The sequence below is a fragment of the Panthera onca genome, chromosome X (genome assembly GCF_046562875.1).
Source record: "Panthera onca isolate mPanOnc1 chromosome X, mPanOnc1 haplotype 2, whole genome shotgun sequence".
NCBI classification, from domain to species: domain Eukaryota; kingdom Metazoa; phylum Chordata; class Mammalia; order Carnivora; family Felidae; genus Panthera; species Panthera onca.
Window position 1 is genome coordinate 87,775,650 of NC_138357.1, and position 72,089 is coordinate 87,847,738.

General features: G+C 40.8%; 2 protein-coding genes, 1 non-coding gene and 1 pseudogene across 4 annotated transcripts; 3 read left to right on the plus strand and 1 right to left on the minus strand.

Annotated features, from left to right (window-relative positions):
* Positions 1–11,870: 11,870 nt before the first annotated feature.
* Positions 11,871–14,161, plus strand: LOC145713801 (uncharacterized; annotated as a pseudogene).
* A 2,819-nt stretch (positions 14,162–16,980) lies between these two features.
* On the minus strand, positions 16,981–19,501 carry LOC145714103 (sperm acrosome-associated protein 5-like). Its single transcript, XM_081793221.1, has 4 exons — positions 19,316–19,501; positions 18,736–18,894; positions 17,188–17,266; positions 16,981–17,084 (listed from the first exon to the last, which is right to left on the minus strand). The coding sequence occupies exons 1-4, from the start codon at positions 19,458–19,460 to the stop codon at positions 16,985–16,987; spliced, it is 483 nt and encodes a 160-aa protein (XP_081649347.1). The 5' UTR covers positions 19,461–19,501; the 3' UTR covers positions 16,981–16,984.
* A 5,582-nt stretch (positions 19,502–25,083) lies between these two features.
* Positions 25,084–55,169, plus strand: ZNF182 (zinc finger protein 182). 2 transcript variants are annotated; one of them, XM_081793197.1, is made up of 6 exons: positions 25,084–25,306; positions 25,636–25,723; positions 26,602–26,660; positions 47,462–47,588; positions 47,903–47,995; positions 52,240–55,169. In XM_081793197.1, exons 3-6 carry the CDS (start codon positions 26,646–26,648, stop codon positions 53,868–53,870), a joined length of 1,866 nt encoding a protein of 621 aa, XP_081649323.1. In that variant the 5' UTR covers positions 25,084–25,306; positions 25,636–25,723; positions 26,602–26,645; the 3' UTR covers positions 53,871–55,169. The 2 variants fall into 2 exon arrangements, with proteins under 2 accessions (XP_081649323.1, XP_081649322.1); XM_081793196.1 differs by having other exon boundaries at positions 25,085–25,306; positions 47,900–47,995.
* Positions 55,170–69,115: 13,946 nt separating this feature from the next.
* Positions 69,116–69,180, plus strand: LOC145714772 (small nucleolar RNA SNORD43). The gene has a single exon (XR_014136979.1). It is a non-coding gene; the product is annotated as a small nucleolar RNA SNORD43 (small nucleolar RNA).
* Positions 69,181–72,089: the final 2,909 nt, after the last annotated feature.

Genomic DNA, 72,089 nt, shown 5'->3' on the forward strand with positions numbered 1-72,089 from the left:
TGTCTTGCTGCTTTTAAGATTTTTTTTTCTTTGCAACTATATTTTGCCAATTTGATCAATTTGATTATAAAATGTCTTGTTTTGGGCCTTTATTTTTTTGGATTTTGATGGGAGTTCTCTGTGCTTCCTGGATCTGGAGGTCTGTTTCCTTCTCCAGATTAAGGAAGTTTTCAGGTATTATTTCTTCAAATTTTCTGCACCCCTTTCTCTCTCTTCTTCTGGGACTCCATAATACAAATGTTATTACATTTGGTGGAGTCACTGACTTCCTTAAGTCTATTCTCATTTTGCATACTTCTTCTTTCTCTCTTTAGTTCAGCTTCATTGCTTTCCATTATTATGTCTTCTAGGTCATTAATTCATTCCTCTGTCATTCATTGCATCAAGCGTGTTTCTAATCTTGTTTAATTGCACTCTTCATCTCTCATTGATTCTTTTTTTTTTTAACTCTTTTATCTCTGTGGTAAGGGTCTCACTGATGTTTTTCACTCTTTTCTCAAGTCCAGTGAGTATCTTTATGACTGTTACTTTAAATTGTCCACCAGGCATGCTACTTATATCTATTTCATTTAGATCTCTGGCCATTGCCTTATCTTATTTTTTCATTTGTGATAAATTCCTCTGTCTTCCCATTTTGTCTAAGTCTCTGCCTTTTTCTGTGTGTTAGAGAAGCCAGTTACATCTCCTGCTCCTGAAAGTAATGGCCATATGAAGAAGAGGTCATGTAGTGCCCAGGGCCTGGTGCTTCAGGGAGTGTCTCCTGTGTGTGCTGCATTTGCTCTGCTATTGTATTCTGGCTGCTGTATCCTTCAGCCAGTCACTTGCAGAGGTTCTCATTGCCTGCTGTAGGCAGTGTTTGGTCCCTGGCCTGAATGTAGTGAGTTTGAACTAGGTGTGCTCTGGTCTGCTTGTGAAATGAGACCTGTCATCATCTCCAGCAGAATTGAGGCCTTGCAAAACTCTGTTTTGGAGACATGATGTGAGCAGGGGTTTATTCTGGTATTCTCTTGGAGGGACCCACTCATTGGGACTGAGGCAAGTGTGACTCAGAAAGGCAGTTCCACAGGGTGGCGAGACTTGGTGAAAGCAAATTAGGCAGCCAGTGTCAGCACTGTGCTGCTTCCCACAGGTGGCTCTGTGTTTATGTTGAGGGGTGAGGAAGGGAAGTAGCACTAGCCAACTTCTTTGTTCCCAGATAAGTGTTTGTGAATGCTGCCTCTCAAGGATGCCCTCTGAGCAAAGTGAATAATCTCCCCACCGTGTCCCCCAGAAGCTCTTCTGATCACTGTTTCCACACCGTCTGCCCTCGGGATGTTTGCTTGCCTTCTCTCCAGGAGCAGTACAGTGCCCCCTGGGCTCTATCCCAACAAAGCCCACTGATCTTTAATATTCCAGACTTTAAACCCCACTGGTTGCAAGAACTCATGACATTCAGCCCCTCTCATTTTCTGAGCCAATGGCTTTGGGGAAACCTTTAGTGTTCCCCTGTATGTTAGTCTCTCTGCAACCATGGCTTCCTCCCCTCTGCTGCACCCTTGATCTGTTTCTCTGCTCAACCAGGTCTCTGCAATTCCCACCTTCTTCCATGTGGCCTCTTCTCTTGCTTTAGTTGTGGAGTTTGTTGTGTCAGTCTTCTGGGGTAGTTAGGATGACTTGATTGTTATCTAGTCGTGTTTGTGGGATGAGGCAAGCCTATGGTCCTTCTATTCTGTGGCCATCTTCCTGCCTCCACTCCCCAACATTATCTTTAAAGGGCTCATGTAATTACACTAGGTTTATATGGGTAATCCAGGATAATCCCTGGATTAAGATAAATTAAGATAAACTGATCAATAATTTTAACTAAATCTGCAAAATCCCTTTTGTCATGTGACAAAACATATTCATGTATATGGCAACTTATCATATTCAGTTTCTGGGAATTAGGACAGGATATTTTTGGGTGTCCATTATTCTGCCTAGTATATCACCTAATAACATAAGTTAAAAATATAAAAAGTGAAATTTGATAGAATTAAAAGGAGAAATAGACAAATCCAAAACATAGGGACGGTAACATACCTCTCTTGGTGATAGAACAACCATAAAAAAAATCAGAAATGATATAAAAGATTTGAACAACAGAATTAACAAATTTCATATAATTGGTACATAGACAACACCACACCCAGAAACCGAAGAATTCACATTCTTTTCAGGTACACAAAGAGCATGTGCCCAAATAGATCTAATGCTGATATATAAAGAAAGTCTCAACAAATTTCAAAGGATGAAGTTTTACAGTGTATAGTCTCTGACCACAATGGAATTAAATTATATATCTATAGCAAATACCTAGAAAATCCTCAAGTGTTTGAAAATAAGTCATACACTTGTAAATAACTCATGGATCAGGAAGAAATCACAGTAGAAATTAGAAAATGTCTTGGACCACATGTTAATGAAAATATGTCACCTCACTGATGCAGAAAAAAATTTGACAAAAATCCAAAATCCTTTCTTGATAAAAACACTCAACAAACTAGGAATAGAAGGGAACTTCCTCAACCTGATAAAGGGCATTTATGGGAAACCCACCATTAACGTCATACTCAATAGTGAATGAACAAAAGCATTTCCCTAACATCAGGAACAAGACAAGGAGGCCCATTTTTGCCACTTCTATTAAACATTGTACTAAAGTTCTAGCCAGAGAAATTTTCAGTCAAGAAAAAGAATTTAAAAGTACTCAAGTTGGAACAGAAATATAACTATTTCTATTCCCAGATAATAGAATCATATATATATATATATATATATATATTCTTAGGGAATCCACAAAAAACTATTAGAGTTCATCACCAAATTCATCCAAGTGGCAGAATACAAGATCAGCACACAAAATCACTTGTATTTCTATACACTGGCAATTAGCAAACCAAAAAGGAAATTAAGAAATCAGTTCTATTTATAACAGGATCAAAAATAACAAAATACTTGGGAATATATTTAACCAAGGAGGTGCAAGACTTGTGCGCTGAAAAGTACAAAACATCAGTAAAATAAATGAAAGGAGACTTACATACTGGAAAGACATCCAGTGTTCATGGATTGGAAGACTTAACATCGTTAAGATGGCAATACTCCCCAAAGCAATGTACATACTTAATGCAATCCCTATCAAAATTCCAATGGCCTTTTTTCCTCAAATGGAAAAGCAGATCCTAAAATTTATATGGAGCTTCAAGGGGTACCAAATGGCCAAAACATTCTTGAAAAAGAACAAAATTGGAGAACTCCCACTTCCTGATTTCAAATCTTATTACAAAGCTACAATAATTGAAATGGTGTGGTACTGGAACAAGGATAGACATATGTATTAGTGGAATAAAACTCAAAGTCCTGAAACAAAGCCATACATGTATGGTCAATTGATTTTGACAAGAGTGTCAAGATAAGTAAATGTGGGAAAGAACAGTCTCTTCAACAATGTGCTAGGACAACTGGATATCCACATACAAAAGAAGGAAGTTAGATCTTGACCTCACACCACATATAAAAACTAACTCAAAATGTATCAAAGACCTAAATATAAGAACTAAAAGTATAAAATTCTTCTAAGAAAATATATGGGTAAATTTTCATGACCTTGGATTTAGCAGTGGTTTCTGAGATATGACATCAAAAGCATAAGTAACAAAGGAAAATAGACAAACGGGACTTCATCAAAACTGAAAACTTTTATGCATCAAAGGACATTATCAGGAGAGTAAAAAGACAACTTAGAGAATGGGAGAAAGTGTTACTAATATATATCTGAAAAGGGTTTGGTATCCAGAATATATAAACAACTCTTACAACTTAACAAAAAGAGAAAAATTCATTTAAAAAATGAGCAAAGGATTTGAAAGGACATTTCTCCAAAGAAGATATACACATGGCCAATAAACACATGAAAAGATTCTGGCCATCATTAGTCATAAAGGAAATGCAAATCAAAACCACAATGAGATACCACTTCATACATACAAAGATGGTTGTAATAAAAAGACATAGAAAACGACAAGTGTTGGGCAGGATGTGGAGCAATTGGAACCCTCCTCTACTGCTGGTGGGAATGTAAAATAGTGCAGCCATAGTGAAAAACAGTTTGGTAGTTCCTTAAATAAACATAGATATACCATCTGATCCAGCAATCCCACTCCTAGGTATATACCCAATGAAGTTGAAAACAGGTATTCAAGTAAAAATTTGTACACAAATGTTCATAGCAGCAGTATTCACAATAGTCAGAAGGTGGAAGCAGCCTAAATGTCTACCAACAGATGAATGGATAAACCAAATGTGGTATATCCCTATAATAAAGTACTTAGCCATAAAAAGAAATGAATACCAATGCGTGATACCACATGGATGTATCTTTTTATTTATTTACTTATTGTGTGTGTGTGAGAGAGAGCCATCTGGAGAGGGACAGAGAGGCAGGGAGAGAGAGAAACCCAAGCAGGCTCTGTGCTGTCAGCATTGAGCCTAATGCAGGACTTGATCTCACGAACTATGAGATCATGACCTGAGTGGAGATCAAGAGTGGAATGCTTATCCAACTGAGCAACCTGGGCACCCCACCACATGGACGTATCTTGAAGATATTATGTTCAGTGAAGGAAGCCAGACACAAAAAACCACATAGTGTTTGATTCTATTTATATGGAATATCCCGAATAGGCAAATCCATAGAGACAAAAAACAGATTAGTGTTAAGCAGGGGCTGAGGGCAGGGGGGAATGGAGAATGACTGCTTTATGAGTAGAGTTTTGTTTTGGGGTGATGAAGATAGTCTGCAACTAGACAGTGTTAATGGTTGCACACCATTGTGAATGTACTAGATGACACTGAATTGTACACTTTAAAATGGTTAAAACAATAAATTTCATGTTATATGTATTTTACCACGAATTGTACACTTTAAAATGGTTAAAGTAATAAATTTCATGTTATATGTATTTTACCACAATAAAAAAGTTGCTAATTATCTCTCCCTTTCTCTGGCATTGTGGTGTGTGTGATTGGGTTTGTTCTTCACCATGGTTTCTCACAAGACTTTCAGGATCAAGCAATTCCTGCCCAAGAAACATAAGCTTCTGCTTATTATCTTATTATCTTATTCCTCACTGGGTTTGAATGAAAGCTGGTAATAAAATCAGGTACAGCTTCAAGAGGAGACATTGGGGAAGAACCAAGCTAGGTGTGCAATCTCAGGTGCAATTCCTTACATATTGGGAATGTAAATTCATGAACCGTTTAATAAAACCAATCAGATTTTCAAATTCACTTGGTTAAATTTTGTTATTTAACACTCTATAAAACCCCAGGTCCCTTTCCTTGCCTTTGAGATGTTCCTCATTAATGAGTTTTCCCTATTGCAATAGCCTGAAAAAAAAATCGTCTCCTTAATTATCTAGTGCATTTTGCCTTTGACAGGACTAGGTGGTAGGGTGTGATTAATAGGGTAGAGTTCTTAAGGTCCAGAACCTGACCACTGTATCCCATTTGTTCCTCCAGATTACTGAGGCCTATTGGCCTGGAACCTTGTGGTGTAGGACTCTGACCCTGGCAACTGGAAGGACCAACCGTCCCACAACTTTCTGGGGCAGATTCCTAAGAAGGTGGATGGAATGTGGGCCTGGCGGATCACCATCAGTTTCGGTTTCTTATCTAGTTTCTGTTTAGGGCCTCCATGTCGCCCCAGTCTCCCCAAGCTTTTGTCTCTGGCTCTCCTTGTACTTATGTTTACCTTTGCCATTTTCTTCACACATCTGTTTCTCTGAGGGCCGAATTGTACCACCCCGACTTTCCCCTATCTGCGCTAGTGGTGTCTCCCACAGAGGACAGATAGCCCAATAGTATCTATCACAAGGACTGTACTCCCCAGGATCGCCCCACCCGTCTCCCCAGTGTTACCTTCTTGGAGGACTAAGATCCCTACACTTTATCCCCATCTAACCAGTATTACTGATCTGTAGAGGAAGGTATCATTCCTAGTTTGCCTCCTTTCTTCCCACTAATAGTTCTCAGGGATATTTGTTCTATTCCCGGTCTCCCCATCCACAACTCCATAGAGGGGGTGGTCTTGTCCTCAGCTCTACGTTTGTTTATATCAGTTCGTATCATACCCCCAATCATGCGCATAACTCGCCCATTACTAGCCTTTGGCAAAGGGCCCTACTCATCGCAGGTTTTCAAAGTCCTCCCGAAGTCCCATCTCTTCTAAACTTTAAGAGGCACATTTCTCCGCTGTACGGAATGGGAACCTTTGAAAGATGTCTCCTCCCGTACAAACCGGTTTATTGGCGCGGCCATTTCTCTGGCCCCCCAATATGGTCGTGGCAGTTACAGAACCACACGCACAGCGATGCTACTGGTTACTGGGATGGCTTCAGGGAGGGCAACTGCGCGTGAGGAGGAATGGTGACGAACTGTACCGACGGTAGGGGTAAAGGATCAAGAAAGTGGTTGTCGGAGGAAGTTGTGACTGATTTGGGAACTCCAGGTGGACCTCGCCAGAATAAGCGTCCTGGTGGAAACATGAGAGTAGGGGATGAAGGAAGGCAGAGGGTTCACTTGGAGCAGAAGTGAGACAGAGCTGGTGGTCTGTGGGCAGAGCGACATGTTCGAGTGTGGATTTTGTAAAGAAGCAAATTTGCTGGGTGAGTACTTGGAGGGGGGCTCTGAGATGGTTAATGACAGTACCTGGGGGTATGTGATGGGGGGACTCTAAGCTGAGTGATGGGGTCTGTGGAAGTCAAGGACTGGGTCTGTGGAGTGAGAGATAAGGTCTGTAGGGTGTGATGGGAGGTCTCTGGAGTCAGTGATGGTGGGATCTGAGAGGTGAGTGATGCGGTCCGTGGGGAGAATAATGGTCGTATTTGGGGTGATAGGGTGGTGTCTAGAGTGAGGGATGGGTGAGGGTGAGTGTTGGGAAGTCCGTGAAGTCAGTGATAAAGCATTGTTGTTGAATGATGGGGCTCTGTTGGGGGTAAACAAATGTTCTTTCCCATTTTTCTTGGCTACAACATGGTCATTTAACCAGTTGGCATTTATGGATTGCTAGCCTGATGATTTGGTGAACTGTCCATTTGGGTTTTCCATGTCATTGCAAACTCTTCTCTTTTCTTCGCCCCTCTCTCAACAGCTTTGCTTTTTTAGGTCACTGCCCTGTCTCCACAAGTCAGACATGGCTAATTTCCAGGTAGATTGTTATTTGCTCCTCTCTTCCAGATCTATGTTAAAACACTTAGAAGCAAAGAAGCAGTAATGTGTAGCAGTTAACAGCTCTGGGGCCAAAATGCTCATAATAGCTTTGTGAGCTTAGGCATTCTCTAACTTCTCCAGGCCCCAGTTTCCCCATCTGTAAAAATGATGATGATGATGATGATGATGATGATGGTGATGGTGATGATGGTGATGATGATACCTATGCCTTTATGGTTGTTGTGAAGATCAATTGAGTTAATATTAAGTGTTTAGAACAATGCCTGGTACACACAGAATAAGCTTTATATATTGGTTTGACACTATTATTTATACCATAAAATGTACACGTATAAACACATAGAAAGTTAGGATTAGAGAAGAAGAGCAATACCAAAGCAAGGTTGAAATGTGTATATGTAGGTCATAGGATCCTACATAATTATGTGGAGCTACAGTTATTTTTCTGAGCTTCCTGGAAGCCATGACATAAAGGGGAGAAACACTCACTTGTTTTATTTATGTTACCCATAGAACAAAAGTAAGCCACTTCCTCAGCAGCAGAGATTTCTGATGTTGAAGTTTCAAGATATTTATCTAATGGGTCAGCCATGTCCTCATCAGTAATCTTGTGATAACTGCAGGGATACGACTTAAAATATAAATGTGACTTAAAATATGTCTTCATATCAGCCAAAGGTGTCCTGACGGGGCAGAACTAAGGGGATATGACTCTTCAGGAAACCAAAGCCATGTCAGCACAAGCAGCTGTCTTATGTTCTGGCTCAATACAGGGATAAAACCTTGATGGTCAGGAAAGAACCAATAAACCCCATGCCCTTCAAATTATTTTCCAATTTTTTTTAATTGAAGTATAATTTAACATACAATGTTATATTAGTTTCAGATGTACAACCTAGTGATTTGACAATTCTATACATTACGCAACGCTCACCAAAGTGAGTGTGGTCACCATCTGTCCCCAAACAACGTTATTACAATATTATTGACTATATTAGCTATGGTGTACTTTTCATCTCCTTGACTTCTTTATTTTATAACTGGGTGTTTGTATCTCTTAATCCCCTTTCTCTATTTCACCCATCCGCCACCCCCCCTCCCCCAGCCCACCTCCCCTCCAATATATATATTTTCCTCATCTGGGATTTCAGTACAGCCTGAGCAATCCAAAGGTCTGCCCTTTTCCTTTTCAGGCTGAGAATTCATGATGTCCCTGACTATATTCAGTTCTTTACCTTTTGCCCTTTTAAACAAATGTCTATATTGTTTTGTCTTTTTTCCTCTCGCTACCAAAGAAGTGGCACCAAAAATTCAAACTCTTTTAGGAATGTACAAGCAAAATATCTCAAGATTTCCTATCATCACTCATTCCAGATAACCAATTCTATGGTGAATTTAATTTCCATCTATACACCTCTCTCTGTCCCTTGTTCTTTATATTACATACACATGAAAATATATAGTTGATATAAACCTTGCTTTGCTAAGATTTGCTCATGATATACAAACTGTTTGCAACTCCCTGTCTTTCCTTTACATAATAATATTGGTGAAGGTAGTAGGAGTAATGGTCATGATACTACAGATGAGGAGGAGGATGATAATATTAGTGGTAGTAACAGGAGCTAACACGTAAAGAACTTGCATTGCACTGGCACTCTACCAAGTACTTTATACACATGACCACCTTAATCCTCACAGCCACCCTAAGAAGTGGGTACCTTTATTATCCACATCTGATGAGGAAACTGAGTCCCAGAGTGGATAAGCAAGTGGCATGGGGTTGCAGAGCTGGTTACCTGCTTAGCTGGGATAGTCCTTGCTCCATGAATACTTGTTGATAGAAGATATTTCACTATCAAGACAGATGTTTTTGACAGCTGCATGTTTTTCCCTTGTATGTATGTGCCACGATGCATGGCATGGCAGTAACCTTTCTTGTCCTGTCTTTTTATACTGTGATGAGCATTTCTAGAATTTTTGGTTCAAAAGGTGGGCATATATTTGAACTTTCAAAGACATTGCCAAATTGCCTTTGGAAAAGTTAGTGCAAGTTTATACTCCCACTAATAATGAATAAAAATACCCTTTCTAATCCTATTGTCATGTTTTTATTTTATTCTATGTTATTTATTTTTGGAGGAAAGAGACATTTTATTTTTTATTTATTTTTTGTTTTCTTCATTATATTTTGCTTTCAATACTTTTATTTATTTTTAATTTTTTTCATTTTATTTTATTTTTTCCATTTTATTTTATTTTATTTTATTCTGTTTTCTTTTTTTCACCACGAGAAGTGTACTCTTTAATTCCCATCCCCTATTTCTCCCATTGCCCTGTCCACCTCCCTGTGGTGATCATCAGTTTGTTCTCTATAGTTAAGAGTCTGTTTTTTGGTTTGGCTCTCTTTTTTCCTTTTTCTTTTGTTTTGTTTCTTAAATTCTCCATATGAGTGAGATCATATGGTATTTGTCTTTGACTCACTGACTTATTTCATTTACCATAATACTCTAGCTCTATCTCTGAATGAAAATACTCTTTCTAATCCTTTTGTCATGTTTTTAATCCTTGCCATTTGCTAGTTGAAGATATCTCTTTTGTTTGTGCTTATTTAGTTAGCAGTGAGGTGGAGCAGCTTTTCATATTCTTCCCTTTTTTTGTGAATTGTTCTTTTACATACATTGGTCTTTTTCCTGTGGTTTATTTTTTTAATTAAAAAAATTTTAAGCCCCAAGATGAGGCTTGAACCCACAACCCCGAGATCAAGAGTTGCATGTTTCTTAAATCTTTGTCTTACTATTTTTAAAACTTTTGTGGAAATATTAGATAAAAATTTTGGAAGTAGACATTGGTAGACATTTTATTGATGCATAGCATACAGAGAAAAGTGTATAATGTGTATAGTTTCATGAACTGCAAATTGGAAATACTTGTGTAACCAGTACCTGAATCAAGAAAACAGAGGGGCGCCTGGGTGGCTCAGTCGGTTAAGCGGCTGACTTGGGCTCAGGTCATGATCTCGTGGTCCGTGAGTTCGAGCCCCGCGTCGGGCTTGTGCTGACAGCTCAGAGCCTGGAGCCTATTTCAGATTCTGTGTCTCCCTCTCTCTCTGGCCCTCCCCCGTTCATGCTCTATCTTTCTCTGTCTCAAAAATAAATAAACGTTAAGAAAACAGAAAGTGAGAAGCCGCTCAGAAGCCTCCTTCATGCCACTTCCAATCACTAACCCCTGACTCATGGGTAACCTCTTTCTGATAGCTATAATCATAGATTATTTTTGCCTGTTCTTGAATGTCATATAGATGGAACCATACATTTATTCTTTTGTGTCTGGCTTTTTTCACTTATCATAATGTTTTTGAGATTCATCCTTGTTATTTTATGTACCATTAGTTTGTTCTTTCCATTACTGTGTACTGTTCTATGGTATACATATATCACAGTTTACCCATTCTACAGCTGATTATCCATTTTGGCTATTTCAAATAATACTTGTATGGATATTCTGGTACATGTCTTGATATGTGTTCATTTCCATTGGATATATACCTAGGAGTGGGATTGCTGGGTCCCAGGTTAGATGTATGTTCAGCATTAGTAGTTTCAGCTAAAATGTTTTCCAAGGTGGCTATACTACTTTACATTTTACTGTCACCAGCAATATATGAGAGTCTGGCTGCTCCACACCCTTGCCAACATTTGGGTTTTTGGTCTTAATTTTAGCCATTCTCTTGGCATACAGTTGTATCTCATTGTGTTTTTTTAAAATATGAAACTTATTGTCAAATTGGTTTCCATACAACACCCAGTGCTCATCCCAACAGGTGCCCTCCTCAATGCCCATCACCCTCCCTTCCCTCCCTCCCACCCCCCATCAACCCTCAGTTTATTCTCAGTTTTTAAGAGTCTCTTATGGTTTGGCTCTCTCCCTCTCTAACTTTTTCATTGTGGTTTAAATTTGCATTTCCCTGATGACTAAAGCTGTTGAGCACCTTTTCATATATTTATTGGCCAATTGGACATCATCTTTTGTGAAGTATTTGTTCACATATTTTTCTGGTTTTTCTATTGGATTGCTTGTATTTATCATCTTGATTTGTAGGAGTTCTTTATGGTTTCTAGAATATAAAAGCCCTTCACTAGCGATAGGTATTGCAAACATCTCAGAGAATACTTTTTTGAAATTATTAAACAGTAGCCTCTCTCTGAAGAATATTCCTTTTATCTTAAAATATATTATCATTTAAATTTCTATCAAACTTATTGAACAGAAGTATGCAACTCCAGGGATTGGTGTCATTTGAGGATGTGGCTGTGGACTTCACGCAGGAGGAGTGGAATCATCTGGACTCCTCTCAGTGGACACTTTACAGAGATGTGATGCCATAGAACTATAGTCATGTGGTCACTGTGTGTGAGAATGGCTTCCCTGAGTAATTTACAGTGTACCAAATAGGATAACATTACATCTCTGAAGTGTTTCAATACTTTGACCTCAAGTTCCAGGGATTAAAGATTCCTAATCCCTCTTATACTGAACAGAGTGTATTTTCATCTCTCATGTGAAATTTATGCTTATCAACAGGTACTTCTTAATTACTCTGAGGCCCTCAAGCCCACATGGGTGTGCCCAAATCATATATCATTTCCATAGCAGGGTATCCTGTTACCAAACCAGATGTGATTACCTGTTTGGAGAAGGTAGGACTCTGGATCATAAAGAGAGAAATTCCAAGCTTGAGTTATACAGATAAATAAGAAAGGGACAGATGGAGATGATGAGTAAGACCCCAGTGGGTCAGTGAGGGATAGACATCTTTAAAAGCTGGGAAATATCTTCCTTAAGCATATGAACTTTTTCTGTTAACTCCAAATTGTTAGTCTTGTGGGTTGCTGTTTCATGGTAATCTTGGAATGAAGTGGTGAGGAACCAGACTACAATCTGCCTTGTACTTCTGCTCATTCTCTTGGTCACATTCATTGCTTTCAGCCTTCCTGAAAGATTCTTCCCATTCTATTTGAGTCCCCTCCCTCAAACTCCTGGATCTGCTCCTTTTCAAAATCCCTTTTCTTATTTATGGCTCTCTAAACCTATTTTCACAGTCTTTCCTCAATTTGAAGGCATTTTTCTTAAACAGAGTCACTTATATTTATTGTTCCTTTCTTGTTCCAATTTCTGTTAGAGCAATGTGTGCCTTCTTTCCCTCAAGCTCAGAGTATAGGAGACATGTATTTGGAATTTCTTTCTGCCTGGTATCTGTACCTAAAAGAAAACAAGTCAACCTTATCAGAGTTATCCTTCTAAAAAAAAGGTATATTTACAGGGTATGGTTTATTCTTCTTTCTAGAAGTCGGGCATGTTGACCAGCTGAAGAGGCACCAGAAAAACTGGAGCAGACACCTGAGGCAAGCTATAGCCATTAAAGAGAAAAAGGTGACTAAGGAGCAAGGTCATGAAATTATATATATATATGTACATATATATATATATATATGCACATGTATCTCCTATGGGAAAAGTTTTAAAGATAATTTAGGCTTAATCAGTCACAATAGAGGCTTTGCAACACAGAGATATTATGAATGTAATGGATGTGGGAAATTATTAATTCATGGCAGGCATGAGAAAAAATAATGGAATGAAACCCCCTGACTATAATGTGGGTGGGAAAGGTCTAATCATAACCCAGCCTTTGTTCAGCATAATGTAACACAAGTTGGTGAGAAAACCTATGAATTTCCTGAATGTAGAAAAACTCTCAGCAAGAATTCACTCTTTATTGCTTCATCAGATCGCACATGCAGGAGAGATACCCTATGAATGTAAAGAAGGCATAAAAACCTTCACCAAGAATGCACATCTCTGTGGGGCACCTAGGTGGCTCAGTCTGTTGAGCGTCCGACTTCAGCTCAGGTCATGATCTCACAGTTCGTGGGTTTGAGTCCTGTGTTTGGCTTTGTGCTGACAGTGTGAAGCCTGCTCGGGATTCTCTGTCTCCTCTCTCTCTCCTTCCCTGTGCGTGCGCACACACACACACACTCACACACACACTATCTCTCAAAAATAAATAAACATTAAAAAAAATTTAAAAAAGGAAGGCACTTCTCCATGTACATCAGAGAACGCATTCAGGAGACAAACCTTTTGAAGGTAATGTGGCAAGTCCTTCAGAGAGAAATCAACACTGCATAGACATCAAAGAATTCATGCTGGAGAGAAATCTTATGAATGTAAGGAGTGTGGCAAAACCTTCCTAGAAAAGGCAAAACTCATCATACATCAGAAAACTCACACAGGACAGAAACCCTATGAATGTTCTGAATGTGGGAAAACCTTCAATCAAAAGGCACACCTCAGTGGACATAAGAGAACACACACTGGAGAGAAACCATATGAATGTAGTGAATGTGGCAAAGCCTTCAGAGACAAATCAACACTGTGTAGACATCAAATAATTCATACAGGAGAGAAACTTTATGTGTGTTCAGACTGTGGAAGAGCCTTCACCCTTAAGATGAGTCTTAGTGTACGTCAAAGAATCCATGCAGGAGAAAAAAAAACTGATGGATGTACTATATGTGGAAAAGTCCTCTCCTGGAAGTCCTATCTCACATTGCATCAGAGAGCTCATATAGGAGAGAAATTTGAGAAATCTTATGAATTCAATGAATGTGATAAAGTATTCTTACAGAAATCACATCTCATTATTCACATAGGAGAGAAGCCCTATGAGTGTAATGTATGTGAGAAAGCTTTCTCCCAGAAATCATATTTTATTATACATCAAAGAATTCATACAGGAGAGAAACCCTATACGTGTGATAAGTTTCAGAGAGCCCTCAGAGAGAAGTCAAAACTCACTGTACACCAGAGAACCCACAGAGGAGAGAAACCCTCTGACTCCTCTTGAATAGGAGAAAAACTTTCTTCTAGAGGTTAAAGGTCATCATGGATTAAAGATCTCAGAAAGAAGAGAAACTTTGGGACAGAACTGAACATGGGAAATCCTTCATAAAGTCAAATGAAAAGAAAAAGGCAGGTTGGGAGGGGATCCTGATTTAGCTAAGATGGTCAGGGAAGGTCTTTCTGAGGAGGTGACATTTGAGTTTAGATCTGAAAATGAGGTGCCAGCCATACTAGGGGTAAGAATATTCTAGGGGGAAGGAATAGCATGAGCCAAGATCTTGATGCAAAAAATTTGCCCTCTGTACTTGCTATCATGGGTGTATGTTGAATGACTACTTTACATCAGAGAGGTCTTTTAAGTTTACAGGGCCTTGAATATATGAGAGGCTTCAGCTGGAAGCCAAACCTCACTGTAAATTTGGGCACAGATATCAAGAGGAACCCAATTTAGTTAATTTCAATAAACATAGTGCCCTGAGACTGATATGAGGGAAATATTCCAAATTTAATACCAAACTCTCATAGAAAAAAAATAATAAAATCTATTTAAAAATTTTTTTGAATGTTTATTTTTGAGAGAGAGCATGAAAATGGGGAAGGGACAGAGAGAGAAGGAGATACATAATCTGAAGCAGGATCCAGGCTCTGAGCTCTCAGCACAGAGCCCAATGCGTGGCTTGAACCCATGAACCATGATATCATGACCTGAGATGAAGTCAGACTGAGCCCCAGGCACCCCTATAAAATCTATTAAGAATAGCTATTTTGACGACTCCTATGATAGGGAATAAGTGCCATCCACAAGAAAAAAAGGGTTTACCAAGTGATATCTGTAACCAAAGTTACAGATTTAAAGATAACCACTAAAGAAACAGTGATTATAAATATACTATAAATGTTATAAGTTATTAGAAAGGATGCATAATCAGAATAATGTAAAGAAAACAACACTAGGGCATCAAATCCAGGTTCCAGAAGTAGTAACAGTTGATAATGCCAGTATTTCTGTTCCAGCCTGTTCTACAGTCAAGATTCTGGCTTTATTTCTATGTGTGGACCTCCTCCCCCCCTGCCCCATTCTGGGCTTGGTCATGCATTCAGTCTTTCCAGAAATACTATGGAACTACCTGATACGCTTTTAGGAGATCTGCTTTTTACTTAAGTCTACCAGAGTTTATTTCTGCTGCTTTTAATGAATACAAAAATTGGTACCCAGCGTGACGGCACCTTTTATGGATGGATCCCCAGGGAAATGCGAAATTTGGTCATCTGATTGGGGCCAAAGGCAGGGGAAATCAAGTTGGCATTAAGGAAGGGGGCTTGGTCATTCTTACATTGGTGGATATCTGCTTTAATGATCATCTGCTTACCTTGGATAAAGTAAACACTGAAAACAAGGCTTTGGGTAGCTGAGTATCCACCCCCAACCAAAGAGTACAAAAGACATAAGGGACTGCTTCCCCCCACCCCCCGCTCCCTGACCAGGAGTGGCTGCTTCTTATGGGGCTGGTACAAAGAGAAAGAATGGCAAGTTTAAATCCTAAAATTCTCCGCCCAAGACACAGACCAAAATCCAGGCATTCTGTCAAAAGAAATTATTACTTTGGGCATCCATTGAATTCCTGGCCTAAATTCCCAGTCTATCATTTGAAATTTAGGGTACTTATGGTCAAAGAGGGAGTAGGGGGCTGAGTGTAGAATGGGAAGATGCAGGACAGTATGAATACTTTCAACTGATTCCCACTGATCTTCCCATGTAAAATGGAACCAATCTTATTTTCCCTGGAGAAGTTGTATCTACCTTAATTGAAGACCCTGTAGTGACTTCGAGTGAGAGTGATGCTTTTTTGAGAGAGAGAGAGAGTGAGCGAGAGCAAGTGGGGGAGGAGTAGAGGGAGAGAGAGAGAGAGAGAGAGAGAGAGAGAGAGAGAGAGAGAGAGAATCTTAAGCAGGCTCCACACCCAGCACGGAGCCTGATGTGGGAGTTCAATCCCACTACTGTGAGATCATGATCTGGGCTGAAATCAAGAGTTGGACACTTAACTGACTGAGCCATCCAAGTGCCCCGGGTGATGTGTTTTTTTTTTGTTTTTGGTTTTTTTTTTTTTTAACGTTTATTTATTTTTGAGACGGAGAGAGACAGAGCATGAACAGGGGAGGGGCAGAGAGAGAGGGAGACACAGAATCGGAAACAGGCTCCAGGCTCTGAGCCGTCAGCACAGAGCCTGACGAGGGGCTCGAACTCACGGACCGTGAGATCATGACCTGAGCCAAAGTTGGACGCTCAACTGACTGAGCCACCCAGGCGCCCCCGGGTGATGCTTTTTTATGAGACTGACGCGCTACCTACTGCGCTAACGAGGCACCTGATGATGCTTTTTTAAGGGAAGCCACTTTTCATAGCCCCTCATGCCACCCTTCTATCTCCAGACCTGTAACTGCCTTGTGTACGAAGCACTTTATGAGCTTTACAAACATTAATTCACTTAATGCTCCCAATAATCCCATGAAATAGTTACTACCATTATCATCCTCATTTTGCACATGAGGAAACTGAGGCACAGAGAAATTAAATGCCTTGCGCAAGGCAACACAGCTAGTAAGTGGTAAAGATGGTATTTGAACCCAGGAGAAGCTATGCTATTACCTTCACCTCAAGTGATCTGGAGGAAGTGATTAAATGGGGACACCTCCATTGGGAAAATGAAGAGCTGGGCATCCGAGGCCTCTTATGTTGTTTATAGATAGCACTATTAAATCTAGATAGCACTATTAAATCCACAGAAGAAAGAAAGGAGAAAATAAAATTTCTATCTCTTGGAATGAGTCATGAATTAATTTTCTTTGAGTCATGTTTTGCATGCATATTACATCCCTTGAGCCATTCAGATAAATCATGCCCGTAGCAGTGCCGGATCCAAGAATCCCTGGGAAATGAAGAGAGGGAGGGAGGATGAAGTGGACAGGCTTGTGCGGTGGCAGTGCCATTATCCCAGCTCCCCAGGGTCCAAGACACCTCCATGAACTTACCAAGCAGTCATACCATTCTGTGAGGACACCACCTGCCTGGCACACAAGATATCATCTAGAAGATGGCGGTTGAGCAGGTCTGGTAGGGAGGAGGGGAAGAAGAGAGGGATATAGTGATCTGGTGCACTGGGGACAGGGTGACAGTGTATGGTGGGCCCAGGGAGCTTGAATAACTTCAATCACTACATTGGCTGATTCTCACTGTCCTTGATTCACTTGTCAGCTGGTTATGAATGACCTCAACTACTATGTTGGCTGTTTCTGTAGAACCTTAACTCATGTTGACTGATCCTGGATGAACTTGACTGTCATATTGACTGGTTATGAATATCCTCAGCCACCATACTGGCTGGTCCTAATGACCTCAAACTCCTTGTTGGCCAGGTCTGGATGACTTCAGCTGTAATTATGTGTGGTTATGGATGATCTCAACTGCAATGGCAGCTGGTCTGACATCACCTTAACCACCATCTTGGCTGGTTGGAAAGCTACTAAACTGCAAGCTTGGTCAATTTTGGTGATTTCAAACACTATGTTGTCAGATCCTGGATAACCTCAACTCCCATTTGACTAGTTACAAATGACCTCAATCTCCATGTTGACTAGTTCCATTCAACCTCAGCCATCATGGTCCAGATGTTCTCAACTGCTCAACCAGGGTGACCTTTACTGCCATTCTGACAGGTTAATGATCTCAACCACAGTGTTAACCAGTCCTGAACAGCCTCAATTGCTATTTTGACTGGTTATAAATAATTCCAACTTCCATGTTAACCAGTCTAGGACCTCAACTTCCATTATAGCTGATCCTGGACTACTTCAACTTCCATGTTGACTCAAAGTGAACCTTAACCTTTATTTTAGCTAGTCTTGAAAAGCCTTACTATTCATGTTACCCTGTCCTAGATAACGTCAACCTCTATGGTGGCCAGTGTTAGACAACCTCAACCTTCAAGCTGGCCAATCCTGTTGGGGTTACCTCACATGTTACTGTAGCAGGACTTGGGCTGCTTCAACCTCCATTTGGTCTGGCCCTCAGTAACCTCAGTCTCCATTTTGGACTGTCTTGGATGACCTCAAGCACCATTTTGGCCAACCCTGAACAACTATTGCTATTAAATTTTGTCCTCAATAACACCACACTCTTGTCTGGAAAGTTCTCTCCTTTCTGCATGAAGGTAACTTATTTATGTTCCTACAGCCAGATATTTGCTTCTTCCCCCAGGGCCTGAACAACCTCATCCACAAATCAGGAACATCTCCCCCTCCATTCTGCATGGAGCTACGTTTCCTATCTCCTGAGTCACAGAAAACTGCAGCCTCCATTCTGGGTGAGGTATAGGAGTTCTGAGCCCTCCTGACCTGGACAACATCTAAATGTAGTTGGTAAGGATACAGGATGGTGTCTTTTAACAGCCCAGGCAACTCTGCTCCTTTCCCTGTCATTTTTCTGCTTGTTACTAGAGATCATGGTTTAACAGCCTTGAATTCTGGTGTGTTGGGCAGTGGGGCAGGCAGGGCTTCAGGGTGTCCCCAGTGCTGCCTTACCATGACAATCCATGTGACAGAGGTTCTGGGTGGGTGTAATCCCATTGTCACACCACCAGGCAGAGTTCAGCTGGAAAATGCCGTATTCACTGCTGCCGTCAGGATTGTGGTCCACGAAGGAAGTGTCAAAACCACTCTCATAGTGTGCCATGCACATCCCTGGGTCAAATAAGGAATAGGTATCAGGTAGGCATGGGTCCTGGAAATAGGGGATGGTAGAATGAGGGAGAGGGGACAGTGATCATTGTCATCTCAGTTGTGGGAGTGAGGATCTTGGTTTGGTGTGGTGGTTTTGATGTTGGTGATTCTGGTGAGATATCAGTGATGGCAGTGGTGATAGTATGTGTGATGACTTTGATGGTAGTGATGGTATTGATGGTGGAGATGAGGATGATTGTTGTGAAGGCAATGATAGTAATGACATTAGAGTAAGTTAAACCAGCCATCACAGTCAGTCATGGGGTGACCGAGAGGATCATGCCCTGGGCTGGGGAGGTGATAAATGACAAAGGGGGGACTGGGTCTGAATGTGGTGGGCAGCTCGGGGTGTAGGTGGGACTTGGGGCAGCTGGGGTCTCACAGTCTCCAACGGTGTAGCCCTTGAAGCTGTTGAGGCCTGCCCTCTCCAGCTTCAGTGCCAGTTCACAGCGTTCATAGATCTTGGCATCCACAATAGCAGCCATAAGCATGGCTAAGGTGACCTTCACAGTAACAAAACCCTTCATTATAACACCCACAGGCCCTCCTGGCCAACTCTTTGCTCCAGACTCACCCTGCTATGTCCAGAAATAAGGGCATTCTGGAACTCTGGGCTGTATGAGCAAATGGCTATGCAATAGATTCTGGAACAGAGAAGCCAGAGGGTTAGACACCTCACCACCTTTCCCAGTGCCATTTCTGTTAGAGACATACACACAAGAAAAGAGAAAGATACTGACATATGCATAAAGATGGGAGGAGACAAAAACAGGGAGAAACCCTGAGATGTCACAAAGAGACGCAGGAAGAGAGGAACTGGTGACACAAAGGACAGATAGGACTCAGGCACTGGGACTCACTATCAGCCTACATCCCCCCACATTCCTTAACACTGTTACACTCTGCTGTCATTAATCATGCTGTACCACTTGATTACCTCCATATCCACTCACTCTGCCCCTCATCGCCTCCATTCCTCCTACTCCGCTCAGCAGTCAGCTCTGTTCACTACATCGTGTCTACTACCACCTCGATTTCTCATGCTCTGCGCAATATGGCCACCATGCCCTCATCTTCTGACCCTCATTACCTCCATTTACCCATTCTTGGCTCCTCCTTTACTTTTATGCATTGTTCCATCCTAATTTACTGGAATCTGTCCCACATTACCCCCATTCAATCACACTCTGCCCTGCATTATGTATTACACATGACACATTACATATATATGCACACTCTACTAATTTTCCACCTCCATTCTTGTTCTTTTATTGCCCCATTCACTTATACTGTCTCTCATCCACTTACATTCATTCACACTATGCCTCATATTATCACAATTTCTTAACCTTCTCCTTATATTACCTCAGTTCTCTCACATCATATTCCTTCACCTCAATTCACTCTCAGGCTCTCATTTTCTACTTTCTCCTCCACTTCTTGACAGTGCATGAAATGACACCCATTCATTCTCACATGGCCCATCCTTCAGCTTTGTTAATTGACTCTGGGCCTCATTCTTTCTCTCATTCACTCTCTGCCCCTTCTTCACCTCTATTCTCTCAAATACTATTCCCTTGTTACCCCCGTTTCCTGGAACTCTGCCCTGTAATACTCCCAAACACTAGCTCACATTACCCATATATACTCATTCTGTGCTTGGTCACCCCCATTCCTCATTTTCTCTTCATTGACTCCATTGACTCTTACTCTGCCTCTCATTCATTTAAACTCATTTCCAATGTAACCCCATTCCCACTTATCACTCCTGTTTGGCTCATGATTTCATGGCTAGTTGTTTCCATTCTGCCCCATAGTACCTTCATTCAGTCACACTCTGCCTTTGAATTCACCACTTTTTGCTAATACTGGGCCCCATTCATCCATCGCCCCCCGACTTCATTCACTTGGGGCCATGTGACCTTCATCTTTCTCTTTGGCTTATAATAACCACAGTTACTCATCTTCTGTTTTTTGCTTCTATTCCCTCTCATTCTGCCCAACATTAGCTCCATTCATGCACATGCATCAGCTCATTCACCTGGGCTGATTGAAACTGGGATCCCTGGACATTCCTGGAGCCCCAAATCACCCCTACCTAGTCCCAGTCTGCCCCTCATTCACCTCTAGCCATTCCCCTTCTCCCTCATAGTGTCACCACTCAAATCTATCTGATTCATATATTCACATTCTACCACATATACATCTTCAGTCCCTCTTATTCTGTCCCTCGTGCTCTCCATTCTTCCTTCTATGCCTCACGTTACCTCCATTCACTCCCACTCTCCTCCTGAATCCACCTCTCTCACTCTTACGTGCTCCATAAACCATCATTTATTCACACTTTGATCCTTAGTACTCAAAACAACTTGCACTCTACTGCTTTATCAACTCCATTCACATTCACTGCCTTGAATTGCTGCAGTCACTCAGTCTGCTTCCACTTTCACTTTCTGTCACCTTAGACCATGCCTCATTTTCCCATCATTTACTCAGTCTCATCCATAATCTCAAATTAATTCAAAATCTAATGCATAGTCATTTCCTCATGCTGCTCCACGCTGCCCACTTTTCACTCCACTCTACTCGTTCACTTCCCTCCCATCACCCTTTGTCTCTCCTTGCTACCATTCACTCCCAATTTGTCCTTCATTCACCATTATCCACCCCCACCCCCAACCAGTCCCATAGGTCTCCCATTTAATGACACTCAGATTGGCCAAGACAGAAAAGACTGATCTATTGTTCAGGATTCATATTACCAGTGATGGTATATACTACAAATACCAGTGGCTTCAAAAGGATGGAAGGGGATTCCTCTTCCCCTCAGGTAGTTCAGAGCTAGCATGGCAGCTTCAAGATCACCAGAAAACTGGCTCCTGTGCTGTTTCTCTGACAAACTCATTTGCCACCTTATGGTCCAAAATGGTTGCTCACAATTAGCCACACTTCCATAGTTTTGATGAAAATTTTTTTATTTTTTTAAATGTGTATTCATTTTTGAGAGACAAAGAGAGACAGAGCATGAGCGGGGAAGGGGCAGAGAGAGGGAGACACAGAATCTGAAGCAGGCTCCAGGCTCCGCGCTGTCAGCACAGATCCCAACGCGGGGCTCAAACTCACAAACAGTGAGATCATGACCTGAGCTGAAGTCGGATGTTCAACCGACTGAGCCACCCAGGCGCCCCGATGAAATGTTTTTTTTAAAGGTAAGCCCTACACCCAATGTGGGGCTTGAACTCATGACCCTGGGACCAAGAGTCACCTGCTACCAACTGAGCCAACCAGGCACCCCTTGATAAAATGTGTATTGAGAGCAATTGTAATGATGTCTAACTGGTGAGGTGGGGGGCCTGTGGGTGGGAGCATCACATTGTACAGACTCTGTGGTGGGACCAGTTCCTGTTAGCTTTCCACACCCTTTCACCTTGCTACCTGCTGCTTAGACCACTGTATGAGGAGGTTGCATCTGCAGGGACTGATGGCAGAGGATGCTCAGGAAAGAGTGGGAGTCTGAGCTCTTCAGCGCAGAAAAGCTGGTCTCACATAGCTTATGGATGTGCACTATGAACTCTGAAACAGTTTTGAGGGGCTGTATCACTGCCTTAGGGACATTTCTGGAGCTGGCAATCACTGTACCCCAATACCCACCAACCCAAAGGATTCTCCCTAAACACGGGGGTGTGTGTGTACAAGGTGGTGGGGAATGGGGCTTCTAAGATGGAAGAGGCTAGGTTGGGATGGGATGGGACCTACAGGTCCAGCCCTTCCAACTTCCCACCTTCTAATGCATTTAGAGAGCTGACATGTTTGTACCTGATAAGTGCTGATCCTTCAGGGAGCAAGAGATAGGAGTTACTCCTCTGTTTTTTCTCTTTGTCTGCTAGGGAGCTCCATCTATATTCCCTTTTTTTTTTAGTGCTTATTTATTTATTTTGAGATGGAGGGAGGAGCAGAGAGGGAGAGAATCTCAAGCAGGCTCTGCGCTGTCAGAGCAGAGCCCGACTGGGGGCTCCATCTCACGAACTGAGAGATCATGACCCGAGACGAAATCAAGAGTCAGATGCTCAACTGACTGAGCCACCCAGGCACCCTCCCCCCCTACATTTTTTTAAGTTTATTTTATTTTGAGAGAGAGAGAGAGAGAGAGAGAGAGAATATCCCAAGCAGGCTCCGCACCATCAGCACAGAGCCTGATGCAGGGTTCAAACTCACAAACCCGTGAGATCATGACTTGAGCCAAAATCAAGAGTCAGATACTTAACTTACTGAACCACCCAAGCACTCTGCTCCACCTATATTTCTGGTAAAAATGTTCCTTGGTTAGTTTTAATGGTTCTGGGATGAGGACCCTCAGATACTTTCCAAAAGTTCTGGGGGATATTGAATAAACAAAAGAAAAAATATTATTGGGTAGAAGTTAAGAATCCAACCCTGGGAAACTCTGTGACCTTGGGCAAGTTACTGAGTCTCTCTGGGACTCAGTTTCCTCATCTGACAAGTGGGGGCCATGGGAGTGTTCACAGATGGTGGGAACTATCTGAGGCAGGTCACGTCATATGCTTCACACAGTGTGTGGCACTCAGGAGATACTGAGCTAGGTCTGAGTCCCATTATCACTTGCTGGGCTTGTTGGCAGGAGCCACAGTGTTTTTCCTGCTTTTGCCCTTGCCCTCTGTGGCCTGTTCTCCAAAGTAGCCTGTAGATTATCTTTTAATTTTTTCCTTCTTATTTTTTTTATGTTTTTATTTATTTTTGAGACAGAGACAGAGCATGAGCAGGGGAGGGGCAGAGAGGGAGACACAGAATCCGAAGCAAGCTCCAGGCTCCGAGCCGTCAGCACAGAGCCCGAGGTGGGGCTCGAACCCACGGACTGTGAGATCATGACCTGAGCTGAAGTCGGAGGCTTAACCGACTGAGCCTCCCAGGTGCCCCATTTTTTCCTTCTTATTAAAAAAACTTTTATGCATATACATTTCTATTTTTATTTAAATAATAATAAAACATGCAGTACTTACTATGTGCCAAGTCTTGTTCTAAACCCTTGATAAGTATCAATTCATTTGTCATTGTCCCCATTTTATAGATAAGGAAACAGCACAGAGGAGTTCTGCCCTAGGTTACAAAGCTGGTAGGTGGGTGTTTGAAACCAGACTGTCTCCATAAATGTTTGTTTGGTTAGTTCTGTCTTCTTCCCTTGCTATATTCCCAACGTCTAGAATACTATGTGTCATTCAGGAGGTGCTTAAGCACATCCCTGTGAAGCTCATGTTCTAGCGGTGCAAGACTCACGATCAACAAGAATTCTTGATTACTTCTGAGGGGTCTTTTAAAAATCTTTCCCTTCTTATGGCTTCCCATTATGTCTAGAATGAAGCATGAGCTCTGTTCCTGCCAGAGGAGGCCCTACAGCATCTGGCCCCACCCACCTCTCCCACCCTCACACCTCCTACACTCCCAACAAGCTGCCACGGTTTCCGTTCCTCTAACACACCAATTTAGGTTTCACTTCCGGGCTTTTGGAACTGCCGTGCCCTCCACCAGAAAGCTCTTTGCTTCAGCTATTCGTGTGGCCGGCTCCTTTTGGTCAGCGTATCTGTCACCTCCAACGAAAGGAGTTCGATCCTGCCCATCCAAAGAAAGCATCCTTTCGTCAGTCACTACTTAACACATTCCTTACACCCCGGGGTGGGTGTGTTCTAGGTGGCCGTTTATTTATCTTTAGTTTGTTTGTATACTGTCCTTCAAACCCCCAGCTCTAGCCACTGGATGGAGTCAGTGTGACCTTTCCTTACCTCCCAGCCTTTGTGCACGCTGGGCAATGCTGCCACGCATCCCGTCTTCGTGTTCAATTACACCTGTAAACCCGATGCTGCCCTTCGGGTTCAAGACACCAAATTCCTGCCTGCCAGAATTTTTCTTAATTGGGCAATTCCCCTCCTCGCCATAAGGAAAATGGTTTTTGAAATCTCAGGAATGACGGCCTCTGCAGAACAAAATAAACACCTGCTCCATAGGTGATGGCAGCCAGCGAGGTGAAGAGACACGGTGGACACGGCCACCTCAAAGCAGCCGCGCGGGCGCAGCCATCTTCTCTTCGCGCAGGCGCAGGCGCAGGCGCAGGCGAGGCGCAGGCGCAGACGCAGGCGCACGCGCCCCAGCCCCATCTCTTTCGCGTCCCGCCGGCGGGAGGGGGCCTGGTGGTGACTATTGGCTGACGCGGGCTCAAAGACCCCGCTGAGCGTGCGCACACCAGCCTGCTGCAGCCCTGTAGGCTGCGGAGCCCGTGTCGGTCCCGAAGCGGAAGTGTTGCTCAGGGCCAGTTCTTCTAATGGTCTGCTCTGTAGTGAGCAGAAAATCTATTGTCGAGAGGGTGAGAAAGAGGAGGGGGGATGGGTTGAGAGGGCGAGTGCTAGGGGTGATGGGCCAAGTGATGGGGAGTTCTGGAGGAACGAAGGAAGGGGGATTTGGGAGGATCATTGATGCGGGGAGTTGTGGGGTGATGGGAGACTGAATGAAGGTCTCTGGGGCATGATGGTGGACAAAGTTACGGGACTAGTCAGGGTTGAATGGGGCTTATTAAACGTTGACTTTAACACGTTTTCCGGCACAGTGACTTGCGCTAAGGGTTCTTGCGCACTCCTCATCAGGCGCCTCCTTAGGCGCGCCCCACCTTTTCCTCTCCCCTCTCCCACACCCCAGCGTAGGGGCCTGGTGTGAATGCTCCAGCCGAAGTGAATCTGCACCCGAAGGCTTCCTTCTGGCTCCTGGGCAAGCCGGCCCCAGTGAGGTGAGGAGGAGAAGGAAGAGGTACCTGAGTGGACTCACTTCGGGGCATGGGGGTTGGGGTGGGCGAGGCCTGGTGTCGCGGGGTCTGGGGGGATCATGGGGCTTTAAAACGTCATGGGGATGATAGTTTTTAAAAGTTCATTTTACTTGGTGTATGATAAATACTAACACATTTGAATTACAGATTAATTAAAAATAGAAGAAAAGAAAATCAAAAGGAATTGATTTTTATCCCCCTGCATTTAAATGTCCGGTCCATTCTTAGCAAGTTTTTAGTGGGTATTCGGGGTATGCGTTTTTAAACTTTTAACAGTTTGAAATGGGTTCCTGCAATTTTATAACCTACCTTATTTTCATTTAGAAGTTTACTGTGATTCAGCTTAAAAATTTATTCTCTAACATTTAAAAAACTTAATTTAGATATACGTACAGAGAAATATACAAATACTAAAGCATACAGTTCCATACAACATTTTTAATAGGTCTGTAACATTTCACTCCTTGTATTTCCTTACTGATCGCTTATTATGAGTCACAGGATTAACTTCGGCATTCAGAAAGTCAGTGCTGAGGTGAAGGTACTTACAGAGAAGTTGTGATGCATTAGAATACATTATTTCATTAGGTAGAATGCCTAGAATTACAATTTCTGGGTCAGTACACAAGTATATATAGAAAAAAAACCCTTTTGTGTTAGATGCTCATGTAAGGAAGAGAGTCAAGAATACACAGGTGGTTGTTGAAAACTACATGGTTGCCCAAACTTCCACAGAATGGCCTCATGCCCCGCTAGTGTGAGGGGAATTTCTAGGCAGATAATTCTGGGCATATAAACCTTATGGGTTCTCTCATATGCTGTACACTTTTCCATTCTTCCAGCTCAGCTTTCACACATCTCTGCCTTTTCCCAAGAAAAGCAGGAAATGGCCAAACCCCAGGTAAGTATGCTGTTTCTTCCCCCCCCCCCCCTTTTTTTTTTTTTTTAAACCATGGACGTGATGAGCGACTTAGGAATCTCTGACCTAATAGGAAATTATTTGTAAATAAGCATTAGGATCAGGGAAAATGAGAGACAGCAAGGCCAAGTTAGAATGTAGACATTAGGGTGTGACAGATACTAACATTGACTTAACAGATTTCTCTTTGAGCTTCTGGCAGCCAGAGGGAAACGTAACCAGGAACCTGGTTCACCTTACTCCTCAGGAGAGAGTGCACTGAGTTCTCAGGGAAGTAAAGGTTTCCTGTGTTTGCCTTCCAAGGCATTTCTTTTCTGAGTCTTCATGTGGTTGGTGGAATTGTCTTCAACCACAGCCTAGCGATAAATGCAGTCACTGGTTTCCTACAGATATTTCTTTTTTTTTAATTTTTTAATGTTTATTTTTTATTTATATTAGAGAGAGAGTGCGAGCAGGGGAGGGGCAGAGAGACAGAGACAGAATCTGAAGCAGGCTCCAGGCTCCGAGCTGTCAGCACAGAGCCTGACACAGGGCTCAAACCCATAAGCAGTGAGATCATGACCTGAGCTGAAGTTGGATGCTTAACCGACTGAGCCACCCAGGCGCCCCTCCTGCAGATATTTCTTACAGCATTTCTCACTGAGCTGGAGACATGGTGTCAGAGTATCCTTTGGGAATGAAATATGTCAGGGAACTTGCTTTTCTTGAGATCGTTTTTCTGAAGTAATTTTATCGGTCAGACTTTGGATTCTCATTTAGCCAAGAGACAAAGTCCTACAGGTGCTCACAGCCAACCAATGTTTTTCTTTCACTTAAAAAATTTTAAAAAAATTTTAAATGTTTATTTTTGAGAGAGAGAGAGAAAGAGTGAGTAGTGGAGGGGCAGAGAGAGAAGACACAGAATCTGAAGCAGGCTCCAGGCTCCGAGCTGTCAGCACAGAGTCTGATGCGGGGCTTGAACCCACAAACTGTGATATCATGACCTGAGCCTAAGTCGGAGGAAATTTTTACTCATCATAATTCCCTGGAGATTCAGACAACTTGTCAGTTCTTTCCTTTTTTATTGCTGGGTGGTATTCCATGGTATAGATGTACCGTAGCTTATTTATCCATTCTCCTGTTGAAAATCATTTGGATTATTTCCAGTTTTGGCAATTACGAGTAAAGCCACTTTAATATTCATACACAGGTTTTTGTGTGCACATATGTTTTCATTTCTCTAGAATAAATATTGGATTTCTGGGTCTTATGGTAACTGTATGCTTAACGTTTTAAGAATCTGCCAAATTGTTTTCCAGAATAGTTGAATCATTTTTCATTTTCACCAGCAATGTATAAGAATTCCAGTTGCTTCACATTTTTGCCAGCACTTGGTATTGTCAGTATTTTTTAATGTTTATTTATTTATTTTGAGAGAGCATGAGCGTGAGCAAGGGAGGGGCAGAGAGAGGGAGAGAGAGAATCCCAAGCAGGCTGATCGTGACCTGAGCTGAAATCAAGGGTTGGACACGTAGCCAACTGAGCCATCCAGGCGCCCTGGTATTGTTAGTATTTTTAATTTTAGTCATTCTAGTAGTATAGTTATTGTTTCATCATGCCTTTAATTTGTGTTTCACTAATAGCTGATGATGTTTAAGACCTCTATGTTTCTTTACTTTTTGTATATCCTCTTTGGCGAAGTGTTCAATCAAGTCATCTGCCCATTTTAAAATTGGATTGTTTTCTCGCTCTTGAAATTGGGGAGAGTTATTTATGTATATTGTTTACAAGTCCTTTGTCAGACACAAGTCCTTTGTCAGATACGTTTGTAAATATTTTGTCTATATTTCTTCAAGCCACGTCTTTTCATTTGCTTAGTGTTATTCACAGAGCAAGAATTTTTAATTTTGAAAATGGCCAATATATGAATTATTTCCTTCACGCACGGTTATTTCAACATCACGTTTAAGAATTCTTTGCTGGGTCTGGGGTGCCTGGGTGTCTCATTGGGTTGAGCATCTGACTCTTGATTTTGGCTCAGGTCATGATCTCAGGGTTTGTGGGTTCAAGCCCTGCATTGGGTTCTGCGCTGACAGTGCAGAGCCTGCTTGGGATTCTCTCTCTGCCCCTCCCCTTCTTGCTCTCTCTGTCTGTCTCAAAATAAATAAATAAACATTAAAAAATAATTCTTTGTTGGATCCTAAGTCATGAAGATTTTTTCCTGTTTCTTCTATAAGTTTCATAGTTACTGGTTTTCCATTTAGATCTGTGATCTCTTTTGTGTTAAATTTTATATAAGGTGTAAGGATTAAGTTGAGGGTCATTATTTTGCATATGGAATTCCATTTGTTCTAACCCCATTTGTTGAAAGTATAATTTTTCTCTTTTGAATTGCGTTTGCAGTTTTGTCATAAATAAATGGGCTGTGTTTGTGGATCTGTTTCTGGACTCTGTTCTGTTGATTTATAGATCTAACCCTCTGCCAGTACCACACTTTTTTAAAGTTTTTATTCAAATTCCAGTTAGTTAACATACAGTGTAATGTTAGTTTCATGTATACAATATAGTATTTCAACACTTCTATACAACACCCTGTGCTCATCCCAACCAGTACCCTCCTTAATCTCCATCACCTGTTTAACCCGTCCCTCCACCCACCTCCCATCTGGTAACCATCAGTTTGTTCTCAATAGTTCAGAGTCTGTTTCTTGACTTGACTCTCTCTTTTTCCCCTTTGCTTGTTTGTTTTGTGTTTTAAATTCCACATAAGTGAAATCATATGGTATTTGTCTTTCTCTGACTTACTTCACTTAGCATAATACTCTAGCTCCATCCATGTCGTTGCAAATGGCAAGATTTCATTCTTTTAAATGGCTGGGTAAAATTCCATTGTATATGTATACACCACATTTTCTTTTTTTTTTTTTTTTTAAGTATTTATTTATTTATTTATTTGTTTGTTTATTTATTTATTTATTTTTTATGAAGTTTATTGTCAAATTGGTTTCCATATAACACCCAGTGCTCATCCCAAAAGGTGCCCTCCTCAATACCCATCACCCACCCTGCCCTCCCTCCCACCCCCCATCAACCCTCAGTTTGTTCTCAGTTTTTAACAGTCTCTTATGCTTTGGCTCTCTCCCACTCTAACCTCTTTTTTTTTTTTTTTTTTCCTTCCCCTCCCCCATGGGTTTCTGTTAAGTTTCTCAGGATCCTCATAAGAGTGAAACCATATGGTATCTGTCTTTCTCTGTATGGCTTATTTCACTTAGCATCACACTCTCCAGTTCCATCCATGTTGCTACAAAGGGCCATATTTCATTCTTTCTCATTGCCACGTAGTACTCCATTGTATACACCACATTTTCTATTAATCAGTTGATGGACACTTGAGCTGCTTCCATCATTTGGCTTTTGCAGGTAATGCTGCTATAAACATCAGGGTGCATGTTTCCTTTTGAATTAGTATTTTTGTATTCTTTGCGTAAATACCTAATAGTGCGATTGCTGGATCATAGGGTAGTTTTATTTTTAACTTTTGAGGAGCCTCCATAGCTGTTTTCCAAAGTGGCTGCACCTGTTTGCATTCCCACCAATAGTGCAAGAGGGTTCCCCTCTCTCCACTTCCTGGCTAACACCTGTTGTTTCGTGTGTTGTTGATTTTAGCCATAATGGCAGGTGTGAGGTGAAACCTCATTGTAGTTTTGATTTGAGGAGTGATGTTGAGCCTCTTTTCATGTGTCTGCCATCTGGATGTCTTCTTTGGAAAAATGTCGATTCATTTCTTCTGCCCATTTTTAATTGGATTATTTGGTTTTTGGATGTTGAGTTTTATAAGTTCTTTATATGTTTTGGACAATAACCCTTTATTGGATATGTCATTTGCAAATATCTTCTTCCATTCTCTAGGTTGCCTCTTAGTTTTGTTGATTGTTTTCTTTGCTGTGCAGAAGCTTTTTATATTGGTATAGTCCCAGGGGCTTATTTTTGCTTTTGTTCCCTGGGCACAGAGACATATCTAGCAAGAAGTTGCTGTGGCAGATGTCAGAGAAGTTACTGCCTGTGTTCACTTCCAGGATTTATATGGTTTCAGGTCTTATAGTTGGTCTTTTATCCATTTTGAATTTATTTTTGTGTATGGTGTAAGAAAATGGTCCGGTGTCATTCCTCTGCATATTGCTGTCCAGTTTTCCCAACACCATTTGTTGAAGAGGTACTATTTTTCCTATTGGATATTCTTTCCTGCTTTCTCCAGGATTAATTGACCATATAGTTGTGGGTTCTATTCTGTTCTATTGATCTGTGTGTCTCTTTTTGTGCCAGTACCACACAGTTTTGATCACTTTGTAATATAACTTGAAGTCTGGAATTGTGATGCCTCCAGCTTTGCTTTTCTTTTTCAAGGTTGCTTTGGCTGTTTAGGGGCTTTTGTGGTTTCATACAAATGTTAGGATTGTTTGTTCTAGCTCTGTGAAAAATGCCGTTAGTATTTTGATACAGATTGCATTAAACATGTAGATTGTCCTTTGGATAATAGACATTTTAACAATATTTGTTCTTCCAATCTGTGAGTACAGATTGTCTTTCCATTTCTTTGTGTCATCTTTAGTTTATCAGTGTTTTATAGTTTTCAGAGTACAGATATTTTCACCTCTTTGGTTAGGTTTTTATTCCTAAATATCTTATTGTTTTTGGTGCAGTTGTACATGGGACTGATTGCTCAATTTCTGTTCTGCTTCATTATTGGAATATATAAATGCAACAGATTTCTGTATGTTGATTTTATATCCTGCAACTTTACTAAACTTGCTTATCAGTTCCAGCAATTTTTTGGTGGAGTCTTTTGGGTTTTCTATGTATGGTATATTGTCATCTGCAAACAGTGAACATTTTACTTCTTCCTTGCTGATTTGGATGCCTTTTATTTCTTTTTGTTGTCTGATTACTGTGGCTAGGACTTCCAGTACTGTGTTGAATAAAAGTGGTGAGAGTGGACATCCCTGTCTTGTTCCTGACTGTAGAGGAAAAGATCTCAGTCTTTCCCCATTGAGTATGATGTTAGCTTTGGGGTTTTCATATATGGCCTTTATAATGTTGAGGTATGTTCCCTCTAAACCTACTTTCCTGAGAGTTTTCATCATGAATGGATGTTCTATTTTGTCAAATGCTCTTTCTGCATCTATTGAAATGATCATATGGTTCTTAACCTTTCTTTTCTTTTCTTTAAAAAATGTTTAACATTTATTTATTTTTGAGAGACAGAGCATGAGTTGGGGGAGGGGCAGAGAGAGAGGGAGACACAGAATCCAAAGCAGGCTCCAGACTCCAAGCCATCATCACAGAGCCAGACGTGGGGCCCAAACCCACGAACTGCAAGATCATGACCTGAGATGAAGTCAGACACTTAACCAACTGAGCCACCCAGATGCCCCTTAACCTTTCTTTTCTTAATGTGCTGTAACATGTAGATTGATTTGCAAATATTGCAACTCAGGAATAAATTCCACTTGATTGTGGTGAATGATATTTTTCATGTATTTTTAGATTTGGTTTTGTAGTATTTTATTGATAATTTTTGCCTCCATGTTCATCAGGAATGTTGGCCTGTACTCTTTTTTATTTATTTTTATTTTTTATTTCATTTTATTTTTACATTTTTTTCTTTATGTTTATTTATTTTTGAGAGAGAGAGGGAGAATGAGCAGGGGCGGGGGAGAGAGAGGGAGACACAGAATCTGAAGCAGGCTTCAGGCTCTGAGCTGTCAGCACAGAACCCGATGCAAGGCTTGAACTCACAAACTGTGAGATCATGACCTGAGCCGCAGTCAGATGCTTAACCGACTGAACCACCCAGGTGCCCCTGGCCTGTAGTTCTTTTTTAGTGGTGTCTTATCTGGTTTTGGTGTCAGGGTAATGCTGGCTTCATAGGATGAATTTGGAAGTTTCCTTCCTTTTCTGTTTTTTGGAATAGTTTGAGAAGAATAGGTATAAACACTTCTTTAAATGTTTGGTGGAAATAGGGGAGCCTGGGTGGCTCAGTCACTTAAGCATCTTACTCTTGATTTTGGCTCAGGTCATGATCTCATGGTTCATGAGTTCAAGCCCTGTGTGTGGCTGCACACTGATAATGTGGAGCCTGCTTGGGATTCTCTCTCTCCCCCTTGCTCTCTGTCCCTCCGCCACTTGTGCTTTCTCTCACTCACTCTCTCTCCATTTCTCCAAATAAATAAATAAATAAATAAGCTTTAATTAGGCAATTTTTTAAAAAGCCTCTAAATATTTGGTAGAATTAGCCTATGAAGCTGTCTGGCCCTGGACTTTTGTTTGTTGGGAGTTTTTTGATTACTGATTCAGTTTGTTTGCTGGTTATCAGTCTGTTCAAGTTTTCTATTTCTTCCTGTTTTGGTTTTGGTAGCTTATATGTTTGTAGGAATTTATCTGTTTCTTCCAGGATGTCCAGTTAGTTGGCATATAGTTTTTCATAGTACTCTCTTATAATTACTTGTATTTCTGTGATGTTGGTTGTTCTGTGTTGTCTCTCATTTGTGATTTTATTTATTTGTGTCCTTTCTGTTTTCTTTTTGATAAGTCTGGCTAGAGGTTTATCAATTTTATTAATTTTTTTCAAAGAAATAGTTCCTGGTTTCAGTGATTTGTTCTGTTTTTTTTAAATTTAATTATTTATTTTTTAAAATTTATATCCAAATTAGTTAGCATATACTACAACACTGATTTCAGCTGTAGATTCCTTAGTTCCCCTTTACCCATTTAGCCCATCCTCCCTCACACAACCCCTCCAGTAACCCTCAGTTTGTTCATATTTATGAGTCTCTTCTGTTTTGTCCCCCTCCCTGTTTTTATATTATTTTTGTTACCCTTCCCTTGTGTTCATCTGTTTTGTCTCTTAAAGTCCTCATATGAGTGAAGTCATATGATTTTTATCTTTCTCTGACTAATTTCACTCAGCATAATACCCTTCAGTTCCATCCACGTAGTTGCAAATGGCAAGATTTCATTCTTTTTGATTGCCGAGTGATACTCCATTGTATATATATACACCACATCTTCTTTATCCATTCATCCATCAGTGGACATTTGGGCTCTTTCCATACTTTGGCTATTGTTGATAGTGCTGCTATAAACATTGGGGTGCATGTGCCCCTTCAAAACAGCATACCTGTATCCCTTGGATAAATTTTTTTTAATGTTTATTTATTTTTGAAGGAGAGAGAGACAGTGTGAGCAGGGGAGGGGCAGAGAGAGGGAGACACAGCATCTGAAGCTCTAGGCTTTGAGCTGTTAGCACAGAGACCAACTCAGGGCTTGAACTCACAAACTGAGATCACGACCTGAGCCAATGTTGGATGCTTAACTGACTGAGTTGCCCAGGTTCCCCTGTTCTATTATTTTTTAAGTTTCTGTATCATTTATTTCTGTTCTAATCTCTATTATTTCCTTCCCTCTGCTGGTGATAGGCTTCATTTGTTCTTTTTCTAGCTCCTTTATGTGTAAGGGTAGGTTGTTTATTTGAGAGTTTTCTTGCTTCTTGAGGTAGGCCTGTATTTCTGCATACTTTCTTCTTAGGACAGCTTTTGCTGCATCCCAAAGGCTTTGGAGAAGTGTGTTTTAATTTTCATTTGTTTTATGTATTTTTTAATTTTTTCTTTGATTTTCTTGTTGACCCATTCGTTGTTTGGTAGCATATTGTTTAACCTCCATATATTTATGGTCTTTCCAGATTTTTTCTAGTGGTTAACTTCAAGTTTCATGGTGTTGTGGTTCAGAGAACCACATAGTATGAATGGTATGATTTCAGTCTTTTTGTATTTGTTGAGGTCTGTGTTGTGACCTAATATGTGATCTATTCTGGAGAATGTCCCATGTGCCCTTGAAAGTAATGTGTATTCTGCTGTTTTAGAATAGTATGTTCTGAGTATATCCATTAAGTCCATCTGGTCCAGTGTGTCATTCAAAGCCATTGTTTCCTTATTTATTTTCCATTTAGATGATCTGTCCCTTGATGTAAGTGGGATGGTAAAGTTCCCTACTATTTTGTATTATTATCAATTAATTCCTGTAAGCAGTTGGTTAAGCATCCAACTTTGGCTCAGGTCATGATCTCGCGGTTCATGAGTTTGAGCCCCATGTTGGGCTTTGTGCTGACAGCTCAGAGCCTGGAGCCTGCTTCAGATTCTGTGTCTCCCTCTCCCTCTGTTCCTCCCCTGCTTGCACTCTGTCTTTCTGTCTCTCAAAAATAAGATTAAAAAAATAAATAAAATGAGTCTCTTGTATTGGGTGCCTGGATGGCTCAGTGGGTAGAGCATGTGACTCTTGATCTTGGGGTTGTGAGTTAAAGCCCCACATTGGATGTAGAGATTACTGAGAAAATAAAATCTTCAAAAAGTGAAAAATAAAATGAGTCTCTTGTAGGCAACATATAGGTGGTCTTGTTTTTTAATCCATTCTGACACCCTATTTTTGTGATTGGAGTTTTTAGTCCATTTACATTCAGAGCAATTATTAATAGATATGTATTTGTTGCCATTTTATTTCTTGTTTTGTCATCATTTCTGGAGATTTTCTCTGTTCCTTTCTGGTCTTTGTCACTTTTGGCCTTTCCATTCCACTCAAAGTGTCTCCTTTAGTATTTCTTGCAGGGCATGTTTACTGGTCACAAAGTCTTTAATATTTGTTTGTCTGGAAAACTCTTTATCTCTCCTTCTGTTCTGAATGATAGCTTTGCTGGATAGAGTATATTCTTGGCTGCAGATCTTTCCCATTCAGCACTGTGAATATATCATGCCACTCCCTTCTGGTCCATTTACATTCAGAGTAATTATTGGTAGATACGTATTTTATTTGTATTGCTTGTTTTGTGGTTGTTTCTGGAGATTTTCTCTGGTCCTTTCTTGTCTTTCTCTCATGTTTTGCTAATTTTCTTTAATAATTTTTTTTTAATGTTTATTTATTTTGAAGGAGAGAGAGACAGAGTGTGAGGAGGGGAGGGGCAGAGAGAGAGATAGAGAATCTGAAGTGGGCTCCAGGCTCTGAGCTGTCAGCACAGAGCCCAAAGCAGGGCTCGAACTCATGAGCCGTGAGATCCTGACCTGAGCTGAAGTTGGATGCTTAACCAACTGAGGCACCCAGCCCCCCCATTTTGCTCATTGTCTTTTAGTGATATATTTGGATTTCTTTTTATTCTTTTCATGGTTATTAGTGGTTTTTGATAGATGGTCACCATTAGGTTTGTGTATAACATCTTCTGCAAATAGCAATGTATATTGATGGTCATTCCAGTTTGAACCCATTCTTTTCTCCTCCCCACATTTTAGGTATGTTATATTTTATATCCTTTTTTTGTCTGAGTTCCTTCACTGATTTTTACAGAAATGATCTGATTTTGCAGAAATATGCAGAAATATTTTTTACTGCTTTTGTATTTCCTGCCTTTATACTGTCACTTTTGAATTTTTTTGTTTATTTAATTTTGTTAATGTTTATTTTTGAGAGAGAGTCCAAGCGTGAGTGGGCAAGGGGCAAAGAGAGAGGAAGACACAGAATCTGAAGCAGGCTCCGGGCTCTGAGCCGTCAGCACAGAGCCAGATGTGGCGCTCAAACTCATGAACAGTGAGATCATGACCTGAGCCGAAGTTGGACACTTAACTGACTGAGCCACCCAGGCACCCCTTTTAAGTTTTTTTTTTTTAATTTATTTTGAGAGAAAGTGAGCGCATGCACCAGGAAGGGGGAGGCAGAGAGGGAGAGAGAGAAACTAAAGCAGGCTCTGTGCTGTCAGCGCAGAGCCTGACGTGGGGCTCAATCTCAGGAACTGCAAGATCATGCATGACCTGAGCTGAAATCAAGAGTCGGACGATTGGGGCGCCTGGGTGGCTCAGTCAGTTAAGCGGCCAACTTCGGCTCAGGTCATGATCTCATGGTTCGTGAGTTTGAGCCCCATGTCAGGTTCTGTGCTGACAGCTCAGAGCCTGGAGCCTCCTTTGGATTCTGTGTCTCCCTCTGTCTCTGCCCCTCCCCCGCTCACGCTTTGTCTTTCTAAAACATAAATAAAAACATTAAAAAGTCGAATGATTAACTGAGCCACCAAGGCACCCCTGTACTGTCACTTTTGTCTCTCCTTTCCACTCAAAGACTCCCCCTTAATATTTCTTGCAGGGCTGGTTTAGTGGTCACATGCTCCTTTAGTTTTTGTTTGTTCAGGAAATTATTTTTCTCTCTATTCTGAAGGATAGCCTTGCTGGATAGAGTATTCTTGGCAACAGATTTTTCCATTCAGCAATTTGAATATATTATGCCACTCCCTCCTGGCTTGCCAAGTTTCTGTTGATAAATCTGCAGGTAGCCTTATGGGTCTTCCCTTATAAGTTAAGGACTATTTTTTTATGATTTTATTTCTTGACTAATCTCTACACCCAACCTGGGGCTCAAACCCACAACCCCAAGATCAAGAGTCACATGCTGTACTGACTGAGCCAGCCAGGCACCCCTTAAGACTTTGTCTTGCCGCTTTTAAGATTTTTTCTTCATCACTATATTTTGCACATTTAATCACAATATGTCTTGCTGTTGGCCCACCTTTGTTGATTTTGATCGGAGATCTCTGTTCCTTGTGGATCTGGATGTCTGTTTCCTTCCCCAGGTTAGGGAAGTTTTCGGCTCTTATTTCTTCAAATAAGTTTTCTGCCCCCTTTTCTCTTTCTTCCTCTTCTGGGACTCCTATAATACGAATGTTATGTTTGATGGAGTCACCGAGATCCCTAAGTCTATTTCTCGTGTTGCATAATTCTTCTCTTTCTTTTCTTCAGCTCTATTATTTTCCATTAGTTTGTCCTCTCGGTCACTAATTTGTTTTTCTGTTTCTTCTAACCTGCTGTTCATTGCACCAGGTGTGTTTCTGATCTCATTTATTGCATTCTTCATCTCTGATTGATTTGTTTTTCACTCTTTTATCTCTTTGGTAAGCATCTCACTGATGTCTTCTATTTTTTTCTCAAGCCCAGTGAGTATCCATATGATTGTTCTTTTTTTTTTTTTTTTAACGTTTATTTATTTTTGAGACAGAGAGAGACAGAGCATGAACAGGAGAGGGGCAAAGAGAGAGGGAGACACAGAATCTGAAACAGGCTCCAGGCTCTGAGCTGTCAGCACAGAGCCTGACGCAGGGCTCAAACTCACAGACCGTGAGATCATGACCTGAGCTGAAGTCAGACGCCTAACCAACCAAGCCACCCAGGCACCCCCATCTGATTGTTCTTTAAATTATCCATCAGGCATGTTACTTATATCTGTTTTGCTTAAATCTCTGGCCATGGCCTTACCTTGTTTATTCCTAGGTATTTTGTTCCTTTTGATGCACTTGTAAATCTGGTTTTCTTAATATGGCTTTCTGATAGTTTGTTTTTAGTGTATAGAAACACAACAGATTTCTGATTATTAATTTTGTGTCCTACAACTTTACTGAATTTATTTGAGTAGTTATTTGGTGGTGTCTTTAGGGTTTTTAATGTAATAGCATGTCATTTGCAAATAGTGACAGTTTTACTTCTTCCTATTTAGATGCCTTTTATTTCTTTTTTTTTCTGTGTTGATTACTGTGGCTAGGCCTTCCAGTATTCTTTTGAATAAAAGTGGTGAGTAGACATCCTTGGGTTGTTTCTGATCTTAGAGTAAAGGCTTTCAGCTTTTCACTGTTGAGTATGAAATTAGGTGTGGGCTTGTCATATATAGCCTTTATTGTGTTGAGATACCTTCTCTGCATATCCACTTTGTTGGGGGTTTTTATCATAAATGGATGTTGAAATTTGTCACATGCTTTTTTTGGTGTATCTCATTGATTTTTGGATGTTGAACCATTCTTGTATGCCTGGAATGAATCCCACTTGGTCATGGGATGTGATCCTTTACATGTTATTATTGACATTGAATTCGGTTTGCTAATATTTAGTTGAGGACTTTTGCATCTATGTTCAGCAGGGATATTGGCCTGTAATTTTTTTGTAGTGTCTTTGGTTTTGGTATCAGGGTAATGCTGGCCTTGTAAAGTGAGTTTGAAAATGTTCCTTCCTCTTCAAGAGTTGGAATAATTTGAGGAAGCCAACTTGACCTGGACTTTTGTTTATTGGGAGTTTTTGATTACTGATTCAATTTCATTGTTAATAATTGGTCTACTGAGATTTTCTATTTCTTCATGATTTAGTCTTAGAAGATTATATGTTTCTAGGAATTTGTCCATTTTTTCTAGGTTGTCTAATTGGTAGTATATAACTTTATTGTGTTCTCTTTTCCTTTGTATTTCTGTGGTATCAGTTTTAATTTCTCATTTGTTTCTGATTTTATTATTTGGGCTCTCTTTTCTTGAGTCTGGCTAAAAGTTTGTTCATTTTGTTTACCTTTTCAAAGAACCATCTCTTACTTTCATTCATCCTTCTATTTTTTTTTTTTTAGTGTCTATTTCATTTATTTCCATTCTGATCTTTATTCTTTCCTTTCTAATACTAACTTTGGGCTTTGTTCTTTCTTTATTTCCTTAAGTGTTAAGACAGATTGTTTATTTGATGTTTTTCTTGTTTCCTGTGGTAGACCTGTATTGCTATGAACTTCTCTCAGAACTGCTTTTGCTGTGTCCCAAAGATTTTGGAACATTGTGTTTCCATTTTCATTTGTCTCATGTTATCTTTTGATTTCTTTTTGATTCATTCATTGGTTAATAGCATGTTGTTTAGTCTCCATGTTTGTGTTTTTCCAGTTGTTTCTTGTAATTGATTTTTAGTTTCATACAGTTGTGGAAAAGATGCTTGATATGATTTCAGTCTTGTTAAATTTATTGACTTGTTTTGTGATCTAACACGTAGTCCATCCTGGAGAATGTTCCCTGTGCACTCAAGAAAAATGTGTATTCTCCTGTTTTTTTAATGTTTATTTATTTTTGAGAGAGAGACAGAAAGAGAGAGAGAGAGAAAGAGAATGAACACAGGATGGATCCGAAGCAGGCTTGAGTCTCTGAACTGTCAGCACAGAGCCTGACGTGGGGCTTGAAACCACGAACTGTGAGATCATGACCTGAGCTGAAGTAGGATGCATAACCGACTGAGCCACCCAGGCGTCCCATCTCCTGTTTTTGGATGGGGTGTTCTGTATATATCTATTAGGTCCCTCTGGTCTAGTGTGTTGTTTAAGGCCAATGTTTTCTTTTTGATTTTTTTGTCTGGATGATCTATCCATTGATTTAAGTGAGGCGTTAAAATCCCCTACTATTATTGTATTGCTGTCTATTTATCTCTTTATTGCTGTTAATATTTGCTTTATATATTTAGGTGCTCCTATATTCAGTTCATACATATTTACAAATGTCATATCATCTTGTTAGATCAACCCCTTTATCATTATGTAGTACCCTTCTTTGTCTTTTGTTATGGTCTTTGTTTTAAAGTCTAATTTTTCTGATACAAGTATTCCTATCCCAGCTCTCTTTTCATTTCCACTTACATGATATATCCTTTTCTATCCCTTTACTTTCTTTTTTTTTAATTTTAATGTTTATTTTTGAGAGAGAGAGCAAGTGAGCACGAACAGGGTAGGGGCAGAGAGAGAGGGGGATACATAGAATCTGAAGCAGGCTCCAGGCTCTGAGTTGTCAGTATGGAGCCTCACACGGGGCTTGAATTCATGAACTGCGAGATCATGACTTGGGCCGAAGTTGGAAGCTTAACCAACTGAGCCACCCAGGTGCCCCTCTACTTTTAGTCTGTGTGTGTCCTTAGGTTTGAAGTGAGTCTCTTGTGCGTAGCCTATAAAAGGGCTTTTTTCCCATCTGTCCACCCTTTGTTTTTTGATTGGAGCGTTTAGTCCATTTACATTTAATTATTGATAGATATGTACTTATTGCCATTTTGTTAATTGTTTTCTGGCTGTTGTAGTTCCCCTCTGTTTCTTCTTCTCTTTCTTCCCATCTGGTTTGTCTTCTATAGTGTTATGTTTAGATTCCTTTCTATGTATTTCTGTAATTTTTTTCTTTGTGGTTACTGTTCGGTTCACATATAACATGTATGTAACTCATTTTTGAATTGACAGTATATTAATTTTGAACACATTCCAAAGCTTTAAATTTTTACTCCCCCCTCCTACATTTTGGATTTTTGATGATACAGTTTACTTTTTATTTTATGTATCCCTTAACTGTTTTATTTTCAATTAATTTTACTACTTCTGTCTTTTACCCTTCATACTTGCTTTATAAGTGGTTGATCTACTATCTTTAATTTTTACCTACCTTTTCTATTTTCACTTTCGTATGTATTTTAAAATTAATTAGTGCCTTTTCTTCTTAGCTTAGAGAAGTCCCTTTAACATTTCTTGTAAGGCCAGTTTAGTGGTGATGAACTGTTAGATTTTGCTTATCTGGAAAACTCTTAATCTCTCCTTCAATTCTGAATGATAACCTTGATGGGTAGAGAATTCCTGGTTGGCACTTTTCCCCCTTTTAGTACTTTAAATATGTCACCCCACTCCTTTTTGGTTTGCAAAGTTTCTGCTGAAAAGTCTAAAAACCTTATGGGGTCTCCTCTGTACATAGTATTGTTGCTTTTCTCTTACTGCTTTTAAGATTTTCTTGTTATCCTTGGGGTGCCTGGGTGGCTCAGTCGGTTGAGCCTTTGACTCTTGTTTTGGCTTGGGTCATGATCTCATGGTTTGTGGGTTTGAGCCCCACATCGGGCTCTGTGCTGACAGTGTAGAGCCTGCTTGGGATTCTCTCTTTCTCCTTCTCTCTCTGCCCCTTCCTGGCTCGTGCACATGCATGCACTCTCTCTCTCTCTCTCTCTCTCTCTCTCTCTAAATAAATAAATAAACCTAAAAAAAATATTTTCTCACTATCCTTAACTTCTACCATTATAATTATAATGTGTCTTGGTGTGTTTTTCTTTGGGTTCATCTTAATTTGAACTCTCTGGGCTTCTTGAACTTGAATGTCTGTATCCTTCCCCGGGTTAGGGAAGTTTTCAGCCACTATATCTTCAAGAAATTTACGATCCTTTTTCTCTTCTCCTTCTGGAACTCTTACAATGCAAATATTATTCTGCTTAATGTTGTGCCTGTGGTCCTTTAAGATATCCTTACTTTTAGTTCTTTTTTTACCTTGCTGCTCTTTCTGACTGTTTTCCATTGCTTTGTCTTATGGTCCTCTGATTTGTGCTTCCATTTCATTCATTCAACTTTTGAACCCCTCTAGTGTATTTTTCAGTTTAGTTATAACTTCTGTTTGGTACTTATATATTTTTTTCTTTTTGTTGAAGTTCTTACTGTGTTCATCCATTCTTCTCCTGAGATCAGTGAGTATCTTTATGACCATCACTTAGAATTCTTTATTGGGTAGGTTGCTAATCTCTATTTCATTAAGGTCTTTTTCTGAGGATTTGCCTTCTTCTTTGGTTTGGAACATATTCCTCTGTCTCCTCGTTTTGCATGTCTCTCTGCGTTTGTCTGTATATATTAGGTAAAACAGCTACCTCCCTCAGCCTTGAAGGAGCAGTCTTGTGTAGGAAATGTTCCATGTGGCCCAGAATTCTCCCTTGGCCACCAGAGTCTGGCACTCTGTGGGTGTCTCTTGTGTGGGCTGCATGTGCATGCTGGCTCTGATAGGGCCGGCCTTAGCTGCTGTGTGGGGAGGTCAGGACTCAGGGCACTTGCCTGGCTTTGTTGTGACTGGACTGCTTCATGGGGGAGAGTGGGATTCAAGCTGTTAGCCCATCCATTGTGGCTTGGTCTCTGCATGGGGAGGACAGGGCTCATGGCACTCACCCTATCCATTCACAGCTTAGCCACTATGTGGGAAGGTGGGGATGGGTCACTGACCTGGCCTGTTTGCATCTTGGCCACTGAGCAGGGAGAATGGGGCTTGGGATGCTTCACCTGTCATTCCTGTGGCTTGGTATCTGCAAAGGTTGCATGGTGCTTGGGGTGCTAGCCCAGCCCTGTTGTGGGTTGGGCACTATGCAGGGTGCGTGGGGTGCTAATCCAGCCCAGTTATGGCATGGGGTGGGCAGAGCATGGCCTCTGGTGCTAGTAAGCACCAAAAATGATGCCTGTTGGTTTCATCACCATCAAATTAGGATGAGATTGCTAAAATGCCATTGTCCAGTGCTTCCATCCCCAGATAAAGTCCTTGTAAGTTCCTGCCTCTGTGACAGCTGCTTTGAGTGGGATCTATATGTTCCCTGTAGTTCTATGATTCTCCTGATCTTAATCCCCATTGGTTTTCAAAACTAGACATGTTGGGGTCTTATTTTTCTGATGCTGGCCCCCAGGGTTGGGGGTTGCTGAAGTGGGGCACAATCCCTTTACTCTTTGAGTAGAGTTCCATATTTTTGGGATCCCTTCTGATTGTGGGGTCACCACGTCTGGGGTGGGTGGGTTCCCAGGCAAGGCTCTGTCATTGCCTCTCCTGCCCTTCTCAGTGTGTCTCCTTGTCTTTTGTTATGGATGTGCTGTTCATCTAGTTCTCAGGTCCTTTTTAGAGGAAAATTATTCCACATATAGCTGGAAGTTTGTTGTGTCCATGGGAGGAGGTGATTTCATGGTCTTCCCACAGGGCCATCTTGAACTCCTCTCTCATTGTGGTTTTATTTTGCAGTTTCCTGCTGTTAAGTATCTTTATATGTACTTATTTGTAATTTGTATATCTGTTTTGGCTTAATATCTTTTGCGTTTTTTTAGTTTTGAGAGTTCTTTATGTATTCTCAATATAACTTTTTTTTTTTTTTTTTGGCCAGAATGTGATTTGTAAATATTTTGTTTCATTCTGTGGCTTTTTCTTCTCTTAACAGTGTCTTTGAATTTTACTGTCCCACCTAAGAAATATTTGGCTACCCTAATGTTAAAAAGGTTTTCTCCTATATTTTCTTCTCGAAATTTTATAGGTTTAGATTTTGCATTAGGTCTGTGATCTATTTTGAGTCTAAGTTTTATATATATTGGAGGTATTTACTGGAGGTTTTTTCTGCGTATTTATATCCAGTTGTTCCAGCACCATTTGTTGAAATGGGAACTCCCATTTTCCATTGAATTGCCTTTGCACTTTTTCTAAAGTTTATTTATTTATTTTTGAGAGAGAGAGAGAACGGGAACTGGGGAGGGGCAGGGAGAGAGGGAGGGAGAGGATCCTAAATAGGCTCTGCACTGTCAGCATGGAATCCAGGGAAGGGCTCAAACCCTCAAACTGTGCGATCATGACCTGAGCCGACATCAGGAGTTGGACACTCAACTGACTGAGCCACCCAGACGCCCCTACCTTTGCACTTTTGTCAGAAATAATGTTTAAGTATAAAGAGATAAAGTACATTTAATTATATGTGAAATGCAGTTTATATGTGAACAACTTGATGCATTATCACAAAGTGAACACACCGTGTAGTCACCCTCCAGGTCAAGATTAGAACATAACGAGGACCTCAATCCACACTCATGCCTTCTCCCAATCAGTACCACCCACAAAGATAATCAGTCACTCCTGATTTTTAGCATCATGGATTGGCCCTGCCTGTTCTCTTACTATTTTTAAATAGAATCATGCAGCATGTACTCTTGTGTCTGGATTCTTTTGTTCATCAGTACATCTGCAAGATTCATCTGTGTTGGATGTGTAGTTGTAGTTCATTTATTTTCATTACCACCCAGGATCCCGTTAAGTGACTGTGCCACAATTTACCCGTTGTGTATTGAGGGACATTTGATTTTTTTCCACAGTTTTCGTTTTAGAAGTAGTGCTTGTGTGAACATCCCTGTACTTGTTTTCTAGAGCATATGTGCATGATTTTCTTTAAGCCGTGTACCTAGAAGTAAATTCTATTGCTGGGTCATAACATATGGAAATTGTTAACTTTAGTAAACAGTGTCAAACTGTTTCCCCAAGCAACTCTGCCAGTTTATATTCCTACTAAGTATGTGAGAGTTCTCATTTCAACACAATCTTACAATATTTTAGTCTGCTTAATTATAACCTTTCTTTTTTAAAAAAAAATTTTTTTAACGTTTATTTATTTTTGAGACAGAGAGAGACAGAGCATGGATGGGGGAGGGTCTAGAGAGAGAGAGGGAGACACAGAATCTGAAACAGGCTCCAGGCTCTGAGCTGTCAGCACAGAGCCCGACGCGGGGCTTGAACTCACAAACCGCGAGATCATGACCTGAGCCGAAGTCGGACGCTTAACTGACTGAGCCACCCAGGTGCCCCTAATTATAACCTTTCTAGTGGGGGCATAGTAGTGTCTCAGCATGGCTTAAAACTTCATTTATGTGGGTGCTAATTGCATTGAGTACATTTAAGTGGTTGCCTGAGTGCTAATGGGGTTGAGTACGTTTTCTTATGTTCATAGGTCATTGAGGTTTTCTTTTTAGTGAAGTACATATTCACATCTCTTCTCTGGTTTTTTGTGTTGTGTGTTTCTTATTGATTTGTAGGACTTTTGTTATGTTCCAGATAAGATCCCTTTATCACTTTTTTTTTTCTTTTTTTTTTTTTTCTTTTTTTTTTTCAACGTTTTTTTTAATTTATTTTTGGGACAGAGAGAGACAGAGCATGAACGGGGGAGGGGCAGAGAGAGAGGGAGACACAGAATCGGAAACAGGCTCCAGGCTCCGAGCCATCAGCCCAGAGCCTGACGCGGGGCTCGAACTCACGGTCCGCGAGATCGTGACCTGGCTGAAGTCGGACGCTTAACCGACTGCGCCACCCAGGCGCCCCCCTTTATCACTTTTTAATGTTTGTTTATTTTTGAGTGAGAGACAGAGAGTGTGGGAGGGACAGAGAGAGAGGGGGAGACATAGAATCCAAGTGGGCTCCAGGCTCTGAGCTGTCAGCACAGAGCCCGACGTGGGGCTCAAACTCATGAACCGTGAGATCATGACCTAAGCTGAAGTCGGATGCTTAACTGACTGAGCCACCCAGGCGCCCCCTTTATCACTTTTGAGTGTAGCAGATAGTCTTCCCATTTAAAGCTTGCCTTTTTACTTTTGTACTTAAAAAACATTTTTTTTAATGTTTCTTTATTTTTGAGAGAGAGAGAGAGAGAGAGAGAGAGAGTGCAAGCAGGGGAGGGGCAGAGAGAGAGGGAGACAGAATCTGAAACAGGCTCCAGGTTCTGAGATGTCAGCACAGAGCCCAATGCAGGGCTCGAACCCACAAACCATGAGATCATGACTTGAATCAAAGTCGGATGCTTAACCAACTGAGCCACCCAGGTGCCCTGTACCTTTTTAAAATGTAAATTCCAGTTAGGTAACATACAGTGTAATATTAGTTTCAGGTGTACAATTTAGTGATTCAACACTTAAATACAACATCCAGTGCTCATCACAAGTGCACTCCTTAAATACCCATCACCCATTTCATCCATCCCTGCACCCACCTCCCCTCTGATAACCGTCAGTTTGGTCTCTATAGTCAAAAGTCTTTCTTGGCTTGCCTCTTTCCCTCTTTTGTTTTCTCCTTTCCTCATTCATTTTGTTTTCTAAATTCCATGTATGAGTAAAATCATATGGTATTTATCTTTCTCTGACTTATTTCACTTAGCATAATTCTAGTTCCATCCATGTTGTAAATGACAAGATTTCATCCTTTTTTATGGCTGAGTGATATTCTGTCGTATATATATACCACTTCTTCCTTATCCATTCATGAGTCAGTGGACATTTGGGCTCTTTCCATAATTTGGCTATTGTAAATAATCCTGGTATAAACATTGAGGTGCATGTATCCCTTTCAAGTTAGTATTTTTGTATTGTTTGGGTAAATACCTAGTAGTGCAATTGCTGGATCATAGAGTAGTTCTATTTTTAGCTTTTTGAGGACCCTCCCTACTGTTTTCCAGAGTGGCTGCACCAGTTTACATTCCTACCACCCTTGCCCCATATCCTTGCCAACACCTGTTGTTTCTTGTGTTGTTAATTTTAGCCATTCTGACAGGCGTGAGGTGATATCTCATTGTGGTTTTGATTTGTATTTCCCTGACTGCGGTGCTATTAATCTTGTGACATTTTAAAGCCTTTTCTTTATGAGTAGCTCTTTTCACATCTTGTTTTAGAATTCTTTCCCTACCCCAGGACTATGAAAACATTTTCCTTTATTGTTTTCTAGCCACCTTATTGTATTATCTTTCACATTAGATTTACAATTTATCTGTAGTTGATTTTTGTGTATAGTGAGTTAGTGGCTAAGTGTGGTTTTTTCCCCCCATGTAGATAATCCAGTAATCCATCCACATTTATTTGAAAAGCTCATCCTCTCCCCACTGCTCTGTAGGGCCAACTTTTTCATAACTCAGGTATCCATACACATTTGGATTCTTTAAAAATTCTTTAATGTTTATTTATTTTGGAGGGGGGCGGACAGAGAGAGAGGAGACAAAGAACCTGAAGCAGGTTCCAGGCTCTGAGCTGTCAGCATAGAACTTGAATCGGGCTCGAACTCAAGAACCATGAGATCATGACCTGAGCCAAAGTTGGACGCTTAACCGACTGAGCCACCCAGGTGCCCCTGGATTCTATTTTTAGTTCTACTGGACTATTTGTCTATCCTTGTGCGAATACCACATTCTCTTTTGTATATTCGATATACTTAGAGAATATTCCATATATTTGATGGAGTAGTTTTTCTACCATGATTTGTGATTTTCCAACAATGTAGGCCTCTTGTATTAAGTCATCATCATGAACTGGGAACCCAATCAGAAGTTCCTTTCATCCTCCTCACCCGGTGATCAGTATTTTAGAATAAAAGGAATGTACAATTACAGGGACTCGTGACATTTGAGGATGTGGCTGTGGATTTCACCCACGAGGAGTGGCAGTACCTGAACCCTTCACAGAAGTCTCTGTACAGAGAAGTGATGCTAGAGACCTATAGCAACCTGGTCTCTGTGGGTAAGAATGGCTTCCTCAGGTAACTTTGCTGTTTGTGATTGTCTCTGACAGAGGGTGTATCCTTTCTCAATTTTGAAATCTTGTAAGACCTCTGAACTGCTTGAGAAGTTTGATATTGAATTCTGGGGATCAAAGTTCCTTTTCCCCCCTTTGCTTTCCTGACAGGGTGTTTGTGAACTCAAAACCCAGGTGAAGTGGTTTGACTTGACCATTATGTCAATTGATAGGTCTCTTGTGCTGCCCCACACTCCACCTTCTTCTTTCTCAGAGGCTCTGAAGACCAAGGAGGTGTCACTGTCATTTCTCATTAGCAGGGCAGCAGGTTACCAAACCAGACCTCATCCTCAAATTGGAGGTAGAAGAGCCATGCCTGGCAGAGACAAAAATCTCAATTTGGGACTTTCCAGGTAAGCGGGATTGACTCAGACGATGGTGACACTAAGTGCCACCTTGTCACCCAGGAGTAAGGACCTCTGAAAGGGCTTTCAGGAATGTCTTGAGAAAGGTTGTGACCATTTGATGTTGTTAGTTAGGGACATGAATATCTCAGACATAAGACTGACATCCTCACCCCTGTCCCATACTCATCAGACCACTCCCCTTAAGTTGGTGCTCACCCACAGATTTCTGCACAGCTCCTTTTCCCAGCATGGAAGTGTCTTAGCTGCATGTCCCTGCCCCTAAGCCCTGCCACTTCTCCCATTCTCATTTCCCTTGCTGCCTTATCTAAAGCCAGACCCACATTAGTCACAGGCCTAGGAACAAAGGCTCTAATTCCATATTGGATTACCTGATTCCACTCATTTTAGATATTCCTATCACATTTGCTCTCCTAGAAAATCTTGATTATCTTTTTTAAAAAATAGCTTTATTGAGATATAATGCACAGACCATAAAATTCACTCTTTTGAAGTCTGCAGATTCAGTGATTTTTAGGATATTCACCCAGTTATGAGACTATCACCACTATCTAATTCTAGAACATTATCATCACCCCAAAAAGAAACCCTTACCCCTTATCAGTCAGTCTCCATTTCTTCCTTCCCCCAGCCCCTGGCACTTACTGATCTACTTTCTGCCTCTATGGTTTTTCCTATTCTGGAAATTTCATATAAATGGAACCATACAAAATGTGGCGCACTATCTCTTCTATACCTCAAAAGTAAATAAGTAAACTTTAAAGAAATAAAAGGGAAAAAAAGATGGACAGGAATCATTTGTAGGTTATAAGAAACAAGAATCCAAGTAGCTATAAGCACACCCAGCACCTAGATTCTGATTTCTCAGTACCATTCCCCACTAAAAAGGAATCGAACATCCTTGGAGAAGCTGCTGATTCTAGGTCTGAAACAGGGAAAGTACAGTGTGAACTGAGAAAGAAAGAATATGAATGAATCCCGAGCAGGCTCTGTGCTATCAGCGCACAGCATGATGTGAGGCTTGATCCCATGAACCATGAGATCATGACTTGAGCCAAAACCAAGAGTTGGATGCTTAACCAATTGAGCCACCTCAGGCGCCCCTCCTCTTTTATTTTTATAAAGTAACTGGTTGTCTTTTAGTTTCCCACATTCTGGACTTTGCTAAGTCCCCTATGGTGGTATTTAACATACTCCTCTGTCCCTTGTTTTTCTTGTAAATTGGTGGTTAGATTTTGAAATTTGATCAGATTCAGGGTTTTATGTTTTAGCAAGTTTACTTCCTAGCTGGTGTAACATCCTTCCATCAGGAGGCATGGTTGTCTATTGTAATGATGAGTTATCGGTGATTATTGCTCAGATCTATTAATTCATTAATGTTTGCAAAGTGGTGATATTCTATCATTCCTTCTTTGTTGATTAGCTGGAATATTTCTATAAAGAGGATTGCCCTTCATCTATTATTTGGTTACATGTTAGTTCCATGAGTTCCATATGAGTTGCATATGTTTTTCCATATATTTACCAGTTTTAAAAAATGAGTTGGTTTTGTAGAATCATTCAAAAGGTGACTAATATGTCCTTTTTGAGGATCCATATTTTATTTTTTAATCCACTGCCTTATTCTTACTGTGAATCAAACTGCCCTGTCTCTGGCCAGTGGAAACCCTTTCAAGTTGGCTCCTGAGTCTTTGCTTCCTTGCTTTCTGTTACAAGATGTTCCAAGCTCATTTTATATATTTTCCATCTCCGGCCTGGAATCAGCCATTTCTCTAAGGATCCCTGGTTTTTTAGGGGTAAATAGTGTTTTCAGACCACAATTTAGACATTATGGAATTGTTTCTAGGCCTTTTTATTGACAAAGCTAGGAACTATGTTTTAAAAAAAAAGATTTTAAAGAGAAAGTATATCATCTGTTCAAATTGGTATTTCCAAATCAAATTCTCTGCTTAAAGGTTTTTACTTTGTTAATCTTAACATCTGATGGTAATATTGTTAGTATTATTCTGAAACTGCTAAATGTCTATAGTGGTTTCAATTAATTGAGGTAATCATGTTGGTGCCATTAAGAATCAAGACTTTTCAGCATGGTTGTTTGGAAATACAGATGAGGGTATAATTATTATTATGGAAGCCTTTTAAATTCAGTTTTGCTTATGATTATATAAAATATTGCCTTGGTTCCAAAGTCAAATCTAGAAAACAAGGTATATTTAAAGAAGTTCAGCTGCTTTCCCTCCATCTCATTCTCTTCCTTCCTTTTTCCTGTAAGTAATCATTTATTAAAATTTAAAGGTATAGTCTTCCATTGTTTATATGATGAGCCCATATAAATATATATTTATATATTTCTTTCTTTAGAAAAATGGTAGCCTATTATGTACAGTTTTATTCACCTTTTTTTCACTTAATGGTCAAGAACATGTTGAATATATTGACATATTCCTTATTTCTTCTTATAGGAGTATAGTGGCTCTTAATCATAATAGTAGTTGTTATTGTAGTAGTAGCATCAGTTGTTCTAGCAAACAGTTGAAAGTACTTCCTATGTGCCATGCATGCCCTGTTATAAGCAGGTTAATCCTATCAACATTTGAGTAAGCACTATTACAACTCCTGTTTCCAGATGGGAAATAAAATACAAATAGATTAGGTAAGTTGCTCAGGTCACAGAGCAAGTGAATGGTTGAGCCAGGATTTGATCCTGGGCTAGAGAGCTTATGACCCTAACTATGCTGCTTCTTACCACCTAATGAGGTCCAGATTCAGTAGATGCTTGGTGGAGCTTGGGTCCCATCAGATGTATTTTGTAAAAGCTTTTCCTGTGATTCTGATGTTCATGCCTGGTTAAGAACTAGTGCTTTGCTAATATAATTAAGGATGTCATAGGAACATGATCCATTTTAAACTTCAGTATTACTATTGTAAGTGTTATCATTGTTAAATCTAAATGGTAATGAGTCTTTTTTTACTCTTTCATCTTTTTTGTACATTTGATAATTTTCATACAGAATTTTAGGAGAAGGTAGGAAAAAATTAAACTACAAAAATGATTAAAATTCAGTATATATGCAAAAAGTATTTAGCATATTTTATTGACTTCAAGATCCAGTTGATTTTTTTAAATTTAATTTTAGAGAGTGTGTGAGTGAGGGAGAGGGGCAGAGGGAGGGAGAGAATCTTGAGTGGGCTCCATGCTCAGTGCAGAGCCCAACACGAGGCTTGATCCCACAACCCTGGGATCATGACCTGAGCCCACATCAAGAGTTGGCCAGCCACTCAACTGACTGAGCCACCCAGGTGCCCCAAGATCCAATTAAATTTAATACATACCACTAAGAAAAATTGCCACCAATTAATTTATGAGATGTCATTGATTATAAGGTACATCTGGATTCAGAGATGTTAAAATGTGAAATAATATGCATCTTGCAATTGGTGAAACATGGTATATTTAAGGCAAGGCTTTGCAACTTTAACTGTCTAAATGAGTGGTACAGATGACTACTTTAGAAATTAACAAAAATTATATAGGAAGATCAGAGTAAGCTTTTGTGAAAAGACTGAATTGCTCCTTGAAAGTTATCGATATTCTGATCATAGCAAAATATGGAAGACTGGGCTATGTGAGTGATAGAACATGAGGAAGGGTTTTTAGTGAAAAGAATGTAGATAGGAGCAGAAGGTGGTGTTGACAAACTGCAAGCTTGGATGACTCCAGATTGGGCAGAGATCTTTAAGGTGATCTTTGTTTTTGTAAGGCTAATCTTTCTAGATCTTTATCCTATTCACTAAGAATGTGGATTCAGGATTGTAAAATTTGAGTCCACTAATCACACTGTTGTATTTCTACCTAGTTAGAAATAGTGTAAGTCGGTACAGTTAAGAGTTCATATGATAAATGAAGGGTGATAAAGTCCCCAGAATTGATGGAAATCAGAGATGATGTAAAAGTAGAGGTAAGAAAGACTGAGATATCAAGGTAAGATTGTTTTTGGTAACAAAAAGACTAGGAGGTGGGAGTTTAGTAAAAGAACAGGATTTGACCATCAAAATTCTCTCTAGGAACTCATAAAATGAGATAATTATACCAGCTCTCCCCATGCTTTAATAAAATCACGTTTTTGCACCCAAACAAAAATAGTATTGGCTTTTATATGGTAGGGGATTTTTAAAGAAGTTCCATTACATAATGTTAAGTTACAAAAATGGTTTATTGTACTTCCTTCTAGAAGCCTATCAAGTTGATGAACAGATTGAGAGACAGCACCAGGATGACCAAGATAGGTATTTGTTGATGCAAATTGGATTCCCTGACAAGACAACAATTATCACCAGGACTGGCCCTGACTATAATGAATTTGGAAATGTACTTCATCTTAGTACAAACTTTGTGGCTTCAATACAAAGATCCCATAAACATGAGTCATTTGGAAATAATATGGTAGATAATTTAGACCTATTTACCAGAAGTTCTGTAGGAAAGAAACATGATAATGGATGTGCAAAATTATTCTTCCACACTGAGTATGAGAAAACAACTCCTGGAGTAAAACCCCATGGATATAAAGAATGTGGGAAGGCCCTGAGGCGAAAGAAAGGTCTTAGTCTACAAGAGAGAATTAAAAATGGAGAGAAACCCTTTGAATGCACTGCATGTAGGAAAACATTCAGCAAGAAGTCACACCTCATTGTACATTGGAGAACTCACACAGGAGAGAAACCCTTTGGATGTACTGAATGTGGAAAAGCCTTTAGCCAAAAATCTCAGCTCATTATACATTTGAGAAGTCATACAGGAGAGCGACCCTTTGAGTGTCCAGAATGTGGAAAAGCCTTCAGAGAAAAGTCAACTGTCATCATACATTACAGGACTCATACAGGAGAGAAGCCTTATGAATGTAACGAATGTGGAAAAGCCTTCACACAGAAGTCAAACCTCATTGTCCATCAGAAAACCCATACAGGAGAGAAAACTTATGAATGCACTAAATGTGGGGAGTCTTTCATACAGAAGCTTGATCTAATTATACATCATAGTACTCATACAGGAAAGAAACCACATGAATGTAATGAGTGTAAGAAAACTTTCAGTGATAAGTCAACTCTCATTATACATCAAAGAACTCATACAGGAGAGAAACCTCATAAATGTACCGAATGTGGGAAGTCTTTCAATGAGAAGTCAACCCTCATCGTGCATCAGAGAACTCATACAGGAGAAAAACCCTATGAGTGTGATGTGTGTGGGAAAACCTTCACCCAAAAATCAAACCTTGGTGTACATCAGAGAACCCATTCAGGAGAGAAACCTTTTGAATGTAATGAATGTGAGAAAGCATTCTCTCAGAAATCCTATCTTATGCTGCACCAGAGGGGTCACACAGGAGAGAAGCCCTATGAATGCAGTGAATGTGAAAAAGCATTTTCCCAGAAATCATACCTCATTATACATCAAAGAACTCATACAGAAGAAAAACCATATAAATGTAATGAATGTGGCAAAGCCTTCCGAGAAAAGTCCAAGCTCATTATACATCAGAGAATTCATACAGGAGAGAAACCTTACGAATGTCCCGTATGTTGGAAAGCTTTTAGTCAAAAGTCACAGCTCATAATACATCAGCGAACACACACAGGAGAGAAACCCTATGCATGTTCTGAGTGTGGCAAAGCCTTCAGAGAAAAATCCACATTCACTGTACACCAGCGAACTCATACTGGAGAGAAACCCTACAAGTGTACAGAATGTGGGAAAGCCTTTACCCAAAAATCAAACCTTATCGTACATCAGAGAACACATACGGGAAAGAAAGCCCACGGAAAAGGCCACAGCCGGAAGTCAAAGCTCATTGCACATTAGAGAGTATATCAGTGGTGCCTGTTAAATGTTAATGTTCACTGAAGGAAGTTTTTGTCAATTTAGTTAACATTTTAAAAGTATGTTTGGACTTCTGGTTTAAATATGGGGAATAAAGCCAGCCTCTCTTTTTTTCATCTCATTCTTCACCCAGAAACTACCAGGATAAAAAGCAGAAGTATAATCTCTGTATCTAACAAAATGAGGAGATAGCTAAAACCTTGATGGGAGTGCTGCCAGAGGCAGAGGGAAGCAAGCGATGGTGCAGCAGATTTTAGAGAGAACACTCAAGGCTGCAGATGTGAGACAGCACTGGGAAGGACTCTTAGTTGAGGTTTAGGATATACTCTGAGTGTAAGACCACATACATCCACAAGAGTAGCAGAGGGCGTGGGCAGGTGGGAGATAGGATGTTTCCTAGACCCACTTGGGGTCTGAGGAGAGACAGAGGCCTCGACAAGGAATCGCTCAGACAAGCCATATTTGTAGAAAGTAGTCTGTACTCCTGAGAGGAGCACTTGGCAGGGGCTGGGGCAAGAGAAGGGAGTGTTCCTTGTGAAGAACCCTTCGGCTGCACCTGTTTACTGACTGGAGAAATCAACTCTAAAAGAAATAGCAAATGGAGAAAAAAAAAATCATCCCAATTGTAAGAAAAACTCTTACCTGCCTAGAACGTGGCCCTGGCTTCTTATCAAACAGCACATCCAGGAAAAACTCTTATTCAAACAAAAATGATTCCAAAGTAATGAAAACCACAAATGCAATGGCTTTGAGCCAGCAGTTCCACTTCTAGGAATGTATATACTCATGCATGTACAAAATGATGAACACAACAGATACTCGCTGGTGCACTGTTTGTGAAAACAAGAGGTTGGAAGCTGTCCAGATGACGGGTCTGGATCCTGGAATCTCAGCATGCTTATATAACAAACTCCCAGGTAGACAAAATGAATAAATGTAGAAAGAGAACCTGGGCATCATTTGGGCAGTGATGTGGAAGATCTCCAACATACTTCATTAGGTGCAAAAAGCAGGGTGCAAGACAGTGAATATAATATGCTACCATTCATACATAAAAAGAACAAATGGCAAGTACATAATTGAGCATATATGCATAAACTATCTCTGGGAAGATACATGAGAAGCTGGGAACCCTATTACCTCTGGGAAAGGGAAGGGGAAATGGGTGGCTGGGGGAATGGAGTTGGGAGGGAGACAACTGTGTATGTCCTTTCATAATTTTTGAAAATCGTGCTATGTGGATGTACTACCTTTTCAATAAATAAAACTTTTTAAAATGCATATTTTGTTCCACAGCTGTGATAATGAAGTTATATTCTAAATATAGGATTTCATAACATTTTTTAAAGAAGTTTATTTATTTTGAGAGAGAACCAACGAGGAAGGGGCCGGGGGTGGGCAGAAGATCTGAAGCGGGTTCTGTGCTGACAGCAGCAAGCCCTATGCGGGGCTCGAGCTCACAAACCATGAGATCATGACCTGAGCCGAAGTTGGACATTCAACTAGCTGAGCCACCCAAGCACCCCAGGATTTCATAGCATTTAATACATATATGTTCAATGTGGAGTTACATTTTTTGAGTGAATAATCTGCCAGAAAAACCGATATCTAGCCAGTTCCAAAGGTACACAGACATTACTTTCCTGAGGGGGTCCAATAAGGTGATTCTTAGGTCAGCTGGGACCACATCATGTAAACCTGAAATAATTGAGACTGAAATCCTAAGCAGGCTCCGTGCTGTCAGCACAGAGCCCGGTGTGGGGCTTGAACTCATAAACCATGAGATCATGACCTGAGCCGAAGTCAGTTGTCGGACATGCAACTGACTGAGCCACTCTGGCACCCCAAGACTGGAATACGTTCTTATTTAGTGTGCACAGAGACATCTGAAAATATTCTGTAACAAAGCCCACCATTGTCTTTCCATATCTTACCACAATGATACAGATTTCATTTGTGTTTGCGTATTTGTATTATAAGTGATAAAATCATGAGTACACAAGGAAATTGGGTAGCTTGCCCCTAGGTCAGACTGCTGCTGGTGACATATTGAGAACCATGGTCCGAATGGACACAGCCAAAGACCAGGTAACAGTATGTCTGCTCCAGAAGAAGAGGTCCAACTGTGTGACCATATTTGTGGCCCTCATGATTCTGTGGCTTTTCACTGGGGCTATCTCTGGTGGAACTGGGTAACCCAAGCTATGTAAAACTGGGCATGGTCAGTGTTTGGATTTAACAAAACAGGTGAATGAATCAGACCTCTGGGACCATGCCTGTGCCCTTCCAAGCCTTGTTTTTTCCCCTAAATTATCCTGCAAGAAAATGAAGCATGGACTCACTTTTTATGAGCTATGTGAATCAGATATGTCACATTTAGTGCCTTTCCAGGGAGAAAGAGCTTGGAAGAAATGTGGGACTGACTTATTGCTTCTGGTACAGTCTGCTGAGAGGATGATGCCCAAAGGCACTAAAAATGAAGCATTTCATCTTCCCACTAAATAAAGAATATTCCTGGGGTTTCAGGTCATCCTGAAGTGGGGCGTGGATAGGGGTCAGATCTTACCATTCCAGGTTGATTATGAACTCCTGCTTCCTGGGGCACAGATGGCAAACGAATGGGCCATGTGTGTGAGTCGAAGTGAATGGGGCATGGACCTAGGGGGAAAGGGTGGGGGTGAACAGCAGGATGTGGATAAGTGGGTTGGAATTAGGGGAAAATAGAAGAGGGTAAGGAAGGGCCAGGTGTGAAGGAATGGAGTAATGAGGGGGCAGAGTGGGGGCAAACAGGGAAGAGTAGGAGAAAATTGTATAAATAGCCAGTGGGGTGAGTTACTGGAGAAGAGTAGAATATAAGTCAATATGAGTAATGCTGGGAAGAGTGGGAGTGAGTAGTTTGAGTGAATGGGCAGAAAGTGGGTTGAAAATGTGGATAGAGTGGAGTAAGTTGGGATAGAAAACCTAGTGGGAATGATGGTGAACGGGGCAGAGTAAAGAGCAGTCAGACGAGCGGCAAAATATGGCAGACCATTAGCAAGTGTGAAGAGGAAGAATATGGGTATCAGCGAGGGACAGACCACTGGATCTGTCGTAACGGGGACTTGTGTTGGGCCGTAGGGTTTTGGGGTCTCAGTGACGTGGGATCTGATGGTGATAGGGGTTTGGTGAGGACTGAGTGGAGGAGGCAGGAGGTGGTCACAGGTTTCTGTACAAAGAGGCGCTGCCCTGAGGACCCCACGGTGATTACAGGTATACGGGATGGGAACAGCCCATGCTTGGGACGCAGTGCTCAACAAATGTCCTTTCCATGTTCTATGTTCTTGTTCTTATTTGTATACATTGGGAGAGGGAGAGGCCCTATCACAAATGTATCCCCGATAGCACCCCCAAATCAGCTCTGCTGTGCCCATAGGCCAGCCCTGAATCCTGTCTCCCATTATTTATGCCAGTTATTTGTCTTCTTGCTTTAGCTAAAATCTCTAAAATGATATACATAATGATGTTTCTTCAACTTGTTTCCTAGGACCCTCAAGACTACCCTGGAATCCCTAAGATCGGTCCTGTGACCCTTGATTGGCCCTATAACCACCCAGATCAGTATTGGGCCCCCAATATTTTAACCAGTTACTTCATATTGTCTTATTTCTTTAGTAAATAAGACAAACTGTCCACAAACTGTGAATTATGATCTTTTCTCACCTCATCCTTTGGGAATTGTTAATATGAGACATTCCCTTGATACAGTGATGGACTCCAATATATACTACCAGGCAAGCTATCCCAGGGGTCTTAGAATAGAAGGGCTCACAGACCAAAATAAAATGCTCAAGGCATGTGGCTTATTGTCAGTTTAAAAACACTAAGATATATGTATTTAAAAACCCACCAAGAAGCAAAGGAGAAGAGATGGGTAAGTTTAGAATAGGATACAAACGGTGAAGGACCACATTTCCTGAATCCTTTGTTATGTAATGTTCATACACCTTATCTTTGCTCTCCCTTTGTGTTTCCCTATCTCTTGCATCAGCCTCCTGGATTATGAGGACCAGAGTTTGAAGTTGAAACAAGGGGCCTGGTCAGACTGAAAATGCTCAGGGGCAATGACATACCCTGTTTGCCTCCACTGTAACTCACCAATAGCTTCCCGCACGGTCCCGGGTTTTATCTGTGATCCATGGAACAATACTGAGCGTCACCAACTAGTGGTGAATTTAAGTAAAACTTAGCTGTTGGCTCAGGTGTTAGGATACCTTATGACCTAGTCTTTGCATTCCTTACTATCTTTAACACTTGTTTGTTCCATCATATATTCCATTCTATTTATCTTTAGTGTATCCTATCACCTACTAATTTACTTGCCAACTGTATTTAACACATCTTATGAATTCTGCCTGTGCTTCAAAAGCAGCTTGCTTACTCATTCTTTATACTTCACACCTTATGAGTTTTGGTATATCTCAAGCTTCTAGCTTCCTATCTATGCTTAACACTGAGGAGTTTCCTCCATCATACTTTTTTTCATGTCCTCTAGAGGACAAGCAATAAGCGAAAATCAAAGGGAATTCTTTGAAAAGATTAATAAAAGTGAGAAACCCTAGACTGATCAAGAAAAAAATGGGAAAACACAAATTTTCAAATTACGAATGATATAGTGGACTTCACTACAGATTTTATAAACATTAAAAAAATTAGGAAATTATGAAAAAACTTTATGCCAATGAAGATCATTTAGTCAATGTAATTCATGGAGAAAATCATGTAATCTCTATAGATGCAGAAAAGGGGATCTCATACGATTCAATACCCATCCATATATAAATTCTTAGCAAACTAGCATAGGAGGGACTTGCTTAGTCTGATAAAGGGTGTATTAAGAAAACAAAAACTTAATGGTGACAGTAAAAATTTTTCCCCTGAGATTAGGAATGAGACTAGGGGGCTTCTTGTGCCCACTTCTATTCAACACTGTACTGTAGTGGAGGCCTTCATGAAATACAGCAAGACAGGAGAGGAGTCATGAAAGGAATAAAGCTCTCAATTTTTACAGATGACACACACACACAGAAAAACCCAAAAGCATCTAGAAATAGACTTAAGTGAATTTTGCAAGGCTGCTAAATATAAGCTCAAACACAGAAACTGTTTTTCTTTGTACTGCCATCAACTAGAAAACACCATGGCTTCAATTTTGGGGAACAGAAGACTAACAGATGGGGCCATGTAATGGAGATCCTTGAAAGGAGTTTACATGTCGGTGGGGTGGAATCTGATTGTAAAACAGGGAGAAAACAGCTTGGGGCTTCTCACAAGGGTGAGAGAAGGAAGAAGAAACAAAGGTCACAAAGTGAAGGACAGATATATAGATGCTGGAATGCATAAGAAAAGGGACAGGTGATAACTGGAGGGTTAGAAAATGAAAAGGCCAGGGAAAGGGAGTATGACCTAGAAGGGCTTGTTCCAGCTGAAAGAGGCAGCTACAAGATTTTGAGGACAAAGAAGGCAGGCATGGTTCTTTCTCAAAGCTAAGTAAAGAATATGGGGTGGGGGTGGGGATGGATGTGGAAAGGTCATTTAATCTGTGAGGGGTTCACACCCACGTCCTACAATCATTGGAAGCCTACCTCCTCTCCTTTAAGGAAGACCAAAGGTATGTTGATGGCATGTCGAAGAAACCTCCCTCACCAGCTGGAACCTTCCATGCACCATCCCTAGTCTTCCTAGTTCTCACCTATGCAACTTTAGGTTTTTCTGCCATCCAAGGCTCTTCTTTCTCAAATGTGAAGATGAGGTCTGGTTTGGTAACTTGATCAATTGTAAGAGGACATGATTCAGAATTTACGGCACCTGCTTGGACTTGGGGGCCTCTGAATACTGAGAAAGGGGTAGACTCATGGACTACATAATAAAGCTGCCCAATTATATATATCCTGGTGAAGTCTAGCCATTTCTCTTGGGAGGTGAGAGAACAAGCACCTCCAGTGTCCAAAAGGGATCAGGACCTTTTCACCCCTGAACATTTTCAGCACTTTACAGGCAAGAAGGTCCCATATATATTTTCATCACCTAGGGATGATTTTGGTTTGCTAACTGGCCCCTGTACACAGAGGGCAAGGAGAGACCAAAGAAAGAGGCAGACTATTTCTGATTGGTAGGTGGTAAGTTTAATAAGCAAGGGAAATTACCTATGAGGCTTGTCTTGGGTGACTGCAAGATGAGTAGATCTCCACACCTGCCAGCCAGGATCTTAAGTTTACAGAGGTCTTAACTAGGTTCAGTCACATATACCAGCCATATATTGACACACTACTCTGAATTCTGCATCCTTGAAAATGGCTCCCACTGTGAGAATGGTGGACAGAGTGTACATTCCAAGGACAGGAGAGGTGAGGAGCCTCTCATTGCCTGGGTCCAGCTCACGAATCAACTGGAAGTCATGTCCTCTTGATGACCTCCTCCAACATTCCAGCCCTTGTGACTGGCTCTTATAATCTTACACATGCCCCTCTTCTGAAATGGGCCCTGATCAGTCAGCAAGAGGTATCACTAGCATGGAAGAGGCTCCTTTGGAGGCTATCTGGCAGCATTGTAGGCAGACACCCACAGCAACAGTATGGGCACATGCAAAAGGAAACCCAGATTAAGATAATTCCTCAAGTTTTTTCCACCAAGAACCCCATGACCCAAACCACTGAGTTATTAATTCCTATAGGCTTGGGGATGGGTCACTCAAGACATTCACTTGTACACTCATGTGATTTAATAAGGGTGATACATTAGCAGACTCATCAGGTATGAACACACAACACTGGATAATGGCACAGGTGCCTCTTTGCAAAGCAGTAATAATGTCCTTTTCTGGAGGACAGTTTTTTCATTAGAGACATTTCAGTATTAAATAAAATGAAGACTTTGCTATCATTTTGTCGGGTGAATTTAGTAAGGTTTCTATACATGCTATAACACCCTCCAGGCCAATGGAGGGGACGAGGATGGTAGCCAGATGATCATACTAGTGGAAAACATAATGTGCCCACCTGGCCTTGAGGAAAGGTAGATTGGAAATTTTAGGAACTTGACCATCCTGGTGAAATGTCCCATTGCAAATTCCAGTAGGTAATGCCTTTCCTAGGTGTGTTCTGAGCAGCATAGCATGCTGATCCATGGTGAAAGTTAGGGCAATGACTGTCTCCTATGACTTCCATACCTTATTAGTGTTGGGTGTCTCAGAAATTGTCCCCTGACTGGCATAGGGGGCAACAGGCCCTACTGGTTGATCATTAATGTTTTAAAGGCTACAACAGTACTTTAGTTCACCTGGCCAATGTGGTTTTACCTGTTAGTAATTTATTTCACTTAAAACTTTTTAATTTAAAGTAGGTTTCATGCCCAATGTGGGACTTGAACTCATGACCCCAAGATCAAGAGTTGCATGTTCCACCAACTGAGACAGCCAGGCACACCCCTACTTGTTAGTAATTTAATCTGCTGCTTTAATATTGCATTCTTCCTATCAGTCCTGCTGCTGTGGGTTACAGGGGAGATGGAACCTCTGTTGAATGCCACATTCTTTTGCCCAATCTTGCACATTATGACCTTTGGACTGTGACCCCCATAACTGTCTAGTCAATGAGGGTATCTGTACTTATGCAGCTTTTCTAATCCCCTAATGGTGGCAGCCTGGTTTGCACAGTGATGGGGGAAATCTTAGGCCAGATGCAGCGTCCATACAAAGGCATATTTAGAACCTTCACTCAGAGGAAGGGAGACCAATATAATCAATTTGCTAATCTCTCACCAGTTGAAAACTCCCATGGATGTTCTCAGACTTTTATCAGCAGCTGCCTTGGGCACTGTTTAGAACATACATGCTCTATTGCATTGACCAAGTCACTGCATTTCAAGGGCAATATGCCACCCCACATGGGTGCTATGGTGGCCACTCTTGCTATGCACCTAATCTGTTATATCTATTGAAGACTCTGTTGTTAGAGCTTGTACTCAAGCTGGGGCATCAGCTGCCTGATTGCCAGGGGGTGTCAGTGCCTTATGACCTAGGATGTAGAAGACTGAAAAGACTGCCTCAGGTTCTCAAAGGTGAATCTAAATGCCTTTCCACCTATCCTGACCCCAAGAGGGTTATTCATGATCATCCACTACTTGGCTTCCCATTGTCCAAGTCATAGGGTTAACCCCTTTAGAACAGCCCAACTGTCAGTGCCAAGGGTTAACAGCTGGAGCTCATGAGCAATCACCAAACTACTCTGAGTTCAGCCTTATGGCTTCTGTGGCTTGGTCCTGTTTTTAGGCATCTGTATACCAGGCATCGACAGGAATTCCCCACACTCCCACTCTACAGGCTGCAGAGTTGCCACAGGAGTAGGCGCATGGGCATTTGGAGGATCTACATACTCTAAAGGGCCTAGTAGCACCTGCATTTCTAGAACCAGTGGGCTGAGAGACGGGATACTCTTCTGTCGCAAATAGGCATGTGACTTAGTCAAAGTGGGGGTTTGAACCATGGCAGAGGTGGGTAGATGGAGCATACTCTCAACCTACCCTTTGATAGGGAGGCAAGTTCTTACCATGATATGTTTTTCTTCATGAGAGGCTCTACCTGAAGGAGTGCTGTGTATACCTTTAGAAGCTGTCACTCTATGGGGGTATGTTGGGCTTCTGCCCCCTTCCAGAGCTGGGACCAAAATCCTATGGGTTCTCTCTCCTGTTGCTTCTGCCACAGTACCCAATCCATATCTCCTGGAGCCACATCTAACTCAATGGGTAGCCCTACAGGCTTGGGAGATTCCCATAGCTTTAATCTGCTTCATTAGTATTTTTGTCTTCTCAAAGGGGGCTTGCTGTTTTGATCCTCAGTCCCACACCTGCCCTTTCTTTCCCAGGCAGTATAAGGGATGAAGGAAGGCACTGTGCCAAGTGGAGAATAAAAGTCCTCCCCAAACCCAAAATTCCTACAAAGGCTTGCATTTCTTTCATGTTCTTAGGGGTTGGATAGGCTTATATTTTATCAATCATAAGACATTGTCACAAGTTCATTGTCTGAGACAATGAGCATCTTACCCAAACAACTTCCAAAAACTACTGTTGTGCCTGGGACTTGAATTATCTGTGGGTTCAATGACTCATCCTCTTACTCACAGATGTTCCAGCAAAGTCAGTAGCGTGTCCTACAGCAGAAGAAAATCTTCACATGTTAACATTATATCATCAATGTAATGGGCTCATTTTACCCAATGTGGGGAAAGAGAACAGGGACAGGTCTCCGGCTACCATCCCAGGACACACTGTGGGGCTGTGCAAGTAGCCTTAGGGAAGCACTTGAAAGGTCCATTGTTGTTCCTCCCACATGAAGGCAAGTTCTTAGTTACCAGAAACCAGTACCTGTTAGAGACTTTTCCGCGAATCTCCTTGAAGGTGAAACACTTTTGTAGGAACACTTTTGCAGTAACACTTTTGAAAAAGCAGTACAGAAAAAGAATAACTGTAGATGACAAAAGACTTAAAAATGGTCATGATTAAAGATCTGATGAGAGTTAATTAAAATCCAATTGACAAGGAAAGTTTTTCTTTTTTTTATTTCTTTCTTTTTTTTGAGAGAACAACTCTAAATTATATAAAGGCAGGGAGTGACAGGCTTCCTGAGGCTCTGCTGGGAGAGAAGGAGTCTGAGAAAAGTGGTAAGAAAGATCTGGGGGGAAAGTTTGCTATTTCTGTGACATCCTTTAAAAAATAACTAGAATGAACATAGGGAAGGGAAACAAAAATAATATAAAAACAGGGAGGGGGACAAAACAGAAGAGAATCATAAATATGGACAACAAACTGAGGGTTGCTGGAGGGGTTGTGGGAGGGGGGATGGGCTAAATGGGTAAGGGGCATTAAGGAATCTACTCCTGAAATCGTTGTTTCACTATATGCTAATTTGGATGTAAATTTTAAAAAATAAAAAATAAAATAAAACAAAAAAAATAACTAGAATTATGATTGATAACATTATACCAGGGTATATCAGAGTTTTAGAAATTTCATACAATTTCTGGAGCACTTATATAACATATATAAATATAACCTAATGAAAGTTCAGCATCACTTCTTATTTGACAATGCTTCCCTTGTAATTTAACATATCAAATAAGCCTAATTAGTTTAATATCTTCCTTTTATAAGGAGAGAACACATCTTTTGAGATGTTCCAGGGATTGTCTAGAAAATCCCAAAGTTAGTTTGAAGTAAAAAAAACTTCAGAATTTGTGACATTTGTCAAAAATATCAAAAGAATTTTTAATTTTTTTCAATGTTTATTTATTTCTGAGAGAGAGAGAGAGACAGAGCACGAGTGGGGGAGGGGCAGAGAGAGAGGGGGAGACACAGAATCTGAAGCAGGCTCCAGGCTCTGAGCTGTCAGCACAGAGCCCAATGTGGGCTTGAACTCACAAATCATGAGATCATGACCTGAGCCTAAGTCAGACACTTAACCAACTGAGCCACCCAGGCGCCCCTAAAAATATCAAAATAATTTAAAATACTTGATTAAACAGAATCATAGATCACTGTGAAACAATACTTAGTTGTCCATTTAATCAGTAACAAAGACTTCAAAAGCAAATACAGAAAGTTACATCGTTACAAAACCTTAGTGGTTTCAATAGAGAATACTGTTTTCTTAAGTAATCAAAGACATAAAGACAACATTGAACACAGGAAATTATTTTGATAAAACACAGAATCTTTGTTTTTGAGGCAGATTACTTAAAAGGTAAGAAAAACCTTTCACGACTTCATTAAGAACAGGTCAATAGTACAAGAAAAGTTTGTTCTTTTAGCAGATGAAAGAAAATTAAGTTTTAGTTTTACATGAGCACACTATTGATATTAAAACTTATCAGATGGAACAAGTTAAGGTTACCCACTTACCTGGCTAAAACTTTTCATTAACATTTGTGGGGACTTATGATTTGTATTTGCCTTTAACAAGTAACCTTCTGGAAACTGTGGGATGGATTTGGGGCAAGGTAGCTTCTGTAGTAGTATTTTTCAAAGCCTATTTCCCCTTTTTTTCTCTTCAGTCTCAGGCAATCGTGGGCAGTGTTTTAGTTATCTCCTGGGGTGTTTACTTTTCAAAGACAGGATGAGATTTACAATCTTAAGGGACAGAGAAAGAATGCAAATTTTTTTCCTAGGGGGTTTGGGATATATTTCTCTATTACCAGAAGTCGGGGGGGGGGGGGGGGGGGCGGGGTACCTGGGTGGTTTAGTTGGTTAAGCATCCAACTTCAGCTCAGGTCATGATCTCACAGTTCATGGGTTCGAGCCCTGCATCAGGCTCTGTGCTGACAGCTCGGAGCCTGGAGCCTGCTTCAGATTCTGTGTCTCCCTCTCTCTGCCCCTCCTCCACTCACACTCTGTCTGTCTCTCTCTCTTTCTCTCTCTCTCTCTCTCTCTCTCAAAAATAAATAAAACATTAAAAAAAGAAGTCAGGATAATTACTATTTAAAATTTTCCTTTGTATCAGGGGTCATATAGCATGGGGCACTTTGTCTCTTCCACTGTCAATCACCACAATACCCTCCTCTCCACTCTCCTCACTTTCCCAGGGATTCTACCTCTCAGCATCCTAATCAGATTTTTCCACAAGTGTTCAGACCTTAATCTGTAGCAGTTTGTACCCTCCTAGCTTTGCAAAATGGCATGCTAAGGTCTCCAACTTATTATCCTGTTCCTCCACCTTGTCTGTCAGCCCCAAAGGTAGCAAAGTAGTGGACAACTGCATGTCCTTTTCTAATTTCAGCTCTTCTCCCAACTTTCTAACTTGAGTTTCAGCCTCTAGTTGGGCAAATGAACTGTTTACAGAGGTGGTCAGCCCACTGCGGCAGCCATTTTTTTTCCATTCTCTGCTGCAGTACACTCTGCATTGTTCCTCAAACAAGCACATCAAACCAGCAAGTGTTATGGGGCATCCCCCTACTCACATAGTAGTCCACAAGCATCTAATATCTGGGCCACCCTTACCCACAGAGAGGTTGATGGCCACCTCGGGATTTCCCCTATGGATGTCTTTTTCCCAAGGCCCATTTTGTTGGAGAAAGTCATCAAGAGGAAGTATTTGACAGTTAACCTGTAAGCTGGACCCAGGGCAATTGAAGGCCCCTTCCTCCCCACCCTTTCCTTGAAGTTCAGGTTCCACTTGCCTTTCCTACTCCCAGAGGCTTCTCCAAAGATAGGCCCCAAAGAGATCCAAATCTGTCCAGAGATAATGATGTGGTGTTGAGAACATCTGCATAGTATACTTGACTAAACACAGTTAAAGCTTCTCTCTATATAAATTTTTAAGATTTGCTGGGTAGGTGCAGGGATATACTCATCTTGCTTCTGCCTAAGACAAATCTTGTATGTAAGTTTCCTTTGCTTATTAAACCTGCTACATACTAACCTGGAGTGGCCTGCCTCTTCCTTTGTTCTCTCCCTGTCCTCTGAGTACCAGTGGCCAGTTTCAGATTGTACTCTGGGAGCTCCCAAGAGGGTTGCAAACCAATGCATTTGTTTGGACTTTTGTTTGGCTCACCAATTATTGTTTCACAAACTGGCCCCCATTCATGGAGTGCAATGAGAGACCAAAGAAAGAGACAACCCACTCCATATTGGTAAGTGACAGCTTTAATAAGCAAGGGAACTTATGAGGCTTGTCTTAGGTGGTCATAAGATGATCAGATCTCCGTGTCTGCCTGCCAGAATTTTAACAGTTTATAGAGAGGCCTTAAGGGGGTTTAGTCATGTATACAATCCAAGTAGTCTCCACAACACATCACTCTCTTGAGGCTGCATCCTTGCAAACAGCGCTCACTTGGGAATGGTGGGCAGAGTATACATTCCAAGGACATGACAGGAGAGGAGGTGAGGAGCCTCCAACAGCCTGGTTCTAGCTCACAGGCCACCTGGTGGTTACATCCTCTTGATGACCTTCTCTAACAGATGATCATTTCAGATGGAGCAATCACAAGATAAATGACATTTGAAGATAAGGTTGAGGACTTCACCTGGCAAGAGTGGCAGCACCTGGGCCCTGCTCATAAAACTCTGTGTGGAGATGTGATATTGGAGAATTACAGCCACCTGGTCTCTGGGGGCAAGGAAGGCTCCCCCAGACAATTTGGTACTTATGATTATTGTGTCCTACTGTAAGGGTTAAATTGTAGTGTAGGGCTAATGCTTAGCTTGAAAAATAACAGCTTTGTGTTGACATTGAAGGTTAAGAGATAACAGCCTTGCTTTACTCTTATAAATTACGCCTCATACTCTTGTAAATTAGGCTTCACCAATTAAGGAAGCAAAAGTTCAAAGAAAAGAGCATCAGAGGCAGGGTCAAGGAGATCCACTGGTTGCAACTTAGAGGCAGAAAGTCTAAAGTAAACACCTCATTAGGCAACTGTTTCTAACTCATCTGGAAATTGTTTCTTTGTTCTGTTCCCAGGTGATGATAAAACGATGTGATCGGTTATAAAAACTCTGTACCCCGGCTGTTCGGGGCCGCACTCTTATCAAGAGTGTTGGTCCCGATCGGTCGGCCTTGCCTCTCATTGTAATAAAATTTGTTGTGACTGTCACTGGTGCCCGTAGCATTCTGTTTCAGGAGTCGTGTGGATGCAACACTACACGGTATCTTTTATTTTTAGGTTTTGAAAGCTAAGTTTCTTCCTCATCCTCAAACATCACTGATTTTGTAATGACACATGACTCCATCTAAGTAGCCATCCCTGGATGATGAGGAAACGTTTTGTGGGAACATCTTCTCTGTTCACAAAAAGAATGCCTGCATTCAACCTGGTTTACGTTACATGTTGGACGAGAAACAAAAATCTAATTAGAGAAACTTCTGCTTTTGGTGATGACAGAGAAGCTTTTAGCAGACCAACTTTCCTGCTGAGGTCAAATAAAAAAGTGGATAAAAGACAATATTTGGGGGCATCAGAAAGCTGCTGAGGAGATGGAGGCCCCAGTTCTGGCGGGAGTGATGTCAGGTCTCATTTCACAAGCAGACCAGAGCACATCTACTCAATACCGACTACATTTAGACCAGGGACCAAACAGTGTCCACAGGAAACAAGGAGAGCTTCTGCAGATGCCTGGTCTGAAGGACAGAGCAGCTAGAATACAAGAGCAGAGTGTATGAAGCACATACCAGAAACATTCCCTGAGTGCTACATGACCTCTTCTTTATAAAGCCATTATTCTCAGAAATAGGAAACATGACTGGCTATTCTAACACAGAGAAGAAGGAAGAGACTTAGATAAAATGCCAAGATGGAGGAATTTATCCCAAATGAAGGACAAGAAAAGGCCATGGCCAGAGATCTAAGAAAAACAGATATAAGTAACATGCCTGATGGAGAATTTATTATTTTTTTAATGTTTATTTATTTTTGAGAGCGAGAGAGACAGACACCAAGTGTGATATGGGGAGGGGCAGAGAGGGGGAGACACAGAATCCAAAGCAGGCTCTAGGCTCTGAGCTGTCAGCACAGAGCCGGATGTGGGGCTTGAACTCATGGACTGAGAGATCATGACCTGAGCTGAAGTCAGAAGCCTAACTGACTGAGCCACCCAGTCTGATGGAGAATTTAAAGCAACAATCATAAGGATACTCATAGAATGGAAGATACTCATGAGACCCTTACCACAGAGATAAAAGAGTTTTAAAAGAATCAGTTAGAGAGGAAGAATTCAATAAATGAGATTGGAAATAGGCTTCATACAGTGAACAGTAAGCTGGAAGAAGCAGAGGAATTAGAAGACAAATTAATGAAAAATAACGAAGCTGACAAAAAAAGAGAAACAAGAATTACACAACACAAGAATAGGCTTAGGGAACTCTGTGACTCCATCAAACGTAATAACATTTGTATTATAGTAGTCCCAGAAGAAGAGAGGGAAAAGGGAGCAGAAAATTTATTTGAGGAAATAATAGCTGAAAACATCCTATTCTGGGGAAGGAAAAAGACATCCAAATCCAAGAGGCACAGAGATCTCTCATCTAAATCAACAAAAGTAGGCCAACACCAAGACATATTATAATTAAATTAAAAAGCAGCAGGACAAAACAAGTCCTAGCTAGGGGTGCCTGACTGGCTCAGTAGTAGAATATGCAAGTCTTGATCTTGGGGTTGTGGGTTCAAGCCCCAGGTTGGGTGTATAGATTACTTAAAAATAAAATTTTACACAGATGATGAATTTATTGATGGGCAGATAGAGACTCTGTGCTGATTGTCATGTAAGTTCAGTGGGAAGCATGTTGTCTTTATTGCTCAGAGGAGAATTCTAAGTCAACTCGAAAAAGCTGTACAAAAAATAAGCAAAAGCATCCCAGGAGCCTCACATTGATAGCCGTGCACGATGTGATCCTGGAGGACTTACTTTTCTCAAGCGAGTTTGTAGGCAAGAGAATCCATGTGAAACTGGATGGCAGCCAGCTCATAAAGATACATTGGAATAAAGCACAGCAGAACAATGTGGAATACAAGGTTGAAACTTTCTCTGGCATCTATAAGAAGCTCATGGGCAAGGATGTTAACTTTGAGTTCCCAGAGTTTCAGTTGTAAACAAAAATGATTAAATAAAAGCATTCATGGTAAAAAAACTAATAATAATAATAAGTTCTTAACTTACAAGGGAAGACCCATAAGGCTAGCTGCAGATTTATCAAAAAACAACACAAAAAAAACTTGGCAAGCCAGAAGGGAGTGGCATGATATATTCAAAGTGCTGAGTGGGAAAAATCTGCAGCCAAGGATACTGTTTTTGGCAAGGCTGCATTCAGAATAGAAGGAGAGATAAAGAGTTTCCCAGATAAACAAAAACTAAAGGAGTTCATGACCACTAAGCCAGGCCTGTAAGAAATATAAAAGAGAACAATTTGAGCACAAAGGAGAGAACAAAAGTGATAAAGACAAGAAAGGATCAGAGAAATGTCCATAAACAAGTAAAAATATGGCACAATATACATATCTATCAATAATTACTCTGAATGTAAATGGACTAAATGCTCCAATCAAAAGACATAGGGTGTCAGAATGGTTGAAAAAAAGACCCATCTATATGTTGCCTTCAAGAGACTCCTTTTAGACCTAAAGACACCTGCAGATTGAAAGTGAGGGGATGGAGAAACATTTATCACATAATGAATGTCAAAATAAAGCTGCAGTAGCCATACTCTAGAAAGTCTCTAGCCAGACTCAGCAAAAAGAAAAGAGAAAGTACCGAAATAAATTTTAAAAATCACAAATTAAAGAGGAGAAATAAAAAACACCACCACAGAAATAAAAAATAATTATAAGAGAACATTAGGAAAAATTATATGCCTCTCAGGGATCCACTGCAAGAAGAATGAATAATCTCCCTCACTATGTGCCCCAGGAGCTCTTCAGATCACTGTTCCAACACTGTCTGCCTCTGAATGGTTTCCCTGCCTTCTCTCCAGGAGCAGTGCAGTGCCTTTCAGGCTCTATCTCAGCCAACGCTGCTGAACTTAAAACTCCAGGCCCCACTGGTTGTAAGAACTCACAAAAATCAGCCCCTCTTCTTTTCCAAGCCAACAGTTTTGGGGAAACATTCCCGTTGTGTGTTCCTCTCTCTCTCTCACCCTTCTCCAGGACCATGGTTCCCTCCTTTCTGCACCAGCCACAATCTGTTTCTCCCCTAAACCACATCTCTGTACTTCCTACCCTCTTCAGTGTGGCTTCTTCTCTCCCTTTAGTTGTGGAGTGTGTTCTGTCAGTGTTCAGGCTGATATCTGGCATATTTAGGATGATTTGATGGTTATCTTGTGTTCGTGGGATGACACAAGCCTAAGGTCCTCCTATGCCGCCACCATCTTCCTCTCCTCTGAAGAAAACTTTTTAGATGTTTTATTTATTTATTTTGAGTGAGAGAGAAAGAAAGGGAGAGAGAGAATGGAAAGAATGAGTGGGGGAAGGGCAGAGGGAGAGGGAGAGAGAATCTCAAGCAGACTCTACACTTAGCACAGAGCCCAATGTGGGGTTAAATCTCATGAAGCATGAGATCATGACCTGAGCTGAAATCAAGAGTCAGTCACTTAACTGACTGAGTCATTCAGGCACCCCGAAAATGGATCATTAATAGAGGAACTGTCATGGCAGAGAACAAAGCCATTAGGGACTGCATCACATGCTAGTAGGACAGTCTCTTCAATAAAGGCTCTTGAAACTGTACAGCAACATGCAAAAGCATTAGACTATATTACACCATGCATAAAAAACAACTCAAAATGGAATAAACAGCTGAATTTAAGACCTGAAACCATAAAACTCCTAGAAGAAAACATAGACAGGAAGCTATGTGACATCTGTCTTGGTGATGATTTTTTGGATCTGATCTGACTCCAAAAGCAAAAATAAATAAGTGGGACTATATAATGTTAAAAGCTAATGCAAAAAAAAAAAAAAGGAAATCATCAACAAAATGAAAATGCTATCTAATGAAGAGACTCTTTTCCATACTGTATATTCCTGCCTCCTTTGTTAAGTAAGTGTGAGTTTATTTCTGGGGTCTCTATTCTGTTATACTGATCTATGTGTCTATGTTTGTGCTGCCACCATACTGTTTTGATTACTATAGGTTTGTAGTATATCTTGAAATCTGGGATTGTGATACCTCCAGCCTTGTTCATTTTTTTTTTTTAAGATTGCTTTGGCTTTTGGGTATTTTGTAGTTCCATAGAAGTTTTAGTATCATTTTTCTACCTCTGTGAAAAATTCTGTTGGTATTTTGTTTTTTGGGTTTTTTTTAAGTTTTTTTATTGCTTTTTTATATTTTATTTATTTTTGACAGAGACAGAGCACAAGTGGGGAGGGGCAGAGAGAGAGGGAGACACAGGATCCGAAGCAGGCTCCAGGTTCCGAGCTGTCAGCACAGAGCCCGACGCGGGGCTCGAACTCACGAACTGGGAGATCATGACCTGAGCCGAAGTCGGATGCTTAACTGACTGAGCCACCCAGGCATCCCTCTGTTGGTATTTTGATACGAATTGCATCAAATCTATAGATTGCTTTGGGTAGCATGGACATTTTAACAATATTAATTCTTCCAATACATGAGCAAAGTATATCTTTCCATTTTTGTCAGTTTCAATTTCTTTCATCAATGTTTTATAGTTTTCTAAGTACAGGACTTTTG

Coding starts and splice junctions, on each gene's coding strand:
- LOC145714103 (XM_081793221.1), bottom strand. CDS start 19,460: ATGAAGGGTTTTGTTACTGTGAAGGTCACCTTAGCCATGCTTATGGCT. Junction 17,267..18,735: donor CTGTCACATGGATTGTCATG/GTAAGGCAGCAC, acceptor CCTCCCTACCAG/ACCTGCTCAACCGCCATCTT. Junction 17,085..17,187: donor CAGAATGGTATGACTGCTTG/GTAAGTTCATGG, acceptor TTCATTTCCCAG/GGATTCTTGGATCCGGCACT.
- ZNF182 (XM_081793196.1), top strand. Junction 47,589..47,899: donor TAGCAACCTGGTCTCTGTGG/GTAAGAATGGCT, acceptor ATTTCTCATTAG/CAGGGCAGCAGGTTACCAAA. Junction 47,996..52,239: donor CTCAATTTGGGACTTTCCAG/GTAAGCGGGATT, acceptor ACTTCCTTCTAG/AAGCCTATCAAGTTGATGAA.